The 72,089-nt window shown below is 37.9% G+C and overlaps 2 protein-coding genes across 5 annotated transcripts; both read right to left on the bottom strand.

The window, feature by feature from the left end:
• Nucleotides 1-11,868: 11,868 nt before the first annotated feature.
• On the bottom strand, nt 11,869-28,432 carry slco2a1 (solute carrier organic anion transporter family, member 2A1). 2 transcript variants are annotated; one of them, XM_043241313.1, is made up of 14 exons: nt 28,278-28,432; nt 20,926-21,063; nt 20,290-20,452; nt 18,835-19,050; nt 18,647-18,745; nt 18,507-18,544; nt 17,748-17,823; nt 17,029-17,193; nt 16,688-16,880; nt 14,728-14,875; nt 13,528-13,688; nt 13,344-13,408; nt 12,974-13,094; nt 11,869-12,826 (listed from the first exon to the last, which is right to left on the bottom strand). In XM_043241313.1, exons 1-14 carry the CDS (start codon nt 28,335-28,337, stop codon nt 12,706-12,708), a joined length of 1,764 nt encoding a protein of 587 aa, XP_043097248.1. In that variant the 5' UTR covers nt 28,338-28,432; the 3' UTR covers nt 11,869-12,705. The 2 variants fall into 2 exon arrangements, with proteins under 2 accessions (XP_043097248.1, XP_043097250.1); XM_043241315.1 differs by lacking the exon at nt 28,278-28,432 and adding an exon at nt 24,191-24,376.
• A 3,548-nt stretch (nt 28,433-31,980) lies between these two features.
• On the bottom strand, nt 31,981-71,537 carry ryk (receptor like tyrosine kinase). 3 transcript variants are annotated; one of them, XM_043242408.1, is made up of 16 exons: nt 71,422-71,537; nt 53,525-53,646; nt 53,007-53,106; nt 51,384-51,515; nt 50,763-50,828; nt 50,518-50,659; nt 49,621-49,721; nt 48,007-48,090; nt 46,711-46,836; nt 44,149-44,235; nt 41,498-41,567; nt 39,738-39,870; nt 37,491-37,600; nt 36,996-37,155; nt 34,197-34,333; nt 31,981-33,553 (listed from the first exon to the last, which is right to left on the bottom strand). In XM_043242408.1, the coding sequence occupies exons 1-16, from the start codon at nt 71,465-71,467 to the stop codon at nt 33,442-33,444; spliced, it is 1,728 nt and encodes a 575-aa protein (XP_043098343.1). In that variant the 5' UTR covers nt 71,468-71,537; the 3' UTR covers nt 31,981-33,441. The 3 variants fall into 3 exon arrangements, with proteins under 3 accessions (XP_043098343.1, XP_043098341.1, XP_043098342.1); XM_043242406.1 differs by having other exon boundaries at nt 70,908-71,524; XM_043242407.1 differs by lacking the exon at nt 48,007-48,090 and having other exon boundaries at nt 70,908-71,523.
• Nucleotides 71,538-72,089: the final 552 nt, after the last annotated feature.

The raw sequence follows: 72,089 nt of genomic DNA, 5'->3' as shown, positions 1-72,089 counted from the left end.
GTCTCCAGGCAGGCAGGGCTGTGAAAAAAAATGAGAAAAAAAAGAGAGGTGCAGCTTGCGATCAATTACCTGCCGTTACTTGGCAGCTGAGTCAATCAATAGCAGATCAAAGCTGCCAGGGATCCGCTTCCTCCAATCCATCAGACAGGAAGACAACGTTAGGATGGAGCAATGAGATGTGAAATGAAGAAGACAGGGTTATCTCTAGATCCAGCCAATGCGAATCCTGGCCTTCCAGCTGCTTTAAAAAACACGTGCACACATGCATTCCCTCCACTTTCAGGAGCCAAGAGCACTTTCACAATGCAGGTATATTGATAAAACAATTAAAGCCTTCACGTTCAATTGTTTTGTAGTTGGGACGGCTCTTTTAACTCTGCGTCTCTGCAAACCCGGCCTTCCAAATTGAGTCTCTGCCGCAGAGTGAAATGTCAGAGGCCCATTCACGATAAAATGAGCTTGACTTGGCATACAGCATCAAATGTATTTGCACCGCCAGGATAATTCAGTGTTGCAAAAATGATATACAAACAACAAAAGACTCGAAAAGAATAACAAGCAGATGCCTGAGGATTCGCAGGTCCAACCCTCTGTTCTCTTCCTCACTAACATACAAATTCTCAACACCCTGCGCCCTTGCAGTCATTTAAATTTTAAGAAGCAGGTTGGTGAATTATTGCCGGCAGTGAGCTGGGAGTTCTTCCTGTTCGGGGTAACAGTCCAGCGGCCCTGTGCTGCTTTATCAGCACAACTCAAGCAGTGTCTCTAGGGCACCTGATAGGACTCACGGACTGACCCCATAATGTATCACTGAGTTTGGGGGGAGTTTGTCACATGGTTTGAATGAAAGTCTCCACTGCATTGCTCCAGGGCTAAAACTTGACTTCACTGCATCACGAGTGAAGTGAATGCAAAAGAAGAAAAATCCAAAAGTCCAAAAGCACTTTGCACAAATGACAAGCCCCTGTGCTAATAATGAATTTGACCTTCAATGACAAACAGGGTTTAATCTAAAGGTAGGCAAATAGGTAGGTTGGTACATAACCATCTATTAAAAGATAAAAAAATATTTTTTTGCTATTATATTATAAATGTCTTTGTTATCAATTGAATTCATCTTTTAAAAACACTAATATTAATATAGTAATAAATGTATTCATTTATTATTATTATTATTATTATTATTATTATTAATAATAATAATAATAATAATAATAATAATAATAACAGAATGGAATAGAACATAGAAACAGAAAAAGCTAGATCCAGTCTTGGATAAATCTGAATTTATTTTTGTGTATTTTACTTAGCATTACAAACTTGACAGTGGTAGTAAATGTAAATATATATATATATATATATATATATATATAATAGCAAACCCCAAGTCTCTTTACCACTTCCTATTGCTAATGCTTGATTTTCAATCAATATCTGAATCAATAAATAAAACCAATAAAAAACCAATAAAAATCGCTATGAACTATATGTGGACTACAAATGTTAAAACAACATACACACACCTACATGACTTTGTGGTTTACGGGGATTCTCCATAGGCATAATGGTTTTTATACTTCAAAACCATATTTTCTGTCGCCCTACACCCACCCTACCCTCACAGAATACTATTACAGAATTTCATAAAACACTGCTTTAGCATGCTCAGGAAGTGTCATCATAAACCATGGTACCATACACACGCAAGATTTGTACATGCATCATGGATAAGAAAGTAAATCTGTACATTGGTCTTCCACATTTAAATGTAGCAAATGAAATGCTCCAAATATCTAAAACAGTTTGACTGATCCAGGACACTATAGGTAGGCCAGAGCATCCACCCCTTCTCGTCCATAGCATTTACCTCACAATTTACAGCCTCAGGACACCTCCACAGAAAGCCTCACCCTGGTTATGCAGTTCCTGACCTCAATCTCAGGATCAATACACTTCTTCACAATGGGCTTGGTCAGCAACTGGCTTTAAAGAAACAGTTCGACCAAAACATTGTGCTATCATTTACCCACAGCCACGCCTAACCACATCCGTATGACGAGGAGAACATAAAGAGAAGCTTTAAAAGGTGCTCTTTTTATTTACGTATGGCTAGCTGTACGATGAAATGCTGATTTTACATCACTTTTGAAGCTCGATAGCATCCATCCACATTGTATTATATTGTAAACGAAGCAGCACCTCAAGGCTTAATGTGGAGATGACCACACGACACATACTGAATGCAACGCATTCAAAACTCATTACTAAACTCATTATTATTCATTATGCATGGTACCGAAGTAAGACTTAATTGGGCATATTTGCCATCTGCAAAATTAACAAGTGCCAGAACTTGGGTTCAGCTGCCAATGAGACAAGAAGGGCTAATGCACTACCATTCTCTCCCTGCGATGTAGGGCTGCAAATCTCCAAAAGTGCACTTAGTTCAACCAGGCATGTGTAAATTCCATAACACCGTTTAATCTCATAAGGTGTGTATAAACATTTTTCTGTGAAATACTGGGAAGAGGGAGTTGCTGATGGCTTCCAGTAACATCAATCTTGCGCACAGGCGTTCGAATGCCTTGACATCTTTCCAAGTAAGATAACTCTTCAAGATCCTATAAATAAAAGCAGTAATCATAAATTTATAGAGCTCATCACCTCTACTTAGTGATCGCCTGTTCTTAGAAAAATAAATTACTGTTTTCGTTCCGAGTATGGAAGGGAGAAGCAAAGAAATGTTTAAGGTCAAGCTGACCTTATCAAGGATGAAAACATGATGGAGTACAGCGCCGTGAAATAGATTTTGATGCATTCCATTTAAGATTATCTTTATGAGGTGAAAAGAAAATGCTTTTGGTTTTCTATTTTTTCTGCACTGCATGTATGGCTCTAAGAAAGATTTTCAATATAGATGTTGAAAAAATAATGTATAAATAACGCCAGTTCACTCGGTTGCCAATGCCCTGAACAGATATTGTCTATAAAAATCTTTAAAGATTATGCTATTAATATATTTCTAATCAGCAATACAAACTATCAGAACTATATCAGAAAGTCTGTAAAAGAAAATGTTTACATTATATAGTTTCTGTAGAAGATTCAGTAATTTCCCCCCACAACTAAAAAAAAACATTAAAATGTACATGAATTATTATGTATTTTGTACACTCTGCTGTTAAAAGGATAGGGAGGACGACTGGAGTCCAGAGCAGCTCATTGACTGGATGCTATTATGCCACAAAATGAACACAAGCCCGCTGTAATGTAAGTTTATAATGTGTTATCAGATTCAGCTGAATACACACAACTAATGAAAGCCATATTGATCCTATACAGACATAAAAAATGAGCCTTTTTAAAAAAAAGACTTTTTAGAGGCCATTTGGCAAAAATGATACAGAGTATAAAATGAGCCAGAGTGGGGGCTACCAGAGTGATAGAGAGAAAATATTCAAGGGAAAGTATAAGAGCAAAAACAGAAAAGACATGAAACAATGAACAACAGAAAGAGAGCAAAGGAAACAAAGAAAACTTGCTTGTGAATCTCATTAGGATGCAAGAGGGCATCTATGAACATTAAAGAGAGAGACAGAGAGAGAGAGAGAGAGAGAGACTGAGAGAGAGAGAGAGAGAGAGAGAGAGAGAGAGAGAGAGAGAGAGAGAGAGAGAGAGAGAGACTTGTGGTATGGTAAAACTAACCCGTCACCAAGGGGTGATTTATAATTATAGATCTTTCCATTTGTGCATAGGGTTGAGAATATGCAAAAAAAAGATATGCTGAGAAAATTATACTAAAAAGACCAAAGATCAGTGAGAATTTGGTTATAAGTGATAATGTTTTTGCATGCATAGTGGTCCTGACACACTGCATACAGTGTTTGATCACATCCCATGTGTTACTTTAGAAAAAAAAAAAAAAAAGGTAATTTTTTTTTTTACCTGATATATGATGGTGGACAAAATAAAAGCTAAATAATTATGGAGGAGAGCCCTACTTAAATATATATATATATATATATATATATATATATATATATATATATATATATATATATATATATATATTTATTTATTTATTTTTTTTTTTTTTGGGGGTTATTTCCTTGACTGTTTTATGAGAAATATTTTAATACATATTATTTTTGTAATTAAATATTAGCATCACAACAAATTAAATGTATTTAAATTATTCAGCATAGTTAGAGGGTATTCCAATCATCATTTCATGCTAAAAGAAAAACAAACAAAAATCCTGACTTTTAATACAAATAAGCTCACATGGACAAGTGAAGTAATGCAGCATTTTAGTATTATTTTTTATTTCATTCTTAGAATATGTAAGGTTTAAATCAATTAATAAATCCCTGATTTATCCCAGCTTATTGATCCACTACACACTACCCTTCAAAAGTTTGGGGTCATACATTTGTTTTTAATGTTTTTGTTGTTTTAAAAAGTCGCATTTATTAAATAAAAAATGCTGTAAAAATTTGTAATATTGTAAAATAGTATTACAATTCAAAATAACAGTTTACATTTTAATACATTTTAAAATATAATTTATTTCCATCTTCAGTGTCACTTGATGCTTCAGAAATCATTTGAATTTAAAATTATCATCAATGTTGAAAACCACGCTACGTTTTTTTCCCCAGGACTTTTTGATGAATATAACTTTTTCAACCATTTATTCGAAAGATACATTTTTGTAACATTACACATACCTTCAAACTCTCTTTTGATAAATGTCAGGTAGCATAGTAGCGTATATGTTTTAGTCATAACTACTGCGCATTAAGAGCTCTCGAGGGAGATGGGGAAAACCAATACGACTCTAAAGTGGAATTAATAAGATAAGCGTATCCGTAATCCATTCAAAAGACGTCCTCTAAAGTCTCGAGTCAAACACAATTCATAGTCTTTGAGGTTCTCGTGAGTTTGGCAGATCTGGCGCTGCTGAAAGCAACAAGGGAAGTTTTTAAGCTATCATGCAAATAACACCTGAGGCCAACCGTCAGCGTAGTAGATCTGACATCAAACAGCTGGTTACATTCACCACCAAGTTCATGTTCTTCAGCACAGTGAAAAAAAGTAGCCGATCTTGTGATCACATCTGAAGACCAGGTCAAATCAAGCGACAAGGAATTCGGGAAGGTTAGGTTTAACTGCGATTATTTTTAAAATATCTAGCGAACGTCAGAGTGAATCAACAGACAGAATAAATGAGGCTTTTTGTGGCGCGCGCTAACCCTGACCCGCTGTGCGAGTGTGCAGCAGTACTGGTTTCACTTGCTCTGAACACTGTTGCCTGGAGACATGCTGATTGACGCATTTGCTCGCTCTCTGAGGGTGTCTATGAGCCGATCCAAGCCTGTGCTGCTGGCTCAGTGAGTCAGCAAAGTTATGTGGGCAACATTTTAGCATCATCACAGTGGTCCGTGCTATAATCAGCTCGAGCCGGTCAGCTTCATTGAGCGTTGTCTGATAATCCAAAGCAATAAACAGCTGATATTTCGGGAGGATGCATGGGGGATAACAAACTGCAGGCTGCCTACTGGTTAGGCAACTCTGAGTAAATGTGAGTAATCGGTGTGACACACTCTCACAATAGCCTGTTTCATTATTCTGAGACAGGAAGTTGGCAGGAGATCGCTTCCTCGATTGTGAACAGACTTCACAGACCACAGAATTACAAAATCGGACTTAATTCAGTACCAAAAAAGTATTGAACTAAATATTTTAATTTCCCATTGTCCACACCAGAAATACAGAGAATGGCCAATTAATTAGTAAAAATAGACACAGATTCATTCTGCACTCATTCTCCTTTATTAGTAGACTTAAATATAGGGGTTAGTATTTTTTATTTATTTTAGTATTTTAGATTTTTGTTGTTGTTGTTCATGAAATAAATTAATATTTTTATCCAGCAAGCATACAAGTCCCAAACTTGGTTAAAATGTTTTCAACATTCACCTTTACCAGCACGATAATAAATTATATTTTAAAGTATGTTAAAATCTAAAGAGTTATTTTTAATTGTTACATTTCATAACATACAATATTACAATATGACACAATATTACTATTAATTTGTGCTGATTTTTAAGTTCTACAATTAAATATTACAGGATAGACATTTAATTTATACATATTTATTTCTTTATAATTATATTTATTTACAGGTTTCCGTTTAGTTTTTTTGCCTTGGTGAACATATGAGAGATTAATTATTAACATTTTTAAATTTTAAATTAAAATAAAATTACAATTTTAAACAGTTAAAATTCAGAATAAAATTCACACTAAACATGGGATTCAAAACCTATAACTAAATGTAAATAAAGATTTTTAATTAAACATAAATAAATTAAATTATATATATATATATATATATATATATATATATATATATAATTACTTTTAAATTATATAATTACAACTTTAATTTTAATCAAGAAGATAAAATTTATAATAAAATAATTATAAAAATTACAATTTGCAATTTTCTACACAGCATGATCTCAGAAACAGTGCGTTCAGTTGGTTCGACTGCTAGTAAAGACTCCCATGCACCATTGTGTGAAGACGACAAGCACCACTGGGACTCTTAACACCACCAACATAATACAGAACTCCCACATGACACTCCTTCAGACGCTGTAACAGAGCTCTGTGAGCTGGAACATGGTGACTAGTCACTGTTTTCTATTTTCTATTTTCCTTCTCTCTCTCTGCCATTTCAGCTTCCCTCAGCCCAGTCCATACCATTAATAAATGATGGCCCCTGATCAGCCAGGTTTCACGACTGCAATTATTTTCAACACGCAGCACGTGAAGAAACGGAGCCGACGTGGAGCCAGTCAAATTAGCCGCATTTGCCAAACTTAAATATGTCTGGAACCAGGAGGACATAAAAAAAAAAAACGAGACTTCAGAAGATTTCAGAAGTGTGCTGCAGCATGATAACGCTCCACTATCTTCCTCATAGTGACTGAAGACGCGTTCATAGCCCTACTTTCTCTACGACCCCGACCAGCACGCTAAAGCCAGAACAGCTCTCACGTGTCCTGCAGAAGGAGTTAGGATGGGGGGGTGGGTGGTGCTTGAGGGGTATTCAGCACCTTGGACAGCTTCTCGCAAAGCCTTCCCAATCCAGAGCCATTTCAATGAGACATACGAGCGGCGGCGTTCTCCTTTCCATACTTTGGATTATCTTCATTCACACGCAGTCCCAACACCTCTCCACTATCTCCGTTTCCATATCGCATCTAACCACTCGCTAAAATTTGGCTTCCCTTCACTTTTAATATCTCAATCGAGTAATCACCCGCACCTGCGTAACAAAACGCTGTCTGTGCAAACTGGCCACTCTAAGCGCAAGACTGGACCGCGTGTATTTCAAGCACCGATTGCTGGTAATGACTATGCATTCGCAATTTGTGCGGTAATTAAGAAATACGCTGACATTAGCAGGCTTGAGCTGGTAAACATTGTACCTTACACTCAAAGGAATATATGCGTTCATACACATTTGGCAGATAGGTGAGACGTGCGCTCAACGGCAGTGTTTGTGTGCACTGGCGTCGGACCCCAGGAGTCGGTTTAATGCATGGTGATATGCAAATTTGCTCTAGTTTTGGATCTTAGGAACCACATTTGGTTCAAAAGCTGCAGCGGAGGTGAAGAATAGCGGTAAATACTGCCGAAACGCGCGCTTTTTTTCTTGACCCAAAGCTATCAGAAGACGAGCGCAACATTATAAGAGTCGTAATACAACCCTGCACAACAAAACCGATCACAAATATCAAAATAGATTTAATTATTAGGATGTTAAGCAAAGATCACGTACAATGAAGATATTTTATAGATGTTTCATAAAGAGATTCATAATTTTTTTTGCACCCTCATATTAATCCACATTTGTATGACTTACTTTCTTCAGTTAAAATCAATGGGGTCAATGTCCAAAACAGCATTAAACCTGTTTTAATTGTAAAATTTAAAATTTTAATTGAGTAAATGATTACAATAGCACAATACTGAACATGTTTCATCTAGGTTTTAAAGCAGGCTCCAAACCAGAATCCTTTAATGCGCGGTGTGCGTTTCCATGATGCATTAACATTTTAACTTTTCTTATCTTTGTTCAGATGCGTGCTGATGTACATAGAAAGGGCAAAAAGAGCCACAAAGGAGAGCCGAAGAGAAAAATCAATACCATGTCTCAAATTGCTCTACAAATGGTTGCATTAAGTGTCTCTAAAGGAAATAAGAGGCGGAGAGAAAGAACATGTGGAACGAAACATCGCTGGCCGTCCTCAACATCAACAACATACAGTACGTATTGACATGGACCGTGTTTACTGGAAAAGGCTGAAATCAGATACGGCCTATGCCTAAATCTTGACAAAGATGCAAACCAATACATTTAAATAGCTACTAAATAATAATCATTTATCAACCAAAGTGCAACATGGCCGATGCCGTCAGAAAGAGGAAAAGGTACGCTGCAGTTTACCGTCTGCTCTGGTCAATACGAATCCTCTCAGCTTATCTCTCCCTTAAGTCACAGGCAACACATTAAAGCCTTTCTGCAGTAATTGCAGCTGTCTCGCAGGCTTTCAATAACTGGATGGCTCTGACTATAAGCCAGCACATCACCTGTTTCAAAAAGGACCGTGTTTAGGCATGTCATGATTGACCGGAGTAAGGTTTTTAAGTTTTATGCTGAAAACCTTTTTACCTAACGCAGCGTCCCCGGTCAAAAAATGGCTGGCCTCTTAAAAACTGCTGGTAAATATCATTAATATTATTTATTATATAATTAATATCACTATCAAATCTCGCATTCAGTGTTTTTGACGACTTGCCTTTCAATTAACAGAGTTTTTGTTGTTGTTTTGTAGTTCATAGATCAGTCAATGATCTCAGATCAGATCAAAGTGAAACAAATATTGATTCATGAATCATTTTGACAACATTGTCTTGAAATCTGAGGTGAATAAGATCAGATCAAAAAGGCATATAATCAGTTATCTCCAATAAGAAATACAAAATGCATGAAAAACATACTGATAAAAAGATTTCATTCAATATTTGGTAATAATATACTATAATGAGAAATTTAAAAAAAATTTAGTGTAGGCTGATCGTTTTTGATTGGGAACATTACAAATGTAACACAGTGGGGGGAAAAAAATCTCAAGTATTTAAATTATACTTTTTTTATGCCCTTTGTGTGGAAAATCTGTACGTTTTATGAAGTTAAATTTATAAATGACTCCAGATTAATTAATTACCAGATTAATTCAAATGAATTATAAATTGTAAGAATCAAATGTCATAAAATAATAATAATAATAATAATAATAATAATAATTAAATAAAATAGTCTGGGCAATTTAATAAATCCTTCAGTAAGAACACATAATAGATCAAATGTATTACAGCTATCATCAAAAGCACTGAAAGCATTAAGCAACGCAACCGCTTTTAACCTTTATATTTATATTTAAATCATTTCTGAAGGATTGTTTGACATCGATGACTGATGTCTAAGCTAACGGCTACTGAAAATTCAGCTTCAAGAATAAAGTCCATTTTAAAATATAATCAAATAGATTAGATATTGTAAACCGTAACAATATTTCACAATATGACCATTTCGACTGTATTTGGGAATCATGAGCATAAGAGACAAACATTTTTAAACAGCGCAGCGTGTACAGCCTGTGTAAACACTCTCTGATTTTACTGAGGAGCACAATTCTTTACGGCTGCCGCAGCCTAACAAGTTGAGAGTTTATGGAAGTAACGACTGGTACAGATCCACAAGCTGATACACATTCTGCGTGGATCAACAACACCCAGAGAAATCCACACAAAAAAAAGCTGCGAGGAGGGTCTTTTTGCTACTTCACAACATCTCTGAAAGGCTTCAGATGGAGACAACAAAATAAAGCCGGGATCAGAATCCCTGGAGAGAAGCAGTGCCTCCGTACCATGGCAGCATCCATTGTTTACTCTCACAGTGTGAATCATACTCTCCGCAGCGCAATCCCAGACTTAAGTCCCACAGATCTGAGGACAGCTAAGACATTCTGGAGGCTTAATTCATCTAGTAGGAGGTTTTGAGTGACGACAGGGGGCAGGACGCCAGGGGAAATCAGAGCCGAGTTTCCCTGCTAAACATTAACTTGCCTACCTCCTCACATCACTCACAACGCCGGGACTCGTTGAACCGTAGCAGTGGATAACTGACCTAGTCATCTCTGTCATCACAGAGAAACAATACCAGGCAGAGTCTGCAGGCTGCAGCTACACAAGTTCTCTCAATGGCACACACTGGGTGTGTCTCAACATCCAGATTATTTATTTATTTATTCATTCTGTTCTGTAAGTGCACCAGCTACATTCTACACAAAGCTGAAGTCCGACAATGCATTCAAATGGGCTTTTGTGAAACTTTTATTATCAGCGCGGTATTAAAAAAAAATAATAATAAAAAAAAACAACAGCAAAGACTTTAGATGCTCGACTGCAGTACATAACCCGTCACTGTTACAATTCACGAAATACGGTTATTTACACAATTGTTTCGATTTTTTTTAAAAAAACACAACACGCATATAAAATTCATATAAATATGAATGAATTAAATAGCTTTAAACTTGATACTTAGCTGAACGGGCATTTAATATTTAATAAAAAAAATATAATTAAAATAATATCTGAGAGAAACCAATACAAATACCACAGAAAAGCTGACAATTTAATAAACGAGTGATTATTTAACCCGAAAAAAACTAACTTTAATCAAATTGAACGCGATACAGATGCGATACACTGGCTTACGAATCTGATGTTCGATACAATGTCTTCATCGTGTTCAAATCAAGCAGGTGCATGTAAATAATCAATAATAACGCTCGTTACTAAAACTTCCCTCGGCAATTCCGATGTGTCACTCACCGCTTTGCTCTCCAAGAAAGACGAGTTTGAATTTCCTTAAAGGGTTTCCAAAGTCACTACCCACAGACATGTTTGAGGGCTTGTTTTTAACAGCGTGTTCCCACCGGTGTGAATGTCTGGATGGGGCAGCGCGATGGAAAAAGCGGCGCTCCTGTGCGTTAGGAAACGGGAATGCTGCACTGGATCGGCTGTCAGGCTGGGCAGCTGCTGCGCATGCGCGGCCTCACCTCTCCCTCGCTCGCTCTCTCTCTCTCTCTCTCACGCGCATGCAAGACGTAATGCTGTATCGACCCACGGAGCGTGACGTCATGCTGTAGCAACCCACAGAGCATGACGTCATGCTGTATCGCCTACTCCGCTCTGCTTTTGATTATATATATAGATCTATCTTATAACAGGCATATCTTGACAATGCTTGATTTATTTGTTAATTGGTTGGTGCCCGGGGTAGATTTCAAAAGCTGGTCATTTAAAGCATGCCTGTGTGACCAGAAATTCCCAAGCAGGGGTATATATGTACCTACCTAGGGGGTAATTAAGTGGGTTCCAGGGGGCACTTGGAAAGAATTCCCATTCTGCTAATAGAAGAAAAAAAGATTACAATAACTAACCAACTGCTAATAATTTATAATTGCGCAAGTTTGGTGACTTTGTTTAAATGAAGTAGTAACAGCATTAATGATAATGCTAAATAACATCAGAAGAGTTTGACAAGACCCAGATTGCAATATGTGCATCTCCTAAGATTTTGCAAGATAAAGATCGAGTCAAAAGTAAATTATGAAATTGAAATTACGCCAAAATGATTTAGATAAAAAGTCTCAATTATAAAAAAAGACATTTGCTTTCTTTAAAGATCAGTCAAGTGGCGAAATAAAAAAAGCAACAAATTGTGAACAAATTTTATATTTGAAATAAGTTACACATTGGTAAATATATGTTACATATTGAATAATAAAGACTTAGAAAGTCACGATTCATTACTCCAAGCAGCAATTATAAAAGCATGTTGTCATTTGTTTTAAGAGCAAAAAAAAAAATTAAAAATTAAAAACAAGCACAAAGTGTATAATAAAACAGCATTATCAGGTATAAAAATATATTGTACAAACTTTTGATGCTTATTTTCAAAATGTCTTCACATTTGAAAGTATAATTTGAAATCTGCTACGGGCTACAATAATTATTTGAAGCTACACACGCCTCAACTCACACACAGCTTGATATTCGACACACTCGTGTGTATCTGTGTGCATTTGGGTATAAAGAGCGCCCCGCATCCTTCACATAGTCTTCAAATACACATACACCAAAAAAAGAAAAGAAATGAATCATCAAATTGCGTATTAACCAAATCTTAAGGACAACATACAGACATTTCTGTCACAAGTTCTGTGACCTCTCCAAAGACGCCACCGTCCGTTGACGAGAGCCGTGGCTATAAAGTATGATAAACTGTTTATAGTGCTATACGTAGTTAATTATTAATACCAGAAAAACTGTGTGAAGTTGGAAAATCCCTGAATCTGTCCAGTTATTGCTCCGCAGGTGGAAATAAATACCCAAGAAGTTAGTGCACAACTTGAGAAAAGTCCAAACTGAATTCATCGCATTTCCAGCCAGATGTTGAAAGGAGGAGGGTTTCTGACGAGAAATATCCAGGGGCTCAATTCACTGAGAGGGCTCTCAAAAGTGAGCTGCGATGGGCTAAGCAGAGTCGAGGCATCACAGGGGTCCCTCTGGCTTGTTCTCTAAGCTGTACTCTCTGGTCCGCTGCATTTTCCAGCCAATAAATGCCAGGAGCGCAATGCCTACCGTCTTAAAGCCCACCTGCAGTCCTAGATACCTGCGACAAGCCATCACGATCATCATCAGTGCCACTTCTTTATTATTTGCCGACGCTAATTAGTGTAGCCTGCTTTCTGTTTTAGCGATATTTGACACAAATGTACCTTTCGTAATGCATTTGGGTCAAAAGAGAACATATTCTTACCTGTTTCTAAGGAGGTTGTTGTCATAGTAACCACATCCTTGCTTTTTCTCACAAGCAATTTTCCACCAGATACACGTGGAATCTATGGTCATCCCAAATAGAGCCGGAGCTGGCAGCCAGGCTGAGCAAAAAAGACAGAAAAATTAATACTTTTGCTACAAATATCTAAACTATTCACTAAAATGCAAAATAGGCATAGATATTTTGCAATGTTATTCTTAGATTTAGGAACTGTAGCAGAGATTGGTTAATTGATTGCGCTCCTCACGCAGTAGCTATGTTTGTGTATCGCCAGAAGGGGGCGCTACAGTACTTACAATATAGCACTTACACAAAAAAAGTATGTTCATGGTTTTGGTATTTCACTTACTCAGAACCCTCAGAAGCAGAAACTGTACGCCGATTGCGAAGGACTTCTCTTCTGAAGGTACTGACCTGGAGATAAACACACAACGAGTAAGAGAAAATACAAAAAACTCTATCATAAGATTTCAATCCTGTAGTACACGCAGCTTTTAGGTGTTCGTATGTTGGTATTCATGTTTGTTTCTCACCTGAGCACCATCATGTAGATGGGGTTGTGTGTTAGGCTGGCTATAAATCCAGCCAGAGATATAAGGAGCATCACAGGCAGGAGATAGTGAGGGCAGCTGTTGGCACAAGGGCCAGGCTTGGCTGTGGCCACACCGGGAATACACTGACAGTTACTGTAACTCTGTGTGTGGAAGGATACTGGATATTACATGATTTTGCCCTTAGATCAAACATTCAGGCACCAAAAAACTTATTGAGCGAAAAACATTGTTAATTATTTCTAGCTGAGAAACACAAACAAATCTAAAGGTCTGCTTAAGTCACAGAGAGCAGTAAAATTGTTTTGAATTAAATCAAGTTAAATTAAAATGACTCAAACAATCAATTTATAATAAATGAATAATAAGCAATATAACTAAGTAAATAATTCTTCTTTTAAGAAAAAGTCTTTCCAATTTTTTATGTATTAAAATACACAATATGAAACAAATTTACCTGCCACAAGATAGAGTGACGTGAAAAACCACACAAGGTAAAAGGAAATCTGACCCAGACATCAACTAATAAAGGTTCACATGCAACAAGGACAAACATGTTTTGTTGCATAATAATAAAAGAAACCAATAATGCAATAATTAATTAATTGTGGTTTAACATTTATCCCTGCATTAGTGCTTACCTTCATCACAAACAAGTGATAGCCAAAGAGAGCAACTAACAACTTTCCTTGATGCAGCTAATACTAACACTTATAATGCTTGCCTTGTGCTCCATTGACTTCCAATGACACAGTGTCCTCGAATGCCTGCTTTGTTAAATTCAACAAGCAAGGGAGTCCAAGCCCAAGTCTATTCCTCACTATAATTACCTCCTGGTATGATATGTGCTGTGTCATATAGAATAATTCATCATCAGCTGCTGCTCCTGTGAGTCTCCTGCTAGGCAATTATACAGAAGCTTTAACACTCAAAAGTTGTTCCGGGTCCCCGAAGCACTTCCTCTAGAAAGTATTACTAATTAGGGACTGATTGGACTCAACCCATTGATCTCCAACAGACCATGACCGGTCATTTGCTCGGTGTCTCTAAAACGGCCGAGAGACTCGCGTTGAGCTGCTATCCAGTAATGAGCTAAATAAGGGTCTAGATGGACTGATCTATGCAGTGGCTCTGCTCCGGTTTGAGATAATGGTATGGAAATGTCATGACCGATTTATTTACCTGGACTCTGTATTGGCTGTTGGGATCCAAGGTGAAGTTTGTGCAGCCAGCATGGCAGGGCGAGATGTATTCAATGTTGTTTTCCCCACACACTGGGTTAAACGCGCTGCTGGGACAGGAGCAATTGGCACTACAGGACGGCTGAAGCCTGTTGAGAAGATTGACACAATCTGGCTTCTACTTGCAGAATAAAGAAACGTTTCATAAATTGGTCATCTTAAACACTATGGCATAGCTTACTGCTTTTTTGTTGCACAGAGCACTAAAAGATATTTTGGTTTAATATAAATGGAACTGGAGATGTCAAGCTTCACAATTACAAAACAAGCACTTATATGTTTTTATTAACTGAAAATATCAATATGAATATAAATTCAACTCACAGAATCAATGATCCAGTAACCTCTCACTATCAGTCAGTGATGAAAGTTTCATATCATTTATTGCATAGCGTTATTGTATGAAATATAGCACACAAGTGATAAGGACTACTTGTTTTTTGTCTCAATTTTTTAAATCTCTTTTTCATTCATTGTAATTTCATCGTAATAAATGACCGGTACAGTATTCATATTTCATCTTTTATGACAACATGAGCGCAAAGGAAACAATGAACTGTTCCTTTAACATCCAGACATGGTCGGGGTTCAGGATGTAGACCATTTCACTGAGTAAACTTTACATTGTGTGTAACTGTGTAAATGTTCTCGCACGATAATGACACAATAATAGTAGCACGTTCATAAAGTTCACGGCACATAATCAAGTCACTAGACTTCCCATTTGAACACACAGTGTTCTAGAGAAACGGATATTTCCTTTCCTCCCAGCTGGCACAGTAAAAGCGTTCGGTTATGAAGGACACGTGACGATCTGAACTCAGGCTCAGAGTACAAGAGCTATTCTGAATGATTGGTGCCTCATGCTGTTTCTCCCCTGTGTGCTCGCTCAACTAATTATACAGCCTTTCGCTGGAAGTTGATCTGGACCTAAAGATACAAACTTTCACTGGAACACAACGGTCTGAATCCAAACCCTGACAGAAGACAAAGAACAGGCTTACTGTAACTTAACAGTGTTTTTAGGATCTGCGAGAACCGGCTGTCTTTTACATATTTATAGACACTGCAATAAAGATCTCTTTATTTATTTTACTTTTTATGGCATCTATCTATCTATCTATCTATCTATCTATCTATCTATCTATCTATCTATCTATCTATCTATCTATCTATCAGAATGTTGTAAATAGCACAACTTTAAACAGACAGAAAATACTATTTTGTGGGAGATTAAAATATATATAATCAAACAAATTATATATGAATAAATCCATATATAAAAACCCAAGGATATAGGCAGTAATGAAAATATAATGTTTGGTGTGTGTGGAGATTTATGTCTCAGTGCAGGAGAAAAAAAAAAAAACATTTTGAGAAAACGTCCTTCAAGAATATGCAGTTATTGGAATCTATTGACAGAAACAGATAAAAGTGGCATAAAAATATATGCATTTATTTAGATGAAATATTTTTAAAAGTGCATTAAAGTGTAATATATGTATAATATACGGTATATGTATTTTGTGAATATTTTGAAAAATGCAAAATCTTATGCAAAGTGATTCTGTTCATCAAAGGAGGTACACTGTATCATTTTGGCAATGTAAGGTGCTTTGGAAGTATCAGCCAAACGCATAACTTTTGAACTGCCAAAAATGTTCTTATCACAATGCATTCAAGCAAGTCAGTTATGCTCAAGTTTCTCCAAAAAAACTGTCTGTGCAAACACTCTTCAATGGGTTTACTATTCAAACTAAAAATAATCTAAAAATATGGAAGCAATCAAACAAACAACACTCAGAGAACACTATGTTTTTTGGTTTTCTCACCTACCCAGACCCGACTTATTTATTTATTTAACTCTATCTAAGAGAAGTTTAACGTGCTGTTAAACTCACCCATTAACGCCGTAAACACCAGCAACATCTTGCGTGGGGCAGCCCATGAAGAAGAGGGGTATACAGCAGAAGATGGAGATGGTGAGCATTACAACAGAGAAGCGTGGAATGGCTCTGAACGACAACCCCCAACGTTTCATGATCAGACCCCCGAGCACCATCCCCACAGCGATGGACGGCAGGTTTAAAGCACCTGACAGAAAACAAAGATTTATTCACGGATAAGTGATCATCCTCAGCGTCAAAACGCTGGATCTATGCCAAGTACAATAATGTACACGTGAATGTCTGAAAACCGTACTCTGTACTATAACGTGTTCTATTCAATTATGTTGACTGACCAATGAGAAGGCTGCCGTAGGCCACAGAGGTGCTGTACTGCCGCTCAAGAAATTTGCTGAGGAAGGTGGCAAGTCCAGCGATAACGGAGGAGAAGCAGCATTGGGTCAGAACCAGCAGCATGAAGACAGGACTCAGCAGCAGCCTAACGAACATCTTAGGGAACACTGCAAAAGTACAAATCCAATTGAACCTTTTAGTAACACTTTAGCACAGGGACCAATTCTCACTATTAAATAGTCACGTATCAAGCTACCTATCATCAGCAAACTGGCTGTTTATTAGTACTTAAGCACATATACTGAATGACCATATTTCACACACTAACTAGATCCTACCCAGAACCTTAAAACAAACACATTAAAAAATAAAAGCAGATTGACCAAGTGAACAACTGTTTTGAAACAGGAAATCAGTTTCGCATTGAATACACTTGAATGAAGACATGATCACGCATAAACCAGCTGCTTACAAATCATGCCCTGGAGGCCAGTATATTCATAAGAACGAGTCAGATCCTGTTACATTAACAACCTGAGCATGATGTATGACTCAAGAGACAAGACACCGACAAACAGCACACGTACGTCTCGAAGGGCACAGAACATTATTTCTTAATTGTAGGTAAGGTTTAAATGGCTAGAACTACACAAATAAAGTGGCCTTACTATATTAATGCTAATAGGTAAGCCTCCTAATGAATCTATTAGAGTGGACTCACTTTTTAAGAAATCCAGCATGGGGCCCTCTGTCTTCTTGGGGTCTTCTTTTACGATGTCACCTTGCATTTCAAAAGGCTGCAAAAAAAGATTTTCAAATTGGTCTGTTGGTTTGTTTTGTAAAAAAGACTTTTTACAGTAATGAATTATTCATCTGCTTACATTACGGAAGCAAGAAAAGTTTTGCCACTTATTCAACCACTATTTTTACATTTTCTTAAAAGGAGATGGCATATGGTGATGAGATTTCAGGACTAGAACAGCCTCAGCTTCTCAGTGCGAATGTAGAAGTATTTCCAACTGCACGTCAGATTCAAAAAACATGGTGTACTAGTTTCACGCTGTCAAACACACAGATTATCTAAGATGATCTTGACAGAATGGCAGCTAGCTGTATTATTGGGATTACTCCATAACTGTCAGAATACAGCAGATAAGAAATATTCACAATAACCAGCAGTAATTATTAAGCTCATGTTAGAAAAGAGCAAAATAAAAGTTTATCAAATTTGAACACACAAACATTATTAAATTTAATAAATGTTTATTTAGCACCAAATCAACTTGTATTTTAAAATATCAAATTAATTAATTTTAAAATGTAATAATTATTCAGATTCAATATTTTTGATCAAATGTCTCGTATGCTCACTTGCTATTGATACAAAAACTTCTCTAAGTAAGGGGAAAGAGAAGTAAGGGATTGAGGTGAGAGCAAGACCTCCAGATGTGATGAGCAGACCCATCCACCACGCACCTACCCATCGAGGGTCAGCAGGGGTCAACTGCAACGCCTTCTCTAGATGACAGAAACTGCATAATATGTAACACCGCATCCGTCTGCACTGAACAATACATGAAGAAAAGGAATCATTTCTTGTGACTTAAAAGGTAAACAAACCTGAGCTGGCTCTATCCACATCCACATAAATCCGCAAAACCACAGAGCCCAGGAGGTATCCAAAGGACGGCCCAACCACTGACACAGCAAAGAGAATAGCTGCAGCACACAACAACAGAAACCTCACTAATCTTTACAGTTCTTTAAAGTTCAAATAACATTATGACAAAAACATGACAAAAATGTACCAATATAGAGAGCGGAATTCCCAACTCCTGCAAAGTCATCGATGTAAGATATTCCATAAGGCTGGATGGGGACTGAACCGATTCCGAACAGCAGCTGGGCTGTAGCCATTAACACCCAAAATTTACTGGTGTCCACAAGCTTCCGGGAATCCTCCTGACCACAAGCCTCAGCACCCGTTGCATTCGCATGCAAATAACACATGTCCTGTTTGCTCGCTGTTTGATTGAGACAAAGAAATACACCGTATTTATCCTAACCACCAGTTCACATCATACATCCAAATATCTGCGTACTTTTACTGGAATGATGAAAACCAAACATTCTGCATTTTAAGTGTGAACTTGAAGGGTAAAGGAGCTCCTGATGTTTAACTGTTCATCATTTAATGGAGTTAACTGTACTGTCCAAATTGCTCTTATCTAATGCTATCAAATGATTAATCGTGAGTAATCAGATCTACAATAAAAGTTTGTGTTTAATATATGTGTGAACGGTGTACAAATACACACACGTATGTATCAATCTGTATATCTGTATATGCAAAATGTTAAGTATATATAATAAATACATTTATATATTGTATAAATTATGAATAGAAATATATTAGTAGTGTCAAGTGATTAATCACAATTAATCGCATCCGTAAGTTTTTGTTTACATAATATATGTGCGTACTGTTATGCATATATAAATACATACACATACATATATATATTCTGAAAATATTTACATGCATAAAAGAAAAAAAAAAGTGAGCTATGGTCTAATGTAAGTGACTGCATTATCTCATTTAAGCTTTGCATAGTATTACAATGTGTATGGCCAAATAACAGCATCTACAGGAAGGAGCAGGGGAAGTGACAGAATGACGCAAAAATAAAAGGTCTAAGGAAGTGAAGGAAGATAACAGTTATCTCTTGGAGTAAATTCCAACTGATTTTCTCTTCAGAGAGAATTCAGTCAGCTTTATCTTAACAGTATCTCCCTCTCACTTTGTGCCTTTTTCTTTCAATCCACTCCCTTTTCAACTTCGATCTATTTACTTCTTCATGCTTTTTTCTCAAACTAATGCTAAACCCTGTCTAAGAAGGGAGACTAGGGTCAAAATGGAGTCTGCCTACCCTGTTATGTCTAAGCTGATGTTTATCATCCAGCTGTGTTTTTTTAGATCCCCTCTTTGTTGTGTCTGGTTTTCTTCAAAGTGTCCTGAGCCTTTTTAAATGAATATGGTGATATTATCATTCTGATGAGCTTAGAGTCTAAGATCCTTTACTCTGGGGCATGAAACAATATTAACGTTCAGAAAAAAAAAACAAAAGACAGAAAATGAGGAGGAAAAGAACGCGGGGCTCATTCCAAGAGATGTGTAAGATTTCCAAATACATTCACATTCATTGGTTTCGTATGGTTCTGTTGAGATGAACAGAGGTGCTGATGGCTAGAACGACACTTACCATGCAGGACGGAGTCAAAGTTGTAGGGCTGAGAGAGGAAGTGAGGTAGAGCTAAGATCATGGCACTGATGGACATTAGCAGGCCACCCAGTCCAATGAATCGAGGTCGGTGAACTCGACTACCCATGTAACTAACGAACACTATAAGCAATGTGTTCCCTACCTATTAAAAGAAGAAAGAAAAACAAGTCACATACATTTCTTATTACATGTATACACTTAATACACCGCTTCCAGCCACTTCCTTGTTGACCTGCATATTATATACTGTAGTCGTCCACATATGTTGTGAATGGCTCTCTCCATGTTCGTCACTAATCACGCAAAGCCAGGAAAAAGGGTTTATTACATTCAAATTATAGACATTTTTACCGGAGGCCTTTATTCATCCCCTAGAGCCATGCGATTGGAGTTTTATTACATATGCGCATATTTTATGTCATTCTGTACTTTTACAAAAAGCAGCCGCTTACCCTCATTGTAAGACTTGGAAGGGCCAGGACAATTTTGTATATAACTCCAATTAAAAAAAAATCATATACAGCTAGGATGCTTTGAGGGCGAGCATTGTGACTGAACTATTCCTTTAAGCAAGCCACAGATGATGCACACTGATGCTTGTGATGTGACCAGTACCTCGTGGAGGGAAGAGATGGTTCCTGAGGAGAGGCTGTCCAGGCCGTAGCGTCTCTCGATTGTGGTGATGGTGCTCTTGAAGTAAGAGCTATACAAGAGCTGAGTGAGCTGGAGCAGGCCATGACAGAACACAAAGAACTACAGGAGAGCAACAAAGTGTTACGATTACAGTGTATCAATTATAAATTTCAAGCATACCAAACATTTTCATATGATTAAAGGAACTTGATGAGTTAAAAACACATCACATTTGGAGCTGAACAGCAAATAAAATTAGAGCTGCCTTCCAAATCTCTACAGACTTTGGGACTTTGATCTTCGCTGTCTCACCTCAGCACATGAAGGTTAGCCACACAGATTTCACAATATATCTAAATTCACTTCTGTTTGGTAATCGCAAAAAAAAGGCAATACAGTTTAAAACAAAACCGTAGAGCTCTTAAAAACACCTTCAAGATTTACACAGTTGTCTTAATCCGGCTATTAAAAGCAGCCATCGCCCCAAAAGCTCTTTATTGTGCAAATAAGTGATAAAACAAAGACAGTTCATGAAATGGAAAATTAGAGGCAGGAGTGTTTCTGCTTTCCAGTAGTATGTGACACTTTTATTACTTGATCTTTTTTTCATGCCATTAAATTTGTTTTAATCAAATCAAAACGTCAACTCAAACTTCCTGTGAAAACAATATTTCTCTAACCCTTTAGTCCAGTGGTTCCCAATTACATTCCTGGGGCAGCCACAACACTGCACATTTTGCATGTTTTTGGTTAAGGAGACATGTAAAATTTGCAGTGTTGGGGTGGCTCCAGGAACATGGTTGGGAACCACTAATTTACACCAATTAAACCCCACCCTTTTACAATTTATTGCAACCTCAAATCATATTTGCTGCATTTTTAGCGCAACATTCACATTTCAAAATCCAACCAACAACCTTTTATTTGATAATCAAAATCTGGTAGAAAAAGGTTTTATCGCAAGTTGCTTAAGTACCTATAAGGTGTGGCCAGGGGCAGAGTTAGGGGTGGAGCCAAGTGGACATCAGCCTCTTTAAAGAAACCTTAAAGGGTTTGCTCACCCAAAAACGTAAATTCTGTTATTAATTACTCACCGTCATGTTGTTCCAAACTCGTAAAACCTTTGTTCATCTACAGGACACAAATTAAGATATTTTTGATCAAATCTGAGCGCTCTCTTACCCTGAGCAGACAGCAATGCAACTGCAATGCTCCCAGGTCCCAAAATGTAGCAGACGCATCATAAAATAGTACATGTGATATAAGTGATTAACGTAATAAGGGTTGTTTACTTTCAGTAAAAAGGGTGTGCATGCTAAACATAAATAACGCTGATTATGTCGATTATGTTCCTGGGTACTCTGCAAAGTGGCGGAAGATGCTAACTCAGAGACAAGAATTGTTGAATAAATCATGTTATCATTGTTTTCTTTGTGCACAAAAGGTATTACGGTTGAACCACTTTTTTACCAGTGTCCTTGCTACGTTTCTAAACCTGGGATCATTGCAGTTGTATTGCTGTCTACTGAGGGTCAGAGAGCTCTCAGAGTTTATCAGAAATATCTTAATTTCTGTCCTGAAGCAGAACTAAGGTCTTATGGGTTTTGAGCGACAAAAGGGTGAGTAATTAATGACAGAATTTTTATTTTTGGGTGAATTAACTCTTTCAGATTACTAGTTATGAAACTACATAACGGAACTTATGGAGCTCAATTTAAAAGTATCATTCTGTCCCATGTGGCACCAACTGGAAGTGTAACCTCTATATCCGTCATAACCCTAACAAACTAATCTAAACAATCTTCTAATCTTTTACTTTATTTATTTGTTTTTGCGCAGTACACTACAGTTCCTGTCCGCACATAGTATCTATATTTAAAATAAAACACACATTTATATAGGGACAAATCTAAATTTTTATTGCTGAAATACGTGCAGTGTTAATTAATAATTCAAATGTTTTAAAAAATCCTAGAATCACCGAAGACTCTTAAACTTAGAATTCCTTGGTTTTTTTTGGAGATGCAAACTATATATAACACAGCATAAAAAGGGCTGAAGCAGAGAGATAGTCATGTTTACTTGTTGTACTGGTTGGCAAATGCACTGATAGTAATGTTTGTCTAGAGAGTTAGCAGCGTTTGTTCACCTCTGTCCAGAGAGGCTCTTGGTGATAAGCCAGAAACGCAGTGAAGATAAAAGCTCATAAATTGGAACGTTTCCCTGTTTGTGTACGAGAGCAGCTGCTCCCATATGATATAATGCTTTTTTTTTTGGTGCCCAAGACGTCATGAACGCAAGCAGAGGAACGTTTGCAGAGGTCTCAGAGGCATGAAGCAATCTGATGGGGCATGTAGAGATCTGGACTGGATTTCCTAAACAAACACAAGACATAAATCCCTCTCCTTCACTCCTCAGCTCTCAACCGTTGCAGGCCAAAGCACTATGGTTTCCGACGGCTTCTAGAACAGCTAATGCACCCATTAAATCTTCAGCTTTATGGTTTGTTAACACGCATAATGGCTGCTTTTGACACAGTTGCCACGATTTCTTTCTTGTTTTCCAGCGAACGGCCTTTTAATTATGAAAATATGTTGATAGGCTGTGCCCACTCAAGCAGTCCAACCAAATGCCTTTGTTAGACATTTGAATGGCAGCTCTGTGCCTCTTTCTGCCCCGGTGCCAGTTCCACATTCGGTTCAGCTCGAATTATTCGACACGCTTTAGCCAGGTCTGGAACCTTTCACGTATAATGTTACAGGGAAGCTCAAGCAGATTGCTCTTTTTATTGTTTTCTCAAGACCCTCTGATAAACTAACACTATGAGCAATCCGTCTCTGGAGGCCATTACTCAAGAAGTGCCCCTGAGGTACAGTAGATGTACTGTGATCCGGCCATGTTATTGTATCGCTGGATGATAGGTCTTAACAAAAGTGCAAGCAATAGCATATTCACCGAATAACTTGACACGTTCCTACGCAAATTACAGCTGGCAGGTTCATCGGTGTGTAATTCTCCACAAGCAGTCGTAAATCTTTTGCAGAGCTGGCACGCATTTGATCACTCACTGTGTCGTCAATGACTATTATAAAGTAGCCTTGGGTAAGCGCAAAGCATGCTGAAATATTTGTTTTGTATTGAAGCAATGTGCGAACTGTGTTTGGAATTTTGGAGGAATAATTCAAATATAAAACAATCCTGCCTTATGGGAGAGAAAAGTATTGTCAGACATTTGTCGTACTGTTACCTCAAGCATTTAAGCCCTGGCAGGCTGCTTTATGCGTTCTAGGAAATCAGGGGGAAAATAAAAAAAATCAAAAGGATTTTCATAGAGGCATCAGCTTTTCATTTACGCTTTATCACATTGGTTCTCTGCCGCTTTTTCCAACACAATATCTGCATATTTATTTTGTATTGTGTATAATATTGTGTATAAGTATAATAAGTTGCTTGTTAAAAAAAAAAAAAAAAAAAAAAGATTATTAACAGAAACTGGGTCAGTATATATATATAAAATTTATTTAATGAGAAAAAAAGTTTTTTTATTATTAGGCAATTATTATTATTATTATTATTATTATTATTATTATTATTATTAAAAAAGTATTCACCCTCATGTTAAACTTGTATGTGTTTCTTTCTTATGTTGAACATATATATATATATATATATATATATATATATATATATATATATATATATATATATATATATATATATATATAAAAAAAGATTTTAAAGAATGCTGATGGTCCCTATTTACTTCTATAGCATTTCTTTCCCTAATGTGGAAGTCAGCGGGGAGCAATAACAAAATATCTTGTGTTTAACAAAAGAAAGAAGTTTGGAACGACATAAACAATCATATCTATTCCTTCAAGTTAAGAAGCAAAATGTATGATCGTTTTGTTATTACATTTGACTGCATTACATTATTGAACTGTAATTAATTCAAACTTCTCTATTCAAGAAACTAGGAAATGGCTCGTCTATTCCTGAAACAAAAAGAGCAAGATGACCGATGAGTGAACTTAATTATGTTCCGTTTTGGGATTTTAAAAGAATGTCATTAGTTTTGATTCAGCAGAGCATTTTAACGATGTTTGAAATGCATTGCCATCATAGAGCCAGTGGTGAAGGATTCGATGAACGTGCTGAAAAGCTAGTTCCTGTCATCTGTCCAGACCTGGTTTTCACCCCCTCCTCAGCAGCTATTGTGCTGCATGAAGAGTCCTGCTGAGTAAAGAGAATCAGGGGAAAAAGTGACTTTGAAGTTTGATGTTTCACATGCATCTCTGCACGTGTTACAGGAGCCATTAAGCAGACATTTTTGGATTTCCTCAGGATATAAAGCTTAAACAGTCATCCCAATGTTCCGATCATTTTTGCCCATCCTGTGCACCGCAGAAACAACACGACATTCAGACGCTGTTTCACTTTGGGTTGAAACGAGCACAACCCATTCACATATTCCAGTCATTTTACAAGAAAGCATTCAGTGATGACAAGCACCATTTAATAATGAATATATATAATTATATCTCTTAAGTCCGGGTTTTAGAAAACAATAAACTTGCCATCTAATCTGTGTCTGCATTCACAGATTTTCACATTGAACGGCTTCAAAGAAAATCTTGCAAATGGAACATTAAAAAAGTTAGAGGTTGTCAGCAACGATTCGCTGAAATCAAGTGAAAAAATCTGGAGGAGCTGGTCCGCCCTAATGCAACACAGATCCGTAAACGAACAGTAAACGAACCTTTGCGTTGTGCGTACTGCCAAGGGCAAACCGGATGATAGTAGAATAAACAGAAAAATCAGGATCGATGTGACAGCCTTATTTAATATTTTACGTATTGCAAAAACTGCAATCTTACAATGACCTGTAGCCCAAATAAACACCGATTTCTAACGTCAAGCTCAACAGAAACTGTTCTTTTAAAATCCATCTTGCATTTAAATTAAATTTGTTTTTGTTATGCAAAAGATAAATAAAAGTTTAAAAAAAGAGCTAAATAGTCAAAATATTTGAAGGCGAAACAATAAAAGTGCATGTCATATATCATCATTAGCTGTCGGTTCAAATGAGTTTGAATCTAAAAAGGGGGTTAAGGATAGGAAACGCAGGTCAAGTACACCGAACAGCATGTTCTGCATGTTTCAATACACCGTTCGTCACCGCTGCCTGACTCACCCAGACTAACAAAATACACGTATGCAAAACCTGTCTGTTTCACGTGCTATGCCTCATTGGTCACACAGACGCAATCCATTTAGACATACCTGTAAAATCTCACACCCTTATTGCAAAAATATAAAGATCTTGGAGAGTGGATGAAGCTTGTACTCTCACAAGCTTAAAATAAATGTCCACAGCAACAGCTAGGTCCTAATAAGGGGGCAAAAAGGAATTCCATAGAATGGAGTAAGGAAAACTACGCAGACACTTCTGCATCTGTCAAACCGTCTAATGTAATTCTAAACAACAATCTTTGTTGGAACCGTTTCTGCTTAAGGTCGTTGCGACGTGCCAACAGTTTTCACAAATACACAAAACAGATCTGAAGTAGGTGCGAAACACTTAGGCAAGCAAATTTTCTTCTCGTATGATATGACCAACAACCTTTAGGCTGGTTCGTCAGAGGTGATTCGCAGAGAGTTCTTTTAGGTGGAGGAATGAGCAGCTATGAGTCTGAAGGATTTATGCAACTCCAGACAAACCGAATTTGGAGTTTTCTGTAATGCCCGATTGCAAAGTCAACCGATCGCTGGGAATCTGAAGTGCAACATGCAAACAATAGGTATGTTTACATGTACTGATTTTCTATTTCAGATTCCGCAGTCTGGTTCATATTTTCGTTTACATGGGCATTACATGTGTATTCTTCACGATGCTGGAGCTACCACGAGAATAACTCTTATTTTTATGTATATCAAGAGTTCTTTATAAGCAATACTCAGTAAAATCAATCAATAAGATGTAAATAAAGATACGCACATTTGTACGTAGCGAACCGTATGCGAACAGGTCATTTATTATAGGGCTCTTTTAAACACGCATATCATGCAGGCGTGCAAGGAATGTGCGAATCTGATAGTATTCAAGAATTTACATGCATAGTTTTTTCTGTTGATTGGATTCTCTTAGGTCCACACCGCCCTCTTCAACTCAATCAAATGTTTAATTTAGATTCAGCTCAGTCGGGCTGATTTAGATGTTTACATGAAGGCTTTTCAGTCCTGCCGAGGCATCGGTCCAATTACTAATGAATCATTTGGGTTCGCGTAAACACAGTTGATGTCGGTCAAGATCTGCGCATCGTGGTAAAGGAAAAACAATATTCTGCTTTGGAAAACGACTAGATATCAATCACAAATAAATCCGCGATTCTCCGTCAAAGCCAAGATGAAATAGTTTCGACACCACAACAATCTGTGGTCAGGGAGATCGTCATCCAAACACTTTACAAACACAAAAAACATCATAATTAAACGTTGTAGGCTGCTCACAGAAGCATAGTTTCGACCTGACATACCTACATTCCACAGAAGAGTAAAACGTGAATGAATGCAGTTAACTAAGCATGGCTTCTGGCGGGCCATCTGATGTACAGTACTGGCCCCTGGGCCGAGGTCCTCATCCTAAACTGCCAATCCCTCCACAGCTGCTTCAAGATGACAGAAGTCTATCTGCACTGACAGTCTCAATCAGCGCAACCTGTTTCAGCTGTCAAACGCCTTGAATTAAACATTCAGGGCTTCAAACAAGAGGGGCTTTAGAAGCCACACAGAAAACGCACAGGCATGAAGTGAACCGTGAACCGTTTACTATATGCGCGATGCAGATGAGCAGAGGATACGGGATTGGAAAGAGCACAGCTTTATAACCGTGGAGATGGTGCACACGTTATAGTTAGGTTAAATACGTTGTTATATTTAATAATATACAGTTCATTTCTGAAGGACTGTGAACTAATAAAACACGAAGCTATATTGTAAGAACTCACGAGTGAGTGCTAAAGACAAAAGTTCAGGTTCCAAGTCCAAAGACAGTAAAAATCATGACAGCATAAATAATAATAATAATATAATGTACCTATAATGTAACGTCACTATCACCAGAGCAGCAAGTGCACTTTTTAAAGTGCCTAAAGAGTATAAAAATATGTAGAGAACAGCGTACTTCTACTAAATGACAGTGAACGAAAATAACAATATTGAACTTGAACCAATTAAATTAATATATTGAACTTAAAATGATTATTTTGCGAATATTGGATCATCGGTATAACCCAATAATATCCATCAATAGCCGTAAAACAATGATAATTTACCTTTATGTTACAAAACAACGCTGGCTTGGGTTTCTTTATGTCTTTGGCGTATATGTCCATGTTTTCCTACACAAGGTGAAGTTGGTTGTTAGGCTTGTTTCGACAAGGATGAACTAGACACGTTTCCACATCGGTGACCGTCTATGGGGGATTATATGGCCATTATCAGTGACGTCACGAGCCCCGCCCAGCGCTGGCAGACCCCGCCCACCGCTCCACGCGCGATTGTTTTGGTGACGGTTCGCTCTCCGCGTCGCTCCTTCTCTCCCTCGCGTCAGAAACGGACTTCATTTCCTCGTAACACACGGACGTGCCGTACACTCGGCGAGGAACCTGTGCAAACACGTATCATAATAACGCAGTGTAAATCATTTAACTGGATTGGGCTTGATAAGACCGGACAGCAGGAGTACTTTTGCTTTTCTGTTTGGAAGCATGGCGTTATTTCTCTGGTTTTATATCGGCAGGGGTGATATTTCACACGGCTCGTCCTTACCCAAGTTTTAAACAACGTTATCTATTATCAAAATACATATTTTACAATTATATTTAAAATATGAAAGCGAGATGTGTAGATAAATACAGTTTAAATAACATCTGCAGAACTTGTATAATAAAGTTGTAGTTACTTTAAATCAGCTTTTCTTTTCTTTACATATTTTTGCGACTCAGCGTAAGCTTTTTTTTTTTTAACTAAAACATACAAAACTGCCCCCAATAATGGTATTAATAGGCTATAATATAACACTTAAACATTTGAAATATAAATCCTTATACTTCATTATCTGAATCCCAAATGACTGTTTGTTAAGGGAGCTATAAATCATTCAGTTCTGTCTTAAGGACTTGGTATTAATTATCACACACTAGCTGTTTTTGTGATTTTACAGTAGCAAATCTTAAATCTTTTCTAGCATTTTCAAATAAAGCCACAATGCATTACCGAATATTACAGGCAGGCACGTCACAGTTGTTGAAGCATGAGTTGTTTACGATGACACTCCAAAGCACAATTAAGGCTCGGGTATTTTTTGCTGTAGGCCGACTCGAAATAAAAAACTTGCGGTGTAATTATGACCAAACCAAAGTCCAGTACTCCCAGTCTAATGCCTGCTGGGTTAAACTGACATGACCGAAGCCCATGCGAGGGTGTCCGTTACTGCACTCCAGGGGCAAAGTCCTACAACCAGAAGAAAAGTGCTTTCTTTAATATTACCTTTACCTTTCAAATTTTCTAACGGCCCTCAAGTGTCCATTGTGCTAATGTCCTTGCGTGGTAGTCAAGTCAAGAGAAACCTTGGACATGAGTAAAGTTTGCTGAAGCGGCCGTAAATGTTACATCACAGCTACGTCTCGTTGAAATTCCTCGTTGTAACATTGTTCTTTTCTGACAGGTTTCCAAGAAGCTCTTGGACTGCCATTATGACAGAGCACTTTTCTTCAAGTAGTAGATTTCCCCAAAATGAAAAAAGGTTGTTATTCACTTATTACACTTTGTTCCAAACCTGTGACTTATTTCCTTCTGTGGAGCACAATAAAACAAAAGTCAGCGGTGGCCATGTTCAGCATTTTTCTAAATATCATATTTTGTGTTCTGCAGGAAGAAACAAAATAGCTCACCCAAAAATGAACGTTTCGTCATCAAGTGCTTAGCCTCAGGTTTTTCTAATCTTATAAGATACTCTAATGAAATCAGACATTTTTGTCTCCTGATTCGAAGTTACATGCTTCCAAAAAATATAAAAAATTCAATTTCAAAAAAATCAATTTCAACTCAAGTTTAATTCATGTTTTCTGAAGACACACTGCCACTTTAAATGAACCGATTTAATCGTGGTTCTGCAGCAGAGTGAGTTTATCACTCTTAAATATAGATCGTTTCAACACTTAACGTACTGGTTATCTGGTCAAGTTAATGGTTTAATGTAGGTGGCTGATTGAGAGCCTGTATAGGCTGACAATATTCTGTTATACATTTTCATTGTATAGATAATTTTAGAACAAATCAAGAATGTTTTCACTGACAAGTATGCACCGACAAGCATGTATGAAATATTTAATGTTTTTGTATGTGTTATTGTTATTAGAGTTGCTAGGCACCACCAAAAAGTACATGCAGACCCATTCGAGCAGCAGGGTAATGAGAAAGGATTATGGTTGTCATATGAACAGTTTACTACCGCTTCTGGACAGTGTTTCTCCTCCCTCCGTTCAAGAGAGGCCATCGAGGGGAGTCTCTACCCAAAATACCCATCTTGATAAAGTCATGTTGGCAAACGGAGAGCATTCATAAATAGTCACGTTTAGGCCCCGAGTACGTCAGATGCATGTCAGAGAGCATCAGAGCAGTAGAATGAAATGTTCGCATTTTTCAAAACTGGCTTTTGCTGTCAATAATATTAATAAATTAAATGAACAGCATCAAAAATGACAATACTAATATTTATATTTTTGACGAAAAGCATAACATTCATTTGTCAAAATTAAACATACACACACTTTACAAATACAGGTCAGAATAAAAGAACCTGTAAAACCTCATTTAAAGGATCGTGATAAAATATAAAGTTTTAAAATTAAGTTAATATTTTGAGAGCTGTGATACTTAATTAGCGTTGTTAAACTATTCTTGTTCTAAACATGCCTAACTTTTTTTACTCTGAATGGCATTTTAGTGTGTCTTCTGTATGTTATTACCATCATGTATTAATTATTGTTGCTCAAATAAAAAAATCTAAATGACAATGGTTGGGAAATATTTTGTTAAGAGTACATTACACTATTTATTAAATGATTTATTTTCAATGCTTGAAAACCATTTTCCTCATTGACCAATGAATACTGATCAACACAGTTAAATCAATCATATCCAATACGGCAAATCTAAGCTTGATCGTACTGGTCCGATGTGCAAGAACCAATGAAACGTGGGTTTGACTTGGATCTCTTGTATGATTTTTTTATGAACATTTTTTTGGGAGAAAGGGAAATCTGTCAGCTTTCATAAAAAAAATAAATAATCATGAAAAGTGTTTCAAAAATGAATGGAAACCTTGAGATTGGAGTGACACGAAGGGGTGTAAATAACGTATTTTTGATTTTTCATTCAACAACGGAGACAGTCATTGCAGCGTAATTGCAGAGCTCCCTTAACATGAATTTCTACACCAGCAATAACACTGACATTGGCATCATAGGATAAAGTATAGGAATTTTAGAACAGGCATTCAAGTGGTCACCTACTTAAAGCACAGTTAATCATTTTTTAAAAAGCTTATTGTAAGACAGTACCTGAACAAAGGGATAACACTCCCCACGGTGCCTTCTTTTGAAATCTCACCATGGAAAAAGAAAGGAGTGGTTATGAAAATACGGGTCAGTTACACAAGATACATTCATTTCTTTTTAAGAAACATTATCTAACCTTTTATATTGCTGCATTTACATGTGGAGTAAACGGAGAGCAGGTCAGTGAGTAACGTGTGAGCATAGTGTGCTTGACGGCTTGTATAGACGTAGATAGGTGTGAACGCGTTCATAGACGTTTAAGACACATTTGTTAAAATATAATGCCATTAGCAAAGAATAAACTGTACATTACGCAGAAGAAAGCATGTCAGAACCAGGGAAAGAGAAACAGTAGCTCTGAATAGAGTGATAACTCAGGTCTAAGCATATTCAGCATTAAAAAAAAGACTTTCCGTTACATTAAATGGAAAACTTGGTTTAATCCTGTTTGTGGGTGAAACAAATCAACAGATGTTTTTTTTTCTTTGCATGACATCAAAAACAAGTAATATAGCTTTAGATATGCTAATATTCTTTGCAATTCTATATAGAAATTGTAATTTTATATTTAAATGCCACCAGAAATGCAGTGGGAAAAAAACTTGCCAAATTACAGTAAATAAAAATAAATCTGAAATGCATGAATCTGTCAGCACACAAATTACTGATAGCCTTTTGGCTGCTCTCTCAAGATTTGCATGTTATTACGTATTAAAAGCATGACTCTTTGACACCGGAGTAGGGGGAACCATTTAGAATAGTTTAGCTTTAAACGCTAAAAAATGATGCTTGTATAAGTATTAATGAGGGGAGAAAAAGTTTGCATATAGGTTAAAATCATCCTCCAGACTAAATTATGCATTAAAAGGCAACAAAGACCAACGCTAAAACTGAGATCCCATTTTATTTAGAGGCCTCGTTTAATTGATAGGTATGAATTCAGTTTACACATAACCCTTTAAAAAAAGTCAACATGCAGTGATCACAAGGATAGAAAGAAGAGCCTATAGATGGAGAACAAAGGATTTGAAAATGGTGTCTAGGCAGTACACTTCAAATATTCACAGTGACTCATGTTTCTTTTCTTGTCCATGTATTCATACGGATTTAAACATACAAGGAAGGCATTGTTCTGACACAGAACAGTCACACATCAAAAGCTTGAGGAATAAAAAAACAAAAAAAAACCCTGTACCAAAGTCCAGTTTGCCTTGCGGGATCCCAACATGCTGCTTCAAACCTCCATGATCGCCTCATAATTTAAGGAGGTAAAGCTGTAGGGCTCCATCATCTTTAGTCCCAAAACAAAAACAAAAAAAACCTGGTCTTTTTCGGAATCTAGTTTACGTACCAATTGCCGCGCCCAGGATGAGCCATTTTTTCTGCACATTTAATGCAGCGGAGACCTCTTCTCTCTTTCTAACACAAATAAATGCAAGAACATATGCAGTGGAGATGAAGCTCCTCTCACTGAAGTCTTTGAAAATCTATGTACAGATTACTCCGAGCAATATTTAAAATGTCCAAAAGAAAATTGCTAGACCTTGAGGTCGGTTTCTTGTCATTTCTATAATTACGAAGAAGAAGGAAAAAAAGCTTTTCGGTGAAACAAAGAGAACAGCAGCTTCCTGCGGACACCCAAAATACCAGCATTCCAAGCAAGTGTGGATGATACTCGTGAGAGTCAGAATTAGTCCTCGATATTCACGCAGCTGTGATACACAAGAGATACTGACCTCCGATCCAAGCCACATTTCGTATCGCATGAAACAAAGCACTTTACAAAAATGGATAGTTTTCTCATGAAGTAAGGCACCGCATTAACTTTCGCCCTCTGGAATAGTGCTGTTCGACGACTCGGCTGCTTTGAGCAAGTTTAGACATAGGCCCCCAAAGCTGCGTGGAACTCAGTGAGGCACTGGACGAGCTGCTGGAATTTTGGTCTCTCCTCCGGATCCAGGGCCCAGCAACATGCCATCACTGCGAATCTGAAACGGAGAACATCTTCGCATCAACAAAACCAGATCAGTGACCGATGCGGCCCTAGTAAGATTGATTAAAGGAGATAAAGCTGGTCTGACGAGACCCATTGGTCTTGATTACACTTGATAGCAGCAACCATCGACAACAGAAAGCTGAGATGGCCTTATCGCTCGCTTTCCAGCGCGCAGGGCAAGCTGCAGAACGCATTCATCGCTTATTCACTGGAGGGAAAGTGATCCGATGCTGATTAGCTTTTCCTGCGTTCTCTAAACTGTGTTCCGGCGAGTGCGCGTGAGACAATAAATCTCGCTGTGTTTGGGTCACTGACGCGGTCAACAGCGCTCGTTGCTTTGTAATTCCTGGCTGGTTCGGTCACCGGGCTCCGGTTCCCTGGCTATTGCAGGATGCCGATAAGATTCAGATTTTTTGCCGACTTCTCGTATTGGAATGAAACCGTCCATTAAATTTTCTAAAATGTTCCTTTAGAAATGAATCAAGATTTGAGCTGCTGTTACTGATACTTTGGGAGCGCCGCCGGTCACTCGGTAAGCATGCAATAGTTTATTTACTTTGCGAAATTAACTCTGCACCTAAAATAAATATTTATTCTGAAATTGATTTAAATACAAAAAGTTAAATCGAACTCACAGTTCATCTGGGCAGTTGATGGGTTGTGCTATTCTGTAGCCGTCCTTCAGATAGGCGGCCATCTCGAAGGGGTCGATGTCAACGTAAGGAGTCTGTCCCAAGGTCATCAGTTCCCACAGAGTAACCCCAAAAGCCCACTGTAAGGAAGCAACACACAAGAGCTCAGAGCAGGCTGAGTGATGCACAATAACTGAGACAGAAAGATGATCCCTCCCTTTCGACAGCTGATGAGATCACTTGAGCCAGACATTATTTAGTAAACAAGCAGATAGTGTTTACAGATACAGAAATATATTGCTATTACAGTCTTCACATAAGACATATGGCAAGCTTCTTGGAGAGTTTGATTGGGGAAAAAACGTCAGAACATAAGAATAAGATGCATTTTAAAATACTGTTTTAAAGATTCAAGTTCATAAATTTAAGAACAATTTGTTAGAGCTATTTATAGAATTAAAAAAAACTAACATTTCAAAATATAATCCTCATGTAGTAAAAAAAAAAACAAAACTTGATTTTATTTTGTTTTTTATCATTAGCCATTTATTTTTACATTAAATTATATTTATTAACATAAAACTGGTCAAATTAATTATTGGCTTATCTGCGTCAGTCAGAATTGTAAATATCAGTGCATTTCTTAAAACAATTTAAAATGAAGAATCGTGTAACTGCGAAAAAACATAAATATGAGACTATTTCCAAAAGAGAAAAAAAACGGCTTTATCTGTTTGAGCCACGAGGTCCCCGTTAGGCCGTTTTAGGGCCACTGGAAGTATTCTGGAAACAAAGCATTCCAGTAACACAAAAGAAGGAAATGTGGATTTTTTCCATTGATTTTGGACACAATCACAGCTTGTTCACTGAGACATTTAAGACGCTTCAAATCTAATAAATAAGCAGCCATGCCCATTTAACATGCGTAAAGATGTTTGTTCTACATCATTAGCTATAAAACAAACTGAAGTGCAAATTAGTGTAATTACAGCTCTTGTTATAAATAATGTTCAAGTCAATCAAGTTGATTAGGTGTCAGTTGATAACCTTGGAAATAAAAGCAACGCGGCTATAAAAAGCCACATTACTTTCAATGCAAAAGTGACATTTTAAACGGTTCTGTGTGTTTGCCCTTCAGGGAGATGTGTTGGTAAATGCTAAACGGTAAAAGCAGTACTGTTTGCGCTTGAGGGCAACGCACGCTTGACGGCAGAACGCATTTGAAATGAATCCTCCCTATTCATTAAAAGACAATCATGCTCCTTTTTTCTTTCTAGACATTAAAAACAGACAGGCTTCTTAACATATAAAAGGATGTTGCCATCCGCACTTAATGTGTTTTTTGGTTCTTGAGAGGCTGTGAGAGGTAAAACTGGGCGCAGATCAAAGATGACATCCTCTGGTGATCTGGCATTTTGTGTTAAGCCTCAATGTGTGGGTGGTATTCTGCACTACCGGCCCTTACGGTAAATAAATCTCCTGCGTATCCGAGTAAATTTCCATACCAGGCCGCTGCTCATCACCAGTTCCTATTGTATTATGATAAACAACACTTTAATAATTGTTCCTGGCATGAGGGCAGCACCAGCCACTATTGTTCTATTAGATTGAGAGGATGCAGAGGTCAGATCGCTGACAGGTTTTGGCCCGGTGTGTCATTTACGAGGCGGCGTTCAGTCCTTCCTGACTGTCTAGGGTGGGTTGTTTCCTTGGCACTTTGAGTGAGACGGACGGGAACGCGCGGTGTGTTGCCAGACAAACACAATTTACTCTTCCATTCACTTTTCTCAGAAATACAAAAATGCTCCAGGGTTGAGTTTGGTTAAGAGGACAGGTCACCCGAAAATTCGGTCCTCGTTTACTCGCTTATATGTTGTTTTGAGCTCTACATTATTATAAGAAAAGTTTCATGAAATGATACATTAATGTCCCTCCACAGAAAGTCCATTACACCTTCACAAGTAATCATTATAAAAGTAAATCGATGTTACTGGAGTAGTTTAATCCCTATTTGTTTCATGTACAAGCTTATTTGTCTGTGTAGGATACACAAGAATAAACTTCACTGATTCTAATGCATTAAGAAAGCATGTTCGAACTCTCTTTACTAGATTTGATGCGCTCCATGTATGCGCACTCATCAAAAATTAAATGTGAATGTGAAAAGTTAAATCTGCTCAGCATATAAAGTGATTGAGTCAGAAGACACATGATTCATATAGATTAAAACATTTTTTATACATGTCTTTATTAACTGTCCTGTTAATGTTCTGGTGTAATGGTCTTTCAATAGAGCAAAAGAAAACTATTTTGTAGATCAACAAAAGTCTATGGAGTAGAATGACATGACAGCAAATAAATGGTGGTGATTACGCTTTACTTTGCATACCAATTTCTCTTAAATGTAAGGGAAATTCAAATGTGTGTTAACTGTGATATTGCTGAATGCAGCTGACAGACAGTACAGGCCTCAACGAGTTAATGGGCATCAGAAGCATGATTACTGTAACTGTAAGCAGCAACGATGCATGATGGAGCACACCGTATGACGTCAAAGAAGTTACACAATTTTTAATCCGTTACCAGGATCTGGGACACAATCGCAAACGTTAAAATTTATTGCGATTTTACCAGTGCCACAGCAAAATACCAAAAGGGTACAACATTCTTCAAATTATGCATAGGAAGAGAAAAGAAAATACATTAGAGAACATACATAGAAAAACATAATAAAATTGTAAGTGCATGTTACAGTCTGCTGAAAACAAAAAAAAGAAGGCATAAAGAAGCAGCGAGTCTTACCACATCACTGGCACTAGAGAAGTCATTGTTAAGCAAACTCTCCAAAGCCATCCAGCGAACGGGTCGGTTCTCATTGTCCCCGAGGCAGTGATAGTCCATGGGGAAGAGATCACGTGCCAGAGCATTGTCTGTGATCTTCACTTGCATACTGTTATCGATTCTGCAAAAATAAATGAAGGAAAAAATTAAGACACACATATATACATATGTTAATGTAAATGCATGGAGAGAATAAAGTAAATGAAATGCTTTACACAATTCAATATTTTTATTTTATTAATCGGGCAATTATCAATGACTTATTGATAACAATAATAATAATAATAATAATAATAATAATTAACTAACTAACTGCAATAAATATTTGACTGTACTTTTTTCTTTTTATAGCCAATGGCAATATGTAACACTTGGTGCAGCTTTATACTGATGGGTAAAGGACAGTTGATTCAACATGGGAAATAGTGGGAGAAACGAGGTAAAAATGGCACTTACACACAGTTTCTGGCAGCCAGGTCTTTGTGAATAACCTCTCTACGTGCCAGATAGCTCATACCACATGAAATCTGTATCGCCATGTGGACCAGGTCTTGTTGAGAGATTGCCTGTGCGGGCGACAAGATAGAGAGTGAACTAAAAGGTGGCATGACCAATTTTAAGGGTCAATCAGAGTCTAAGAAATGTTGTACATTTTAATAAGAGAGGTCCAGCAAACCAAAAGACACAAAAAGTGAGACGCATGACAAGTGGGAAAGCAGATGCTTGTGGTTACGGTTCACCTCTTTGGAAACCAGACTTGATGGAGCAACAAGTTCCTCTGCTGAATCTCATTTGGTAGGAAGAGTCTGACGTCTGATGTAATGACAGTTACCTCACTAAACATAAACATCCTTTAACTCTTTAGAAGGAGTGGCTCAACTGCAGCGATCCTTGTATAATCTATCTAGAGTCAGACACAACAACAAACACTGGGTGCTAACTGACAAGGTCATAACATAATGAGTGGCTTTTCAGATGAACTACACACAAGGCTTTAGAACAAAATAATTGCAGTGTATAAGAAACTCGGGTGTCAGATGAGTTCGAGGGTGCATGCTCAATCCTGTTTGTTCAGTGTGAAATTGGTTAGAGTGATTAGACTGAAATGTTTACTCAAGAGAGAAGACACGTCGAACATGTAGAAGGGTAGGGATGGGTCAATGAGAGTGTCTTTCAAATCTCTGCCTTTTCTTTCTAGCTGTCATGCCTTAAGGGCCATCGATTTAGACACGTCATTTCTCTGAGAGGGTGTGCCAGCAGGGCTAGCAATGCTAAAGACCTCTTTGAGAAGTCAAGATTTCAATTTATTCCCGTCACTCGAGAGCAATTATTTAGTTAAAAATGCACAGATGCTAAAACACTAATAAGCTGGTAACCAATTTATAACCAATACCTAATAAATCTCCAATGGTGCAATACAAAAAAACAATAATAATAATAATAATAATAATAATAATAATAATAATAATAATAATAATAATAAAAGGAACACTCCACTTTTTCTGGAAATAGGCTCATTCTTCCCCAGAGGTAGTTAATTTATAGTTATTAATTTAAAAGGTGAAACAATTACAAATAATGCAAATTACGTAAAATAGAAATACAAACTCAATACAATAATCGTGCATAGTTCATGCAGAAAATCTATACCCTATTTATTTAATTATTCTACATCCAAGCGTTGTTATTTATTTATTAAATGTGTGGCTGTGTGCAAACTAAACATTTTAAAACATTTTTTGGTCTCAGGATCCTTGCATACTGCTCCATTCAGTCCATCTCCATCCAGGTGTTTGATCAGCATCTGGAGGACAGGGTACAAGACCCTAAACCAGCCTAATTATACAGTGCTTTCTTAAGACTGTCTAGTCATTTAGACAGAGCCATCTTGAAACTATGTAATTTTGCACAGACATACATCTGAGATTCAGTTCAGGTGAGAGGTGAAGTTTTGGCAGTGAATACTAAAATAAATCATCCACTTTCGAGGCCAAAATGGAGGGTATTAACTATAGCATGGGTAGTTTATATGATTTATGTTTTTCTCAAAAGAAAAAAAGAAAAAGAAAAAAAAAGACAATTGTGCATTGAGGCAGGAAGTATAACAACACTGCCACAACAAGCTTGATCTTGAAAGAGAAAAACTGATAGCATTTAACCATTTTAGGAATACACTGGTCTGACTGAGCGAATGTGTGTAATCTTGTCTGTGAAGAGGTTTCAGTGGCAGCTGAATAAAAGACCGCCCAGGGTTAACATTGCAAAGGCTCAACTGTGAACAGTAAACTACTGTAAAGCACCTATCACAGAAGAGTTCACTTAATGTTGCCAGAGGATCCGCACAATGAATTCACTGTTTAGAAGAAAGCAATTAAATCAGGATAATCTGAACACTCCAGGTGTTCTGCTGGAGGGTCTCTAATATAAACACCTGCCTCAGACTGATTTATAGCTAACAGCAGGAGGAGTGTCATTACGCTACTTAGCATTAGCTGAATTCACACTGCTCAAAAATCACTCATTGTGCAAGTGCCGTTTTATCTTTTAACTAAATTAATATCAGAGCTATTACATTAAGTGTGTTCTGATATACATCAAGCCCTCTTTGATAATAAACACAAAAAGATTAGGCAGACTTGGTCAAGCTGATTGTGGCAGTTATGTCAAAAACAAAATAAAAAAAACATTTTTTGGAAGTCTTACCTGTGGGTTGTTGGCCTCAGCAAGCTTACACTGGCGCAGGAAGAGCTTAAGATTTCCCCAGTTCATATAGGGCAACAGGACCATGGGTTTCTCACCATCTTCTATACACACATGGCTGATGGGTAAAAGGTTCCTAAGATTGAATAGACCACCAAAAAAAAACAGGTTAAGATTTCAAACATATTTCTGGAGGAAAACAAAACAAGTACACCACTACACATTTAATGTGCGGGGAATACAATTAAAAGAAGAATTCGAGAAATGATTTACTGTTATTAGATTACCACTAGCAATGATACACACAGTAGACAGGAAGTGACATGGTATCTTAAGGTACTTGGTCTGGACCAGACTATTTCAATCAGTGATTCATTGCTGACGAGAAAAAATTAAAAAGTCACGGGCTGCGCTGACCGTTTAACCTCAGACATGGGTCTGCGTGACTGCAAAGCTCGGAAAGCTCAGGACAGGATATGGGTTTGAGCCCATCCCAAAAGGCAACCAAGTGGGAAACAGAAAAATCTAAACAGAATGTTTGACCTCAGGGCTGTTGTAATACTGCTGTTAATATCAGAAATTATTATGAATAAAGATTAAGTGATATTAAATATTATGTGAAGTGATACTAATAGATGAACACCAGGATTACAAATAATTTTCATTGCAGTTTATGTCAAAAGTGTATTCTTTTTATTAGTTGGTTTTTTTAAAGTATGAATATTTTTGGTTTTCAAAAGATCGACCTTATATTTAAAAGACTCAAGTTATTCTAAAATGTAAATTACTAAATTACATTTCTAATATCTGTTGTTATTAGATAACCAATGCGGTGCCAGTAAGCCTCTAAATTAATATATAATGTATAATATATAATGTATATTAAACGTCCAGACCTTGGATCCATAAGATATGTTCAGATCTTCTGTCAGACAGCCAACACCAAAGAACAACTATTCCCTGGATTTGTGAGGTGTATTTTAGTGATCTATTTACACTAGTTTTTATCTTAGTAATAGTTACAGTTAACAGTGATATGGTGGTCACAAAGTGATTAACAACAATGGCACAAAGCGATTTAAAAAGATGCAAAATGTATGTATGAAAGAAGCTTGGTAAACAAGAATGCGCTAATGAAGAAAGAATGCAGAGGAAGAGAGTTATTCACACACATGAGAGGAAGTGTGTAGATTAGTAGTCATAGAAATGTCATAGCTGCAACTGTGGTCATTATATTGCTGTCACAACATTCAAACATTACACAACATGCTTCCACTGTGGACAGAGTAATTTACCCTTCATGAAAGTACGCTAATTCATATTTATATACACAAGTATATTATGTCATCCTTCTCGAAACCTCTAATCAGCATTGGTGTTTGATGACGTTAGAGGTATTACGAGCTCAAAAGAAGAAACGGGGATACGGTTTCTGTTAAAACACATCTATGGCAAGCTTTGGTCATATAGCAAAGGACTGCACTAAAACTGAAGTTGAAATAACACACACACACACACTATATCAGGGTTGTCCAAATTCAGTCCTGGTGGACCTGTGTCCTGCAGTGTTTAGCTCCAACCCTTATTAAACACACCTGAAGCAACTAATCAAGCTCTTACTAGGCATGTTAGAAACTTCCATGCAGGTGTACTGAGGCAAGTTAAAGACATTATATAATAGGAGAGTGAGTGACACAGCAGATTTTGCAACTGAGCAAGTTCTTCAAGCATTAAGAAAGCAGCACGTGGTGGCTGTAACTCACCTATGGTGAAGACCCCGTAGTTTACAACTTTCTGTAAGCATCATGGTCACCTGTACCTCGGAGGCGTGATCTGCACAGTCAAATGCAAGAGCAAAGAGTCAGGGGTGTGTGATGTAAACCTAGACAAACCAATCTTGAGGGAAACCAGTCTTCTCATCCCTCTACACACCTCCACAAATCAAAACAATTTAAACCCTAAAAGATCTGGAAAAAGCCAGATTCTAAATGTCAAGCAGCACCAGAGGATATAGGAAGTATTTGAACATCTAGTCAAATTTATTAGCTATATTTTCAACAGCCTATTTTAATGCACATTTTGTTTATTTTAATATATATGTATATACACACACACATATGTATACATATAACGCTGGTTGGAAAATGTCAAGGTATGCATAATTGTAAAAAAAAAAATGCAGAAAAAAAACGCTTATTGAATCTTTTTTTTTTTTTTTAAATGCATGTCAACAGAAGACATGGTACTTTGCCATGGGAGACTATCCAACAGATCAATCTTATTGCACAGCATCCAAAATGCCTCAGATTTTTCACTCCATTTTTCATTAGCTGAAATCGAATATTCTAAGACTTTTTTTAATGTACACAAAAGGCCTATTTCTCTAAAATACTGTTCACAAATCTATCTCTGTTAGTGAGCACTTCTTTGCCGAGATAATCCATTCACCTCACAGGTGTGGCATATCAAGATGCTGATTAGACAGCATGATTATTGCACAGGTGTACCTTAGTCTGGCCGCAATAAAAGGCCACTCTAAAATGTGCAGTTTTATTACACAGCACAATGCCACACATGTTAAATGTTTTGAGGGAGTGTGCAACTGGCATGCTGACTGCAGGAATGTCCACCAGAGCTGATGCCTGTGAATTGAATGTTCATTTCTTCGTGTTCATTTTACCATAAGCCGCCTCCAAAGGCGTTTCAGATAATTTGTCAGTACATCCAACTGGGCTCATAACCGCAGACCACGTGTAACCACACCAGCCCAGGACCTCCACATCCAGCATCTTCACCTCCAAGATCATCTGAGACCAGTCACCCAGACAGCTGCTGCAACAATCGGTTTGCATAATCAAAGAGTTTCTACACAATCTGTCAGAAACCATTACAGGGAAGCTCATCTGCATGCTTGTTGCCCTGATCAGGATCTCGACCTGACTGCAGTTCGTCTGAGTAACCAACTTGAGCAAATGTCTGGCACTTTGGAGAGCTGTTCTCGTCATAGATGAATCCCAGTTTTCACTGCACAGGGCAGATGGCAGACAGCGTAAGGTGTTGTGTGGGTGAGCAGTAAGTTGATGTCAATGTTGTGAATCGAGTGGCCCATGGTGGCAGAGGGTTTATGGTACGGGCAGGTGTACGTTATGGACAACGAACACGGGTGCATTTTATTGATGCCGTTTTGAATGCACAGAGATACAGTGAAGAGATCGTGAGGCACCATGTTGTGCAATTCATCCATGACCATCACACCCAATGCTGCAACATGATGTGTTATAAGGATCTACACAATTCCTGGGATCTGAAAACATCCCAGTTCTTATATGGCCAGCGTGCTCACTGGACATGTCACCTATTGAGCATGTTTGGGATCTGCATATACGACAGTGTGTTCCAGTTCCTGCCAATATCCAGTAACCTCACACAGCCGTTGAAGAGCAGCGGGCCAACATTCCACAGGCCACAATCAACAACCTGATCAACTCGAAGGAGATGTGTTGCACTGCAAATGGTGTTCACACCAGATACTGACTGGTTTTTCGAACCCCCCAGACCCCCCCAATACTGTAAAATGGAAAGTTTTAGAGTGGACTTTTGTGGCCAGCTTAAGGAACAGTGTGTGTTTGTTCAGTGTGTGTGTTTCTTGGAGTCATAATACTTTTCAGATTCACCATTTGAGTTAGAAAGAAGCAAGCAAGCCATACAGGTTTGTAAAGAAATGCCGTTAGGTAAATTTAAAATTATCCATTTAAAAGAAGATTAAATAAAGTGAATGCTCCTTTGGATCTTATTTGATCTGTTTTGCCCCAGCAGGCAAGACCTTGTTAGTAAAATGTGCATGAGGGTCCTGAACAACCCTCCACTAACTCCTTCCAGCCAGTCTCAAATTTCTGGCTGAGTGAACACATTTAGTATGAGTTCACAGAGGTCTGGTTTTATCTTGGAGCACAGCTTTTGTCGGATGCTTGGAGAGTATGTGTAAAGTGTATTGTTTCCTGTCCCTTGGGCAAGGGCCGGGGTGGAAACCGAACAGCTTGGTACAGCATAGGCTGGTACAGTGGCATTGTCTGGTGGTTGGCACCAGTCCTGCACTGGGTAAACAGGGCACAAGGGTAAATGAAGGGGTGACCAGTGTGATGGGAAGTGTTTAAGCTTCTCATGACATTTGCATTTTCTAGATAACCTGATGTCATTACTGAAAAACTTTATCATTAAATGTTTGAAAACACTCCATTTTCATTACTGTATTATTAACTTTGGAACTCCACAAAGAGGCACATTATCCCTAAAAATCTCTAATGATTTTCCTGGAAAAAAAAAGTTATTTTCAATCTCATTGGGAGAGTTATTTTAAATGGATCATTTTACTATATTGTACTCTAGGGACACACGTAAGGGTTAAAAGCTTTACCTTTCACTGCTTTCACAAAGACTTGTTTCTCTTTGCTTGGGACCTTCTCATCAAGCAAGACTCCATGAAAAATGCGACCAAAGGTTCCTGAGGATCAAAAACACAAAAAACTTTATGTAAACAGATGACATTATGAAATCTCTCGGTTAATAGAAATATACACAGACTGAATTACACAAATTGTCTCACATGAGGCCGTCCAATTATATATAATGATCTGCTTAAGCAACATGTTAAACACTTTTTTTGGCAAGACCGTCGAGACTAATTTTGTGATCCCTCCCATGCAACTCGCACACATAACATGTTAAATACCTTAAATATCTCAGATTTAAACTTCAGTAGCAAAAACTAGATTATCATTAATATGTTTTAAACATCATAAAACATATGTATGTTCTCCGCTTCTTGTTCCACTGCATCTGTGGGATAAATCAGCGCGCCAACTTTCGCACAGCAGGTCTGAACAGGTATCCTGGATGACCTCCGAGAGTAAACACAGCATGGATTTACTAGCAGGCGCAGGACAGTCTCTCAGCTTTTTTGGTTTGGCTATTCTACAGACAGTTGGACATAGCTGCAGTTCCCATAAGCTCAGATGACACCATGTAATGGATCAGTGCATCTTGCAGAGCAGTAGACCTCAGAGTAGGTTAACTTAGAGGTAGTGTTTCTAATGCTAGGGACCAGCACCACATTGTATACTACTTTTCCCACATATCTGAACCTTATCCCCTTTCTTGCTGCTTTGCTTGTTATAACATGCCACTTTATCTCAAGACAGCTTGCTGACGTAGAAAATAAATAGGAAAAACTAATGAATGCAAGCATATTGTGACAAATAGTGTGAAAAGAGTTTTAAGAAAAAGGGTTACAACATTTTGGGAAATAAAGTTATGTAAGGTGCGATAGTGTTACTTTTCCTGGTAAAAAAAATAAATGACTGGGCAAAAGAACAACATGTTCCACGGATGATATTTTTCTTGGTTGCAATGCAGAACTTGCATCTAACCTGCCAAAAAAACCTAAACAAAATAAAACAAAAAAACAAGAAAAAGCAAAAGCATGCACATTGCATTACATGATGCAACCAGCTGGGTTTCCGTTTCAGTTGCTTTAGGTAGTTTATGATAAACTGGAAGGATAACTGCAGTCACACTTGAGACAAGCATGGTCATCATGCTGGACATCGGGGGCAAATTCTTGGTACTGAGACGTCTTTAATGGTTGCTCAAGTTGTGTCAAGAAACTAGGCACTGAATGTCCTGAGACGCAATATGCACTTTGTTTTACACTGAAAAGGCAAAGTTGCCCAGCTCTGGAATGGCACAGACCACAGATTACATCATTAGACTTTTTCCAAGTACGTGAACGCCAATGCAAGGTCAACTTGACCTGCGCTGCTGCATTCTGAAAAGTTCATGAGTTTATAGAAGTTAGACATCCTTAACTCTCCCTGGAGCTTTTAGTAAAGAAGTAAGAATGCTCATTCAAATGTTTCCAATCAATCAGTTGAATCAGTTTATAGAAAACAGTGAGTAATGTATTTACAGCTTAAATGAATTTGAAGTAATATTATGATTATGTAGGCTAAGGTTTTTTTGGGTTTTTTTATTTTAAAAGTGATAACATCCCTCATTTCTCATTCCAAAAATTGTTTTCCTTTGTTGCACAACCCATAAGGTTAATACAGTTTGGGAGAAAAAAAAAAGGATAAACTGAGAATTTTTACATTTTGATTAAAAGGAGTCATGCTCTTGTGTTTTTGGCCTTGGGATTACCACAAAAGGAACTGCAAAAAATATTTAATAATTAAAAGAACTTTAAAATGTCGCCTAAGGCAATTAAAATAAAATGTATTGAGCTGGTCATAAAAAACACACAAAAGCAACTGGTCCTTCGAAAACGATTAATCTGACATTCCCCCAAATGTCCAATAAAACTGGTTTAATCAGATTAACCAGCTTTAGTTTGCCAAGTCAGCACTTAAAACACAACACAATAACCCCTTATAAATAATAAATCAGCTTCATCAAGCTTGTGGGCACACGTACAAAATGAAAGTCTCACTTATGGAAAAAAAGATGCTTCAGACGAGAATTATTGCATTGAGATTTTGCAAGAGCGCAAGTCAAATAAGGCGGGTTCTCGACGCGGTTATGTTTATGTTTTATAGCTTATGTGTCTAATGACATGTGTGTCAACATCATCTGTGCAAGCCCAGAGCTGTGCTGGCGCAGGGCCCAGCAGAGAACTTTTTTGTTTGGACTCCAATTTAGTGCTTGAGTGCAGATTTCCCGCCGGAGCACAGCTCTAGTGTGATCCAACAAAATTATTTTGCAGGGGGAAGTGTCTAACCTCAAACTGAGTGGCCAAATGACGCGCTTGTTTGCCGTGATGCAATTTCAGCTGAACTGGTCGTTCAAAAGAACCACTATTAGAAAGATGGAAGTCTCAATTGAACCGAGGTGGACAGAGTACTAAGAACGGAGTCTTTCAAATGCACAGTATTAACTTGCTGCGGTTTTCTTGTGCGCCTGTGGGGCTTGTGGGATTACATACCTTCATGCAAGACGTCTCGAAGTGTGACTCTCTCTCTAGAGATGGCGATGTCTTTAACCTTTGCCTTGGCCTCAAGGAGAGTGACGCTTCGCAAGTCATTCTTCTCTATCCGCAGTGAGGGATAACCTTCAAATCACACACACGCCACAATAAAATAAGTGTTAGCAATTCACATTACAACCAATTAAAAGTGTATTACAGTGTATTACAAATCAAAACAAATACAATTCAGACAGTGACAGAGGTCTGCAGTATTATTTTAATAACTGGAAGTATTTAAACGCTTCATCAATGAAGTAAAACCCCAGCTTTGCCAAAAGCAAACACTACAGTGTCACTCTTGCACAACATGTTTTGGTGCAACTGATTTTCTCGAACAGTCGACTGTATTAATGTTTAGACAAAGCTGAGTGTTTTATTCTGTCATTTAGCTACAGGTGTGCTTTAAATACACAAGAAAAAAAAAAGATGTGAGCACAAATACCAGTGCATAAGTCTGTTGTGTATCCTGATAAAAACATTGTGTATCCTCGTGTGTTGTTCTTAGGTTTAAACTTCTGATTGAAAAATATCTCCTGTTTATATTCAATACGTCACTGCGCCTCGTGGTAAACATTATCTTAGTGATTATATAAATACAGTTGATTATGAACACAAAGCGTAAATATCACTTTTCACTAACAACACAACTGGCCAGTTTTCAGATTTGGACTGCTCCACTCATACTAAATATGCATGATGCTGCCCCCACGTGGTTATTATGGGTAACTAATGTAAAACATTGCTTATAGTATATTCAAAATACATTAAGAGAGAAAACATAAAATTAAATTGTAATAACATTTAAAAGTATTTACTTTTTTACTGTATTTATACAAATGCAGTCTTTGTGAGCATGAGATGCTTAGTTTACAAACATTTTAAAATCTTAGTAACGACTTTAAACTTTTCAACGGTAGTGTAGCCAAAAAGTGCGGTTAGGTAGATATAAACTACGCTCAACAGAAAAAGGTTTGGAATAACATGGGTGAGTAAACGATGACAGAATTTATATTTTTTAGTTGAACAAATTTACCATGACCATATTTTTTCCTGTTGTCGTGCAAACGAGAACTTTGCACTCTGTACAACTGTAATACCGTATAAACCAATGAATGAGCTCGGTGAAGACCAGCAAGAACAAAACAATCGTGATGGTGAAGAAGAAACCAGATTAAAAGGCAAGTGGTTAGTCAACACGATCAAGTCATGATTCCCTGTTGCTCTCTCTATCTGCTTCACAGCAGCAGAACTTACTTTTGGTTTCATGCGAGGGGGCACCAGGGTGAGGGAAGGAGGCGCCTGCAAGTTGGAGCATGGGTGCAGAGCCAGTATGAGCATCTGATAGAAAAAGGAAGGGGTGGAGGGAGAGTGAGAACAAAAAAAAAAAAAAAAAAAGAAGAAAGAAAAAGAAAGATGGAGAGAGGTATATGAAGGATGGACAATCATAGCAGGTAGATGGTGCATGAGCTATTCCACACACAAAAAGAGTGAGACAAGACAACAAATGGTATAAGCATGAAACAGTGCACCAAGCATGTAAGACCACTAGGGGGAGTACACAGCCTGGGGAGAATGAAGCAGATATAACCACACTGGTTTATAAAAATGACATGATTTTTTTTTTGAGGGGGGATCATTCACTAAAACTGGCCAAAAATATCACACAAAACTGTTGACACCAAATATTTTGAAGTTCTTCGCTGCATCTGAAAACACTTACTATTGAGTATATCATTCTGTATGCACTAATGTTTAAAGGAACTTTTTTGAAAACAGGTTTTCCAACTCACCTAGAGTTAAACAGTTAACAGTTAACCACATACTTTTTCGCATACTCTTTTTGTTGTTGTTTTTTTGGAATGCTGTGTATTTGTACATTTGACTAATTTGACATCGTTTTTTTGCATATTGTACAGTAGGGACATATCCATATTTAGATAAAGGGAATAAAAACAGTTGGTTAAAATAAAAATGCATTACTAAGTAATGTCTGTTCTGGTCTCACACCATTTGACATTTCCATATCTAATTAAGAAGACTATTTTCTTTGTTACTAAAGTCTAAATATTTTCAGGGGCCACTGTAAAGATAAAACCCATGGGATTACCTGGCAAACTTAAGGGACGTTATCAACTCGCCTTTCAGTTCTGCCTGAAAAGCTCTAATTTTAGCCCAATCCGGTCGTTTGAGGGGAAAGGAGAAAATCACCCACTATGAAAACAGTGGCCATGTTTTAAAAGACCAGAATCTTCCTGTTGATTTGGTCTTATTTGGTCTTATCCTAAGTTGGAACAGGGGTGGAGCTGGTGAACTTCTAGTGGATGGGAAAAAAAAACCTTAAGTGTGAATAAATGACTCTGAAATGACTCTAATGAATGACAACACTTGGAGACTGACTTTTGTACTATTTTGAGAGGACGTGACTACTTAAATATGATACGCAAGAAACTTTTTTACTCAGTCCGATCACACAAAAACAATTAATGCTGGGAGTCACTGCTGTACTAAACTTAAGGGGGAAAAATGTGGAAGGAGAATGAGTTTGCCTGTTTATACCAACCTTATGATTTGAGTTTAGCTAATTTGATCATTTGTTTCCAATTTTCTCATTTAAAAAAGGAATGCACATTTGGTGTGAACAGGGCAAGGCAAGATGCAGTCAAAGGTGTCAAATTTAGCCGTGGGGAGCAAAGCATCCTGGTGGTGTTTATCTACTCTTTGAGCTACATCTCCTGGTAAAAGAGACAGGTTTTTGTCATTTTAAACTTGGAAGAGGCGTGCAGATGGTTACGGCAGATGGTTGAGATGTTTGAGAGAGTTGCTGATCTGAGGTCAGGGGTGAGAGACACGGTGTGGTCGTAATCTTACTGGTGACAGGTGTAGCGTTGTTGGGGGTGTCCGCCCTCAGGTACTGGGTGGTCTGGGTGGAAGGCTGAGACAGACCCTGAGAGCTTCCACTGTCGCTGACGCTGAAAGATTTAGTGAGCAGAAATTAATTACTTTAGGAATTGATATGCACCAATTTGAAAAGGTACTCTGGCTTTAAATGGTCGCAGTCTATTTAAATGATGAAATCATATTTTTTCAGAAGGTGTAGGGTTTTACCTGGCCCTGAACCCCAGTGCATTTAAAAACTAAGTGCTGTGTAATTGTCCTAATTAAAGCCATTAGACTTGAGGTTAAGGTTAAACACCGAAGCCCTTGGAGAAAGACTTAAAATACTTCAGGTTTAACCTGCCTCCTGAAACTCATTGAACCTAATCATGATCTAATGTCACAGACTCCTCATCATCATTATTATTAAACAGTTCTGGTTTCTTCTGGTCCACTACTTGGGCTGTGGAGCAAAAACAATCCACGGGTAGAAAAGGGAGTCTGAGCACATTCTTGTTCTAAGGTTGATGTGTTTTAGAAGACAAATGGAGCTCTGTGTCTTTTCTTCTAAACAGCAGCAGATAAAATCTAATCTACCAACCTTTGATAATGCTGTAAAAGACAGCTCTTTGTGCTGATGCCTAATTCAATTTCATAAAAACACAATTAAAATACCCTGCTCTGGTATGAAATTAGCAAGAGATGAGACTTTTTTCCTTCCTGTCCTCTTTTGATAGACTTGCAATGAACAAAACACATTAAAAAAAATAGGATAAGGAGAAAAAAATGAATCGTGAGAACAAATGACCATAACCACTGTGATATTAGGAACTAGACCGTTTTGGTGCGCTGAACATTCACACACAGAAGTGCATGCATGCACATACATACCTGTCATCCATTTCCACTCTCTTCATACTGTGGAGGTGTAACACAGCAAGGATGATGGCTACCAGGAAGATGACGATGCAGCACACACACACGCTGATGTAAAACACTCGTGTGGATGTGGTGGGAGCGTTTGAACTGCTCGCTAAGAGCAAAAAGGAGAAAGTTTACAAGAGCAGAGTGAAGACCGTCTCGTTAAAGAACCACATTTAGTCAAATACACCAAACAATAAATCGCAAATACTTACGGTCTATTCTCTGTATGGTTGTGTTCGGGAATAGCGGCGTTTTGGGGGGCTCTGGCTGCTCAATCCCTGTAAAGTAATACAATAAGGGAAAGGATCAGCAAGGTCCAATGCCTATACCAGTTCACCATTTGACATCGTCTTGATGGGTCTCATGAGATCCACCCAAACACAAGAACTGGTTAATTGTGGTCTCATTTATGTTTGGTTTGAAAATTGTTGCCAGGGAAGTAAAATCTCACTCCTGCCACAAGTGTAAGACACACAATATCTTCTTGAGCGCCACATACGCACGCTGACCCAGTTATTCCACAAGGGAGAGGAAATTGGGGCATACACAAACTCTTTTTCTTCTCCAGCAGCTAATTTGGCTCATGTGCTTCAAATAAGCAGAGAATAAATTCACTGGCTATTTCCTCTAGGGAAGCATATGACAGAAAGCTTGTGTTATTATCATATTTGCAGTCTCTGGCAATGCGAAACGTGATACACAATCTGCTGAACACAAAAAGAGTTTTTCTAAGTGAAAGTTTTTTTTTCCAAATACGCAAACATGCACTTACGATCTTAAGAAACGGATGTATTGGAGGAAATAAGGTAAACGTGTGTGAATAAAGATCTTACTTCGGTAACACATTTTCCTGCGTTTGAAGTTGAGCACTGTGAAGTTGTTGGCCGGTGTAGTCAGGTTCAACTGCACCGTCAGCACAGCCTCTCCATCAGCCTTTCCCGAGCAGAAAAGATCCACTCTGAACACTAGAGTGACACACAAGAAAGTAGACTTCTTATATTAAATAATCAGCTACTATTCAATTACAAGTAATGGTTGTAAACGGTTTCATTTTATATTTAAATAGAGTATAAGCTCGTACCAGGACGATTATCGAGCGCGAGTATCGCCAATGTTTAACGGCTTGTGACCCAAAAAAGGGTGCCAATATGAGTGCATAACGAAGCATAAAACGAGAACCGTAAAGCACCTTGGTTTCGACTGGCCGACCAATTAGACTGCGGCTTTTGTTCACGTGCCTGGAGCTCAAGCTCAAAACGGTCTTGCCGAGAACACAGAAGTAAGTAGATGAAGATGATGCACAGAGGCAAAATTATGCTGCGCTTTATGCGTTTGCTCACTGTCATATTGATGTTATTTTCACTGTGTGCTGTATGTAATATGAGTGTTACTTTGGCTTAACTTCATTTTAATATCATTCCAAAAGCACACAAACTACCAAACTAGAATACTGTTGTGCCCTGTTGATTACAGTACTCTCTTTTTAGTTGTAATTTTATTTAATATTACAGTAATAGTAAATATTAATATTAAATATTTATGAAAAATACTTCTGTCTTCTGTTTATATTACACATTTATATTTTCAAATTATTTCAAATATTAATTACAATAAATAAAGTGAGCAGTCAACCAATAACCATGAAGCAAATGTTGGCACCAACATTTGCTCTGAGTTTTGCATTGTTCAGACAAACAGACATTTTGAATGCAAGAAAATAATTCTCTGACATTAGGTATTGCAAAAAGTATTACATGTTGGATTAACTATCGTGTTTATTAGGCAACACTACAGTGAGCCAATCAAGGATTCTTCCTCTGCTATTCACTGTTGCCACCAAGTCACTAATAGTTTAATGTAACTGCAGCAGCGCTGGCCATGTGACTAAATGCATGAATCGTATAGACTGGCCAGCTTTATTTGCATTTGCAGTGCATTGAAAAAAAGATTAACACATAAAAATAAATAAATTAAAATTAAAATGTTAGTGCTGGTTCATTCAAATTAAAATGCTTATTGCACTGAATATGACGTGTGCAAAGGCCTTACAGGAATTAAGAGTAGATAAATGTGGGTTCTTAAGTTGTGATGTTAAAAATTTGAATCAATAAAAGTCTGAAAACAATAAGCTTTCCAATAGTAAACAAGCCTTTTTAATGGAAGACTGTTAAATGTATACAAAGTCAAAAATTTTTTCTTTTATACATCAACAGCACATTTTATCTTTAGTTCTACAGTGCTTTTAACAACTTTCAGAGCACTTAACAGTATCAAATGTGACAACGGAGCGCTTGTAACGTATAATGAACAGATTAAACGATCAATTTTCAGTTAAAGGCATTTCATTATTGAATTCAGAGACGTCATTGTCCAGCTCAGTTCACTTTTAATAGTATCTGTGCACTCAAATCAACGAATTGATACAACATATGAAAGCTGTGAAATGATTTACTCACCGGAACGAGTCCGGGGGACCTCCCCCTGAACAGAGATGTTGCTCTGAGGTTGATCCATGGCTGAAGTGTTTTCCACTTGAAACCCTAACCTGTAATCCACCTAAACAAGACAAGGATTACAGGAAATAATTAAGATATTAAAATAAGGATGCAGATATGTGATTTTAAAAAAAACTTTAAAAAATAATAGTTCGATTTCATTATAATTTAAAAATTATTTTTGTGTAAATGTATTAATATGTTTTTTTCTTTTTTCAATTCATGTGATGGGAAAGCAGAATTTTCAATTCAACCTTGTGTGTCAAAAACCTTCGGAAATCCTTCTAATATGCTGATTTGGTGTTCAAAAACATTTACTATTATTATTATTATTATTATTATTATTATATAACAACATCTGAAAATAGTTGTGCCGCTTTACAGTTTTCCGGAAACCATAATTTTGTATGATTCTTTAAGTAAAAAAAAAAAAGCCTGACACCATGGAAGTGTACATAGGATGCATAAACGGTGCCAACCTTGCTGCTGGAGTGCCATGTGAAATGCAGGCTGTTAGTGTCACTGGGCACAGGCAGGATGAAGGAAAGGGCGTAATGATTTACCACATCATCTCTTACATAGTACAATTCAGCATCAAGACCTGCAAAGAGTGAGCGAGAGAGAGTGTCAATAATTAAAATGATAAAAACTGATTGGGACTCACAGAATTTAAACAGTTAAACATCTTTTCACATGCACACAACCACCCTGCCTCGAGAGAGAGGAGTAAAATATAGTTTCATAATGCCAGACTCCATCTCTGCTCTCATATGAACTCTTGTTTTTCGCCATAAAAACATCCTATGTGCTTATTTAGGCTTAATGTATTCCACAGCGTCTGGAAGTATATGGTGCAAGAGGAAACCATGGCAACAATACATAAAATACATTCTTTCGGTGTGGTGAACAACCGCTGTCTGACATAGTTCCACTTCCTTGCAGAATCTAGAGCAAGATCTGAATCCATTGTGTCACAGAGGGCAGGTATGACAGCCACCGAAATATGACTGCAATTTCAAATCAGAAGGATGTGACTTACAAAAGGCTCAAATGATCATGTTGATATTCTAGAATGTTTCCCATTAAACTGATGGACCCATTTAAACCACCAAGAGTGCCGCCCAAGTTTTAACCACAGTTCTTTTCTCTCGCTCTCCAGCCTGTCCATTTAGAACCACTTGGAATGGTTTTCATCTTTTATACCAAGAACAATATCCTCAGTTGCCACCTCCACCATAGAACGAAGGGAAAACGTTTGAGTGTAGCATGTTTATATTTAAGGACTTCACCCCTCGAAGCAAAACATCTCTGCTTTCCTCTGCCTGGCCTCCATTTTCTAACGACGCTGTAATCTAAACAGTGTTTCCTTCCCGGCTACATTCCTGGGAGAGACTCGACCTGAAATGCCTTTCTCCCAGGCAGCACAGCACACCTGCGATCCCAGTTATACTGTATCCAGCCCCCAATGAACAGCTGGAGAGGGGCAATGATGATGAACAAGACCGAAATCTAAAGTGGAGGCCGATTCCCACACGAATCAGACCCAGTGATGTGTGAAGTTGATTGACAGCAGGAATCTTCTGCCATGCCTCAGGGCAAACCTTATCATGACTGAAAGGCCCCGCTGTGGCTGACTGGAGCCTGTCAGTCTGTCATGTGGTCTGCACAAACACAAGGGGGATGGGAGTAAGTATACATACCCTTTCTAAAACATAACTTACCAAACAACAGTAGATTTTTTTTTTTGATTTCTTTCTTTTTTCATTTTGGGCTTCGATAAATGCCCTTAGGAGACAACATGGTGGAAATACTGCCGGTCAAAGGTTTCCAAAGTCTTGTACTCACCAATATAATATAGCGAAACATTAAATTTAAAATGATCCGTTATCTGTTAGTTTAAATCTTAAGCAGCCATCACTCCAGTCTTCAGTATCGCATGATTCTTCATGATTGTAATAAGCTTATTTGCTTCTCAAAACATTTTTGAAATGTTGAAAACATTTGCTTAATAAAGCTAAAAAAATGTTAGATAATCTGAACTGATGAACTGTGCACAAAAAAAATGGAAATATGTATTCCAGCAAATAGGGTGCATTTGGATTTAAATGATTCAAAGTGAAATTAATTCAGACCATTTCTTGACATAATCTCATGTCTACTTCAGTAAAGCCTTTAAGCTCCAAAAACCTCACCTTTTCCTGACAAAACTCAGATATTCAGCGGTAAATAATAGTCTGAGATTAGATGATAGTTTAAGCACAGATTTCAGCCCTCCAGTGATATGAGACTGCCCACCTATGGAGTAAATAAGCTGTGTGGCCCCCAAACAGACACATTCAAGTGTCCTCAAAGTTCAGACAGACATCCCGACTGACATAATCCTCTGAGCCCAGAGGAAAAGAGAATCAGCCAGCTGTGATAGACTACTGAGGCGTGACTTATACTACTAACATACCCACAGACTTGAGACTAATTAAAGTTCCCACATCTTGCACCATGTGACCTGTCTGGACCTACTTTTGCCCCCACTGTGTTGATACCCCTTGAAAAAGATTACGCCATGTGAGTAGTAAGCTTGCATAACCAGACCACTGACCGGTGCTCACTGCAGCTTATTGTTGTAGGAAAGGAAAAGGGCCATTCGACTGGCATGAATCAATCTATCATAGTTCACATTACCATTTAATCTAAAATAGAAATACTAAAGAAGATCTGAAATGCTGTATTATTAATTCATTAATACTTTACTCAATACATTTAACAAATTTGACTTTTAAGAAGTTGCACAAAACCAAACATAGTAAAGATTTCAGCCAACATTTGCCATTTTGTATGTAATGTGCATCAAATGATCAATGGACAGACTGTAGACTGTCTGTGCCATCTGAGGCTGGTGGCAGGTATATATTGCCCATTGTTTTTGCTCCATTTGGCTAATGAAAATAATTCATAATTGGTAACAGCCCCCTATAGTAGCTTACTATATTAAGTGAAATTATTAATAAAATGTAAGAATTGGTTACGAAAGATTATGCATGGGGAAATGCCCTTTAAACGGGTCAAATGACCAGGAAATATTTGTGTGCAGTATTAAGTCAGTGAAAATGCTGAATGGCTAGCAAATTTAAAAACTACTAGCCACAGTGGCTGGTGAGCAAAAAAGGTTAATGTCAATCCCTGGTAGGGAGGGATACTTCTTAAATGAAATACCTTCACTCTCTCAGTCTCTGGCACAAAAAATTGATATAGAAAGGAATTTGCAGATAAAAAAAGCCTTAGCTCAGTCATAGACTCACCCCCCAAAACAGAGCATGTATAGGGTGTTGAAGTTCATGGGTCAAGTGTGCTCAACCCTCTGACCAGAGGTTTCAAAAAGAAAGCAGGAGGTTGTTTGAAAACAGTTTCCTGTGTGGCATAAAGCGCTCCCACCCTTGAAGAACTGGTCCATTACAGGATAATTAGGAGAATGACTTTATTATAACATATGTGCAGCCTGTGTTTCCAAGCTTGTTTATTTGTGACTCAGTGGTGACCATTTTTAACCTCTTTACTTTATGCTCAAGTAACAAGTTTGTTTCAAAAGAGCTGTGGTTAACCGTACGTCTTTGAGAAAGAAAAAAAAAAAAGTGGTTTCCGCTTGCTGCAAAACGAAATCTTTGCATCCCCCTCACGGCAATACTCTGTAATGTCTTTTTATGTAGCTTCAAAAACCCTTTCATGGTTCAATTACTTCCACTCTGAAAAAGCAGAGACCAGGGAGAAAACATGTCCACGGGCAAGACGTCAATACAGCAGTATGCTGGCGAATCTTGCTCAAAGACCTTGCCAAAGATCCAGCACTATATTAAAGTCATCTTGGGACAAAAAAAAAAAAAAAAAAACATGGTAGAATTGGGAAAAGCAAAGAGAAAAGGCTATAGATCTAAATGTAAAATAATTCCTAGGTGGGGAAAACACCATTCTGCCGTGGTTTACAATTTGTAAAAATGTACTATGATTTATTTAAAAATTTGTGGTTTCTTTTTAAATGTGGTCTAGGACTAGACTTTTCTGTATTGAACACTCAGAACAGAATAAAACTGAAGTCGCAGACAATAAAGGAATTTAAAAAGGCAGTGATTTACATCCATGTCTTTCTCCACAGCCAAAGGTATATAGACCTGTGGTTTTGGATTTCTTGGCCTCTGGAGATCACATTTCTGTCTTCAGAAAGGTACAACAAAAAACTAAGAGCCGGGAGAAGAGGTAAGCACAGGTAGAACAAAGAGGCTTCTGTACTCGGGGTCTGATTTATCCTCATTCCCTCAGTGCACAGGACATAACAGCAGCCAAGCTCAGAGAGCGAGCAGGACAGTGGAGAGTGGTTGTTATGCATTGATCAAGTTCTAGCATAACAAACCAAGTAAGAACTTGACAGGCAGATACAACCTTCGGTTAACAAGCAAGCTTGAAGTATGCCAAGTATTTCATAAACTTGATTTTAGAATCTTAATTTTAGATTTCAATCCCTGGAGTGCTATATCCAATTAGCCGCTACGACAAGCTGCATAATGAATTATATAACTACGCAATTTGTGTTACATCATTTTGACAGCTTCCGATTTCGGAGTCACGAAAAAATTAACTGGATAAAAATGCTGTAACTGGAAGAGATTACATGTTAAAATGTATTTAAAAAAGGGAAAAAAATAATAATATTCAGGGCTTCCCAAACATACAGACCCAGTTACATTAATGGCAGCCCAAGTATATTTGGTGACACATTTTTGTTTTTATTCACTTATTATTATCCGCTCAAGATAATGACACCATTCTAATTCAATTAACTAGTGTTAAATCTCCTTTCGCACTAAGCATTTCATACTGCTCACTCTGTGTGCTCAATACCAGTTGACACAACATACAATCTCCATTGTTTCCCATACCTTGATTTATTTGTTGCAAGTCGCCACAAATATTCACTGCCCGCCATCAGCTCTCACGTCTCACACAAGAGCGCACTATATTTGGCAACTTTCAGGCCATTTTGCCAGCTTTTTTTTCTTATAAACAGGTTCATACTGACAAACCGAGAGACTTTTTGGAGAAAAAACGTATGGTTCAGTGTCTCTAACAATGCCCTCGAGCTAAATCTCCCTGCACAGCGTTGTCTCTCTTGGTATCTACTCTGTGCTTTCAGTTGTCTGCTGCATAAGGGCCTTCAATAAAAAAGTTAGATATATTGATAGATTGACTTTATCAGACTTTAAGGAGTATAGTGAGAGTGAGTCCAGCTTAACATGTAATCTTAGTGCCAAAACTCAAACCTGGCGCAATGACATCATTAATATGCAAATGAATGTGTGACATTACGTGCTGCCACAAGTCTCGCAAAATCCCGTGGTAGGCATTGAACAATTTTACTATTTTTACTGTATTTGACTAAAACACTGCAACCTTGGTGACGAGACTTTTGAATGATAGTGCCCATTGGTCACATTGCTTTCAAAGATTGGCATTTAAAATCTGATTTACTAATCAGAAACCTACATTTAAAAAAGCAAATGACTATTTTAAAAATTAAAAATGAAAGACAGACGCTAAAAGTTACAGCTAGAATACTGTGCAACTACAAGCTGCCTGTAAAACCTACAATGGGTCAGTGCAAGCAAAAAAATACATAAATCACCAGCAGCATACGAAAACAATAGGGTGGACTGGACACACAAACACACACGCCAGTAGGCCATAATGTGTGGACATCTGTAACGAGAGCTACGTATGCATCTAGTTCAAGGTTCGCAGGATGTAGTGTTTGCACAGGGGTGTGGAAACCAAAGGGGCAGAGGGGTCAAACCAAATCTAAAGAAAGTGGAAGAACATGCAAAATAAGGAGATCTGGAGTCTCATTATCATCAAGAATGTCATCATGGCAGCTATATTGGAGACCCTTGAATGTAAGAGTTCAGCACAGATGGTCAGGAGGGTAATCAGTGTAATACCAAACAGGTGTGGGCTAAAAGTAAATGCAAAACTAGCAGGCAGACCAAGAGTGCAACACTGCAATGGACAGAAAAACACTTTCAGATGTGACCGTGGCACTTCCAGGATACCTTTTATAAAGCTGAACATGTCGCCCGTAATAAACTGAACTGGACGGGGTGGGACAGAGAGCAGCCAGCCCAGTGGAAATGGCAGCGGTGTCACAACTTAGACGGCTGGTGAAAATAACCCAAACTATGGTAAAACGTCTCCCAGCAGAGGTCTGACCTCTAGAGGACCACAGCCCAGTGTGGGATTAACTACAACTACCACACACACACACACACACACACACATCTCCCCTGTGAAATTTCAAAAGGGCTTTGCTGGTGTTGGTAATCTGAGGTCCCACTAGCATAAAAAAGAAAGTCAATTCAAATTCCACACTTCAGAAAAATCTGTTTTATTGCATTCAGACAGCCTACTGAAGACGAAACCAAGACATTCATTTTCATCCATTCCACTACAAACCCTTAAAAAAAATACAAAAAAAAAAAAATATATATATATATATATATATACACACACATAACTTCACACTTCAGTTAGGTATATAGACCAACATGTCTTTTCATGTAATGGAATGTCCTATAGAGGGAGACAGGATCTGACAAAAGATCAGATTCTAGAAACATTCTCATCCGCTTCAGTGATTGATATGTTCGGAGGAAAGCGGTCGTGTTCATCCACCATGATGCCATGGCATTATGATGTAGAGTTTTGAGTGGTTTTATCATTGCTATGTAAATGGAAGGAAATAAAAGTATCTTCATCTGTGTTTCCAAGATGAACAGAAGTCCTTTAATTTTTGTGTCAACTGTCCTTTCACTTTAAGGCAATTTTAAGACAACCACCAATAACATCCAAAAGTTGAAAGTAATATTTTTAGTTATATTTTCAGCACAGAGAATGTTTTCTCCTGAATATTTGTACAGTTCTAATAGTATCCTTCCAACTCCGCAGGACCAGGGTCAACAACGTCTTGCTATATTGGTACACAAACCATTTCCTTTATTTACTATGCTCACTAAAAATAAAAATAAAAAGTAATTATGTTATAGCTTGCGAGGAATGAAAGAAATTCACATAAATCAGTTTCCAGGATTCAAACCAATGTGACTGCATTATTAACTGTGTGGTTTTTTTTTTTTTACACTTTAAATAACCTACCATGTATTGTAAAACAGAAAAGAAAGTTTCAAACATCAGTGAAGAGACAACAAACTAGCATACAATTAAATAATAGGTTGAGTCACGAAGGAAAAAAAAAGGAAAAGGGACCTACCCCCCATTTAGTGTGGCAGTTCGAATAGACAAGCATACAAATGAGAATACTACTGCCGGTCATTCCTATTCTATTCATGGACTCCTTTTGTAATAGCTCCCTGCTCGTCTTTCAGCTTGCCTTGAAAGCTTTCTTCAACCTCTTTTCTAGCTTTGGGCACATGTTCAAGTCGAGTAACTATGCGGCCAAAGCACAAGAATCTTTCAATGGTGCCATACTTTGCCCTGTTATTTTAGAAGCAGCTGTAAGGCATCTTTAATGGGGAATGATTTTACTTGATACAGGCTGTGGTTTCAGGCTTGGTGGCATTCCAGTCAACCATTATCTCTTCCACCATCACTAGTGAAAATTTGATATGGTGTGCTGAGCAAAGGGCAGAAAAATCCTATAATATAGCGCCCACTTTCCACTACTTCAGTAGACGCGATGCTCTCTACGGATCACTAATGGATCTTCCATGTACCACAGGCAAAAACAAAAATACACACTAAACTAAATGCAAGTCAAACAACCCTTGGAATAAATTGACAGTAAAAATATCTCGTTTTTAATTAATAACTTGTCATTTATAAATAAACAGCACTTATTTTAATCCTAATTTGGCCACAACAGATGAGCAACATGGGTGTGTGAGAGGAACAGGAAGCCCCAGGTGCTTCATCAGGGGTGTAATAAGTGTCTAAGCGAGCGTGTTTATTTATGTGTGGTGACCGAAACTCCCTGAAACCCCCCAGCGGTGAAGGATTTATAGGCTCGGACAGAGGCAAGCACATTTGGAGAAATAATTACTAATACAGGCAGAAAGTGTCTCAGTAAATGACAACCCCACATGAGCACTGCTAGCAAGTTCTGGGTGTCTTTAAGAGCTGCTTCCTTCAGGTTTGTTGAAGTCAGCGTGAAAACAAAAGTGACAAAACGTTCATGCTTCAGTGTACACTATTCCTTTGAAATCTTTTATCAAAATTTAATAACTCACTTGGACTTTATTTCGTCTTATGTCATCAACGCCACTTAACCGTGGCTGGCTGGCTGTTGACATGTCACAATCCAATTTGAACATCCTGTTTCAATCAGAAATTCATCACAGTACGCAAACAAAATAGTTATGAATGCTTTCACATGTCGAACCTTAAAAGGCCTTTCATCTGGCAGCTTTTGTACGATGGCCCAGCAGCGCACAACGCAACAAAATCTTTACAACAACGGAAACAAGCTGCAACAAGCTGCAATGTGCCATAATTCGAACAAAACAATTAATCTTTAATGTTAAAGGGATCATATGATGCAATTTCTAAAAGGATTTATTCCATCTAAAAGAGAAGGCTGATCCAGACTGGGCTAAAACGTACATGAAAACCAAAAACTTTAACTAATAACACCTACTTACAGTCGCTGATTCAGAAGTTTAAGTATTTGCTATTGACTCTTCGAATGCGTTTTGTGCTCACACAGTGCAAGGCCACTGAAATGAATGGGTTTCACAGCACAGCACATTCCACGTCTTGTGTGAAAGGGCCATAAAAAGTGTTGTGTGAGAGAGAGATGGTCACATCACAGTGGAGTCAATCACGGCGTGTGTATTGCAAATGCATATGAGCGCTGCGTCTGTCACGTGAGAAAGATCAACCAAGTGTTTTATTAATGTTCTTGAGCCAATGTTAGAAGTGTTCTGGGAATAAACTTTTGGCCTGAGACATACAGAATTCAAGTCACACTTTAAATGCAGGCAGCTATGCTTCAGAGGGCAGTAACAAGGAACAGCGCAGAATTATTTTGACTGGAACTACCATTTTTCAGGTTCCGCTACCCACTTAGCCTCTATTTCATTACAGTACTCCATGTCATCACAATGAAAAATGGAAACAGGCCGTCGGTTGAAGGTCACCTGCATTCTTTACTAATGAAACACTGTAGATATCATCATCTGAAAATTGTTTGTTCCATTCCAAATGCTCACGGAGGTAATAGATAAAAGCAACTGTGATGATTAACATCAAACAAGATTACAAAGACAGATCCTAAGGCTATTCTTCAATCCAGACACGACCGCTCCTCAAAGCAGTGGAACGTAAAGTTACATATATTATATTACATTCATTTTTAAACATGTTTATAGGCATCACATCATAGGGCTTTCAAGTCTCTGATCCAAAGCAGAAACCTTTATCAGCCAAATTACCTTTTTTTAAAAAGGAAAATTATAGATACACAAGTTAAGAAATCCTTAATTCGTTAAGTCCAGCTTGTTTTTACCAACCATCAATTACGACTTTACTCTGACAGTCTGGCACTTGTGAATCAGTGACTGCAAGTATGTGTTGTTATTGGTTCAAGTTCTGCTTGAGTTTTGCATTTGAAATGAATGGGTGAAAAGATCTTTAAAAGTTTTGTGTGAGAGAGTGAAAAGGTGAGATGGTGATAGAACTGATGGAAAAAGTACATTATTAACTGTCTTTACATTTTAAAAGCTAAACTTGTGATTATGGTAAGGGGCATTACATGCTGGTAGGGTTCATCCAATCACAATGCACTGTGTCAGCTGGGGGTGCTGCCGTTTGTAAATTCTATGGGTATAGCTACCGGTCTCAGTCTATTTTTAGCTGAAATATTGAATGCTCAATATTGAAAATTGGTGTGTCGTATGCTATTTTACTGTATTATCTTAATAATGAACACATTGGTTTGGAACAAACTGTTTTACCATTTCCTACACGCTGCTATTCTCCTTGTTATATACCAGTAGAGTCTGGGACTCACCGATAGGCATACTTCTGCTTTGAGGAAAAAGGTGTGGTTATAAATTTGACAATTTAATTTGTTCCATATTATTGCAAAGCAGTGTTTACATTTTAAAAGTAACCAATACTAATTTTAATAATTTAATTAGAACCCAACACACGAATATGCATCTCTTTATTTGCATTGGTGTATGTAAGATTCATAAACCTAAAGTACACATCGCAGTGAGACTTCCTGATTCATTACATAACCGACTCAATCCATAAGCATAATTTGTTCACAAATCACACCATCACAAAATTCTCTTGGACTGAAATGATACTGCTCCGTGTTGCCAAGCACACTGTTGTTGCACATAGGTCTGTAAGTTGAAGTTACAGCAACAGAATTACATGTACTAGAGAATAAGTTAACCTTGAAAATGCTTCATCTGCATTCAGAACACTTCAGTTAAAGGTCTGGGGGTCAAAGTGAGGCCCAAATGCACAGAACCACCAGAATTAACATACCATCAAAGCGTTACAAGTATAAAATGCTTCACTTCATTTTAAGTCCACTCACGTATTCTCACGGTTGGACTTTACTTCAGGTTCTTTGATCAGTTTTAAAGCAGTGACAATCCTTTCTTTCAGTGCCCCATCACCGAGTTCAGCTCTCGGCTCATTAATGAACATTAGTTTCATGCAGGCCTGCTGTTCCTGAGGCCAGGGTCTGAGGGATCACTTGGACAGCTAGGCTTGAGTCTGTGGAAAGTGCATTGTTTTGAAGAGACAGGTTCCAGATTGTCATGGCTTGAGCTGTGGCAGCTCGGTAATGAATCTTGCTTGGTGCTCAAAAGGAGTCGGTGCCAATCATTAATTACAACCACATGAGCCAGTCCTACTACAGCTGCCACCGCAGTCGAGCAAACAGAGCTTGTTCCGTAAGAGGTATCCTCAGAACTCTCCGCCGTCACTGGAACAACATGGCAGTACAGCTGCTGCTTAAGTAAACATTCTTCTACAAGTATTATACGAACAACGGAGGGTTCGCTTACTCATACGAGAAGGCAGCCAAGCTGGTTTATGGCTGCAACAGTACAACGCAGAACTAAAAACACTGTGATAGGCCAATGCCCAAGGAGACTAATTTACTGTAGACTTGAACAACTGGCAATTCCAATTGTTGCATCCTCAAACAAATTTTATACAGACTCTGATTTCAAACCTTTTATTAGACAGCTGCATTTATGTGCATTTGCAATAAACAGGAAACTTGTCAGCTCAAGCGATAATACAATTTATTTTTCATACTTTATATGACAAAATATATGGTAAAGTGTGTGATCTGAGCCTGTGGGGAAGTTATACCCATTATTTCTAGGTGATCTTAAAATAAAATTTGTGATATGCCCACAAATATACAAAGAGTAACAGATAATATGAGGCTATACTGTTAGCATGATGCAAGCTCTAAACTGCTCGAGGATACAAGTTTGCTAAAACGGTAGGAGTCTGGTAATTTAAGCAAAAAGCCCTGAGGTCGATCAGCGCTTCGTATGAGAGTATTATTTTACTATATTTCTATGTTATATTTAGTTAATTTTAGACTATGTTAGACTTTGTTCTTTGTGTTAAATGAGATTTTTCTTCTGCAAATTTTAAAGAGGCCTTGGTTTTTATGAAAATTGGACATTAGTGTTATTATGAAATTGTATTTCCCGGAACAAGGCTTCAGTCCATCAAAAGGCTCACAGAAAGTCATTTTTATAAAATTTTTCTTTTCTTGATATTGCATGAGCTGAAAATGTTTCGTTTTACTTGTATAATCAGTGGCACAATTTAACTTCATGTGGCTTAACTTACCCTCTCCCTAGGCTTAATTTATCCCTCACTGGTGGCAAGTCGAGCACATCTCAACTCAACCCACTCTCCCCTATAAGGCGAAATGTCAAAAATTTCATCTTAATTATTATAGGCCTCCCAGGCTGAGATTTTTGTATGTGGTTTTGATTGTTCCTACATTTTGTTGTGAATTAAGAATACAATTTAACACATGAAACATTTTCTCAAACAAAGTTTCATGCACAAATCTGTGCACACAAATTAAAAGATTAAAAAAATTTAAACCAAATAGAACAGGATGTCTCATTCTCTCTCCGAGCACTCACCACATTATCAGTTTGCACATTCTTGTTTTCTTTACAATTGCTTGCTAAGATCTGAGCTAAATCACTATTTTTTTTTGGCCGTCAAAGTTAAGCAAAATGATATTCAAACTCATGAAACCTTCACTAAAACACAACCAGGCTGCCAGTCACAACATCGCAGACATAGAAGTCCTTCCAGAAATAGAATCCCTTGTCGATTACGGCATATTTCCATCGTAGTTAGCATTAGTAATGAAATAGCGAACAAATGTGACATAAATGTGCTTTCTACCTAGCCCTCAAGTTCTATGGCGAGTCGGTGGACACACTTCATTAAATGAGATCTCCACATAACAATAAATTCAGTCTCATGCCCGTTCTTACCGTTTCCTGAGTGTCAGGATCAACCCTGCATAAACACATTGATTTAAATCAGCAACTCAATCACCTCCCTTTGACGCTGCCATGGAAACTACTGATAAAAGACTGGGCCAGGCCAAATACCTCAACCTCTTGAGGTCTCTCCTAATATGGAGTCAGAGGAGAAAGCCTGCAGAAGATAAAGATAAAAGCCACCATCTCCAAGAGATGTAACCTTTCCTTTTGACAAGAGTTAGGTAGTATTATTGAAGTTTCTGTTGAATGGAGAACACCTCTTAAGTCCAGTGAGATGAAGACACCTGGAAAAGCACCAAAGCGAAGAAGTCAAATAGCCCATCACAAGAGTAGTTCTGCAGAGAACGTTTCTCCAGGGGTTTTGTACCATTTTAGCATGCAGCTCAGATCTTTGATCCAAGACAGAAACTCACTTGGCTGGTGGAACTATACAAAAAAAAAACGTAACAAAATTGACCTGCTACATTTCTCAAGCTTCTTGTGACTGACCGAATATGTCAAAGTGCAACGTTTAGACCTTGCCAAAACCTAGGAATCATCATGAATTAACCAAGTATGATGCTAAAATTGAACCCATAAGTTTGTTGGTGCCATGCTATACCGCTTGAGCAACAGGAAAGTTTGTTATTCCACGTCACACCCAAGAAAAAATACTAGTAATAACACCCAAATACTAGTAATAGTCAATCAAAAAAAGTTTGATAAATAAATAATAACTAACTCAGCTTTCCTTTGAGGTTTTCACCAAAAACTCTTAAGAGTTAATCTCATGGGCATGATACAAAGCGTAGAATTGCAAACAACCATTTTACATGATTAATCAATTTCCAAACGATTAAAGCCCAGTCATGCGCTTTTTCTTAAATTACAAGATTATATTTTACTCTGAATTACATTATTATTACTACATTACAGATGTCCAACTGACTACGAAGGCATCCACTAACTGTGTTCAGCAATCTAAAGCCTTAAAATAAGCTGCAACCATCTGTCTGATGCATAAACTCAAAGCGTTTCCACTTTTTACAGAAGAAACATGATTCTTAGGCAGCAAGCTTACACTGTAAATCAGAGTGGATATGTTTTGTGACCTAAACATTCCCCGTATTGCCGTATACTGTACAAGGCCACCTAATGATCCCCCAAAATAACTCAGACACAAGAGGGCTGACGCTGTCTGTTAGCAATGAAGAGCTGGATAGTTGAGATTTTTCATCCCTGTGGTGTTGGGACTCTGAGGGAGAGAGTGAAGGCTTTCTCTCTTTACTGTAACAGCATGAGCCTGGATGAGGCAGTGATGTCACAGAAGAAAGCCATCCTTACAAGGGAGAAAAATCCTAAAAATCTCTCTGGTAAACAAAGCATTCAACAAAATATTTACCTCACTGAAAAGTAACTGTACTCACCCTCTTTCATTGCCCCTCTGATACTTTGAGATGACTCAATCTCATCAGCGCTAATTTCACACTGATCTCCACAACCAATTACTTCTAAAATTTCATTATAGTCATGAGATCAATTATATGAATTGAATTATATTTTTCTCACACAGCACAAGACTGCCGAAAACAAAACAAAATGAGAGCAAAAACTGGCACTGAAATAGAAAACAAGCGTTTTAGGACCACCATCAAAACGACAGTCTCCACAAAAAGCCAGTGCATTTACTTTGATGCTATAGGCAGTGAACTCAAGGATCGGAGAGGGCACACTGTGATACGACATGTAAATATTCCCTCAAATTTTGCCTTTCATCATTTGCTGTAATCAGCAGGAAGATCTCCTTTCGCATACAATCAGAGTCACTATAGAACATGTATAGGATGAGGTTATTTGCAGTGACATGGCTCTGAAGAAGGGAAAAGAAAAAAAAAAAAAAAAAAGAGAGAGAGACGGGAGGGGGGGACAAGATTAAGATCTGTGAAAAGAATTACAGCACTCCTGAAAGCTCAGACAGGAAATGACAAGAACATGACAAAAAAAGCAAGCAAGAGGAAAGACATAAGAGGTAAAATAGAATAACTTTCCACAAAAGTAAACCTTCAGGAAAAAAAAAAAAAAAAAAAAAAAAAAAAAAAGTGTAGTTTCTATTCCAAGATTGCAAAACTATTAAATGATACCTGGGTCAAAAATGGTAGTCTTTAAAAAAAAAAAAATGAATATTTTGGGGGAAAAGTAATTTTTTTTTCAAACAAAAAATAACAAGAATGTCAAAATTATATCACTAACCACTAGAAACTGAACTCCAGAAACGTAAGCATTAGTTTTCAAAATTTTACATCTGCAACATTGATACTGAGAACCTTTAGACATCGCCACAAAATAGACAAACATAAATCTATCTGACTACAAAGGGAAAACGGAGACATACGTGTATTCAAAGCACCAAATAAAATGGCATCCATATAACCACAACCATAAACTTTTAAGTCAAGGATTTCTGCGAGTCATAGAACAGGATCTCTGAAGCACATCAGTGGTAATCAGAGCCCTGTGCAGAACGGTGAACACCTGATTCTCTGAGGCACTGACAGTGCAAAACTACAGCCTGCTGATGTCCCTGTGATAAATGCATTCAGGGACTTCTCCTTACAGCCCCATGCTTACAATAGCCCTCAGTCTACTGCAGCGTAACAAGGTGGTTTTGATTCCAAGATGGGCAGCACCCATTGTCGAACCAGACAGAGAGGGGGGAATCATGTTAACAAAGAAAGACACAGTAATCGTAAGGCAATTCTTATGTGAAGTTTGTGTTATATACATGATTTAAAACCTTAAGGTTCAAAATGAACGCAGTCCGGGTAGGTTTAAAGGATCCCAGAATGCACAAAAACAAAGTGACAAATGACACCGAGAAGCATTTCTTTTTCCGAAGTGCAGCTCCATTTCACTTTCCCCTAAAAGCGCTCCATTTCGGCCGGCATCACAAGACAAATTCCAGAGCGCCCCGCATAAAACTACAGGCGACATGTTGATGATAATAACCCGACATGATCATCAAAGAGTGTAAAAGCCCACCATAAAGTTCATCAATCATCACTGAGGAGACTCAGCAATGCAGAGCACCCAGAAAGAGGCACTCAAAGCTACGAGCTCTCTTCCTAAAGCCAGTCGTGACAAAAAATGTGCAGGTCAGCTTTACAGAGGATAACAGAGGTATGAGAGCAGAGGGGGACAATCATCTTTCAAACCTGTTTGCATTTTACAAAAGCTAAAATAAACCCACATCGTGCCTGTTATCACCAACATTCACAGAAACCCCTTTCCAGTTTAATCGCCTTTGGTGAATTAAAAAAAAAATACACATGCACAATAAGTTATATTCTTTAAACTTACGGACATTATATTGGCTCTCGAGCTGTGCTTAGATCTCAGAATCAGCCATTAATATACCAACGTTGTTCAAAAACTAAACACTGAACTTGAACATCTGGTCAGCTTACATCATGTACAAAATTCAAAGCGTTCAAATGTAAAAAGTTTAAGTACCGCCTCATTTGAAACCTTACACTCCATATGGCAACATTCAGAGCTCAAGCTTTCAAGCTAAATGCTACAGCATTTGCATCGCATTACATGAATGCCGCATATAATTTCTGTTTTATTTTCAGTCTAATAGAAATTGCTCTCAATTTGAGCTGAAAGGGTAAACCCTCCAAACAAGTTCAAACAGGGCTGCTCCGAAACGTCCTCGTCTCCGCTTCCTCTTTCCAGCAGGAAATTGATGCTCCAGCCCCCAAACCCTTTCATTAACAACACTGTGACATTAGCAATGATAATGACTGCTTATAGGCCCAGTCACAAATACCCGGCAATTAACAACCGCTAATCAGTTCTCACTGCATTAATCACAGTGGTGCTGAATCAAAAATCTACTCTGAATACAAATATATCAAAGCCTTTTTATCTTCAAGTAAAAAGAATGCATTAAATTATTCAGAGCACAACACATCCATTTTGGCCCATTAGTATGGAAAGAGGAGTATATTCTGCACAAATTTAACATTTACATCTTAGGCAGAGCCATTAAATCATAAACAAACACAAACAACAATATGTTGTTAACAAACTGCCAAATTATGCATCTAGTTGTATGAAATGTATAAAAAAGCCCTCCTTTGCATTTAACCCTATAAAGCCTACTGTATCATATTTGATGCATCAATTTCCAAGGTGTCTAAATTACCAACATAATCAAAATATTTCTATTTTGTACCTACCGCACAAAAATCTTCTACATAGCTTCTCTCTAATAGAGAGATTTAATATAATTCTATATGCAACCTGTGGTACACACCTTCTATACTTCTTGTTAAAGAATTATATAAAAATATATACATAATACATAAAATATAAATAAACAAAATATATGTAATTATAAAATATAGATTAAATTTATTTGCAGGTTTCTAAAGTCAGCAGTGTAATGCATTGCACTGGACCACCCAAAATACAGAAAATTGATAAAACTATACATTTTTGAAACGTCACCATAATAATATTATTGAGCTATAGAGTAAAAACTATGCATTTTATGCAAGTAGCCTGTAATAATGTTATAAAAATCTCATTACATGCTTAAAGAATTGGATTAACTACTTTTTGGCAATATTAATACTAACAACAGCAACAAAATGCGTTCCAGGGTTAAATGTGCCTTGCATTTGCAGCGTTTACTGACCGGTCTGACATAAAGCAGTAAAACATCTGAAGAAAAGTCCATTGTGTGGTTTTGCGTCAACTAATTCTGACACACACCAGTGAGAATGAATGACTCCGATCAGCTCATACACCTCTGCTCTGTATCTAGTGCATGTGCGTGATAGAAACCTTACAAATCACCACATACTTAACACAAGCATGGAAAACTTTCTAGCAACCAGTTTCGACCTAACAACAAACCCAATGGCCTTTAATTCTTGTTAAACGGCATGCTAAATTGTAAACCTCACAAAACTGTTTTCACATACGCATTTTATAACATTTCCGGGAAGATATGAGGGATTTTCTTAAGAATAAACCGGGGTTACAAGGACGCCGCGGGTTGTTTTGGCCTATCAAAGCTAACATATGGAGAGCTAACCAACTACAACAAAGTTTTCAGCAGTTTGTGAGCATGTCTGAAACTACTCGTTTACGTCTGGACACTAAACACACACACGAGTTAACTTTTAGTAGTTAGTTAGAAGCGATTAAAGTAGTTTGTCAGAGTGCCAAAAAACTTCCAGATCCAAGCAACTCTGGATAGAGCAGGAGTACTTAGCTGAGCAGACGGAGAAGTAAGGATACGCACCCAGGAGTTTCTTGACCTCTTCCTCGCTCATGAAGACGTTCACATTCGGCCTGTTGTTATTGTTTATGCCCGGCGCATTGCTCGGGTTGGCGAGGCATCGGGCCCCTTCGAGGAGCAGGAGGAGAAAGAAACCCCCTCGTCTCCAAAGTACCGTATGCGGCCAGCCCCGGGACACCGCCGACGCCGCGCCTCCACCGGAGCCCCGCGCTGGCGGAAACATCACAACCCACCGTCGCGTCAAAAAGTCTCTGCGATCGAACCGCGCCACGGAACCTCATCCAAAGCTCGAGCTACTTCTTCCCGAGGGCGACATGCTACTAGGTCTGATGACGGCGCTCTCTGTCGACCCCTCACCCGCCGCCGATAGCCGTCCAGCTAACTTCTGTTAGCTCGCGCTCAATCTCAGCGGCGGGACCCGTTGGACGCCGTTAAAGCGCTGCGTTTCTCCTGGGAGAAAGTCCTTAGCTTCTCTTCCTCAAAATAAAAAGTCGGGGGACGAGCCACAAATACTAACCCAAACAAACAGCCCTAAAAAGTGTCCTCCAGCGCTGTCCTTTCATGGTCTTTTCCACCCCCCCGCAATCTCAGTTTTCATTGAAGAAAGGGGTGGCTGGGGGAAGGGAGGGGGGTCATTTAGAACTAGTGCGCGCACGCACCGACGTTCACGGGCGCGCTCCTGGGGTGGTGTGTGTTTAATGTGATGATAATAATACAGGCAGGTGACAACTGCGGGCTTTTGCCTACGCCAGTTAACTTACTGCATGCTAATTCAGCTTAATTTCAAACTCTTTTTTTTTGTGAAATACGAAAGTATGCGTTAAATAAAAAACACTATATTAGTATACTGTAAGGTAGCCTTCTATAAAGTGCTATATAAAATGCTTTAACGTTTTCCAGAGGCGGACAGTAGCTTAATAAAGTATTTTTACTCTGCTGTAAAAGTATTTTTCAAGAGTCTGTACTTTATCAATGTTTTTCTTTAGAAAACATTTTAGGGGGAGTCCCCTTTTTCAGTAAAACTATAATACTTAAACATGACACCAGTGAAAATTAAACGAAAAGACCTGCTCATGTTGTACTCGTATCGTATTTCATGTGTTTTTCCAGCGTTGCTCATCACACACGTTGCAGGCCTTGCTCCGGCAGTTTGTCTGGCTTTGTGAAACACCGTGCATCTTGCTC

This window comes from Puntigrus tetrazona, chromosome 6 (assembly GCF_018831695.1).
Source record: "Puntigrus tetrazona isolate hp1 chromosome 6, ASM1883169v1, whole genome shotgun sequence".
NCBI classification, from domain to species: Eukaryota; Metazoa; Chordata; class Actinopteri; order Cypriniformes; family Cyprinidae; genus Puntigrus; species Puntigrus tetrazona.
The sequence above is the reverse complement of the archived record's forward strand: the minus strand, read 5'-3'. Positions and strand labels throughout refer to the sequence as shown.

Coding starts and splice junctions, on each gene's coding strand:
- slco2a1 (XM_043241313.1), bottom strand. CDS start 28,337: ATGGACATATACGCCAAAGACATAAAGAAACCCAAGCCAGCGTTGTTT. Junction 17,824..18,506: donor CCCCTGCTGACCCTCGATGG/GTAGGTGCGTGG, acceptor CTTTTTTTGCAG/CCTTTTGAAATGCAAGGTGA. Junction 14,876..16,687: donor GGTGTTTACGGCGTTAATGG/GTGAGTTTAACA, acceptor TCTTCTCAACAG/GCTTCAGCCGTCCTGTAGTG.
- ryk (XM_043242406.1), bottom strand. CDS start 71,127: ATGTTTCCGCCAGCGCGGGGCTCCGGTGGAGGCGCGGCGTCGGCGGTG. Junction 50,829..51,383: donor CAGGAAAATGTGTTACCGAA/GTAAGATCTTTA, acceptor ATTACTTTACAG/GGATTGAGCAGCCAGAGCCC. Junction 34,334..36,995: donor TCTCTAGTGCCAGTGATGTG/GTAAGACTCGCT, acceptor GCTTCCTTACAG/TGGGCTTTTGGGGTTACTCT.